The sequence below is a fragment of the Copadichromis virginalis genome, linkage group LG9 (genome assembly GCF_057382275.1).
Source record: "Copadichromis virginalis isolate Kocher_CV1m ecotype Utaka linkage group LG9, C_Virginalis_male_GT1.1, whole genome shotgun sequence".
Lineage (NCBI taxonomy): Eukaryota > Metazoa > Chordata > Actinopteri > Cichliformes > Cichlidae > Copadichromis > Copadichromis virginalis.
In genome coordinates, this window is record NC_140626.1 from 33899818 (window position 1) to 33964245 (window position 64428).

General features: G+C 42.6%; 2 protein-coding genes, 1 long non-coding RNA gene and 1 pseudogene across 6 annotated transcripts in view; 3 read left to right on the plus strand and 1 right to left on the minus strand.

Annotated features, from left to right (window-relative positions):
- The window catches only part of LOC146702355 (uncharacterized), an 18939-nt pseudogene extending 7092 nt beyond the window's left edge, over positions 1-11847 (plus strand). The window contains exon 3 of the transcript XR_014922299.1: positions 10664-11847. The product of XR_014922299.1 is annotated as an uncharacterized LOC146702355 (transcript). The remainder of the gene's footprint in view (positions 1-10663) is intronic.
- Positions 11848-24494: 12647 nt separating this feature from the next.
- On the minus strand, positions 24495-34460 carry LOC146702356 (uncharacterized). Of its 3 annotated transcripts, none has more exons than XM_085468828.1 (4): positions 34257-34460; positions 27870-27964; positions 26962-27558; positions 24495-25389 (listed from the first exon to the last, which is right to left on the minus strand). In XM_085468828.1, the coding sequence occupies exons 2-4, from the start codon at positions 27885-27887 to the stop codon at positions 24832-24834; spliced, it is 1173 nt and encodes a 390-aa protein (XP_085324954.1). In that variant the 5' UTR covers positions 27888-27964; positions 34257-34460; the 3' UTR covers positions 24495-24831. The 3 variants fall into 3 exon arrangements, with proteins under 3 accessions (XP_085324954.1, XP_085324953.1, XP_085324955.1); XM_085468827.1 differs by having other exon boundaries at positions 24495-25392; XM_085468829.1 differs by having other exon boundaries at positions 24495-25392; positions 27870-27967; positions 34257-34339.
- A 1434-nt stretch (positions 34461-35894) lies between these two features.
- Positions 35895-37862, plus strand: LOC146702357 (uncharacterized). The gene is made up of 3 exons (XR_014922304.1): positions 35895-36340; positions 36427-36544; positions 36676-37862. It is a non-coding gene; the product is annotated as an uncharacterized LOC146702357 (long non-coding RNA).
- A 5559-nt stretch (positions 37863-43421) lies between these two features.
- On the plus strand, positions 43422-57679 carry LOC146702358 (uncharacterized). The gene is made up of 4 exons (XM_085468818.1): positions 43422-43706; positions 45204-45309; positions 53950-54882; positions 56588-57679. The coding sequence occupies exons 2-4, from the start codon at positions 45292-45294 to the stop codon at positions 57140-57142; spliced, it is 1506 nt and encodes a 501-aa protein (XP_085324944.1). The 5' UTR covers positions 43422-43706; positions 45204-45291; the 3' UTR covers positions 57143-57679.
- Positions 57680-64428: the final 6749 nt, after the last annotated feature.

Consider the following 64428-nt stretch of genomic DNA (forward strand, 5'->3'; position numbering starts at 1 on the left):
CAACAATATAAACCTAACACACAGGACCTCTTCAAGATAAAACCGGCAACATAATGAAACATGACTACATTAACTTAATGGCAAAAGACATGCAGACATGAAACGCATAAAGGATAAGGGAGACTTAACAGTGGTTAAAAACACAAGGAGAAACTAATAAACAAATGAACTTAGTTAAACTAATAAACTTAAACATACCATAAACCATAAACATCAAAATAAACTTGAACTTAAAACGCTGGGTCAAAAAACCCAGGATCGTGACACAACACAGCTGATTTAAAGGCTAAATTACCTCCTCAACATGTCTTGAAGTTCTCCAGAGGCCTGGTAATGAACTAATCATTTGAGTCAGGTGTGTTGACCCAGGGTGAGATCTAAAACCTGCAGGACTCCGGCCCTCAAGGCCTGGAGCTCAACACCCCTGGCGTTAGCAGCTAGCCTCGCATTAGCTCCTCCACGCTTACCCTGCTTCCACATCCTATCACACCGCTTTCTGTGTTTCCTCTTGGGTGTTACTCCAGGCGTATTTATGGATTTTCTCCAGCTTGCTTGGCATAGGAGCCCAAGCTCACCCAACACAGTGAGGAGATATTTCTTTTAGCACGAGATATGGTTATGAGCTTTCGAAGATAATCGCATTTGTAAAAGACACTGCTGCTCATACACACACTTCTCTTTCACACAGTTTATATTGGCACTACATGGTCTTTGTTAGCGTCAGGCTTATTGTTAAGTATTCATCTTCAATTTCTGTACACTTATTCATACATGCAGAACAAATGAATCATTTGTCCATTAAAAAGTATGTGATATGTCAGTCATCATTTTTATTATGGCTATAAGTACACGTCTCACCTTTTCATAGTGCATTTACACTCTTTTAACTAGAGAACATTGATTTCCAGTGTGATTCAGTTCATACTGGTTTGGAAAGGCTGTACCAGTGGCTGTCCAAGTTGCAAGTTTTTTGCTTCACTTGAGGTATTTCAAAAATGGTATTTTCCTGGGTGTTGGAATTTTTTATTTTTTTTATTTTTTTTTTTTTTATTCTACTATCGTGATAAGCCTGCTGTAATCAGCACACTCCAGCGTCACTCATTTTCTCCGGATTGTAGCTACTGGCAATTGCCCTTCTGTTGGTCCATGGGATAAGAAACTCGAAGAAGATCTGATTTTATAACAAACACCACAGATTATTGCTCTGTATTGTATTTCCTTGGACTCCAGTTTTGGCACAAACAAACTTCACATTGCAAATATAACACATCTCAGGGACCACCTTCTTTCATCGGGGTATCCATTTCATCAGCGCTTGACTGTTTTAATGTATTCTGGATGTCCAAATAAGGCTTTGAAATAACTTTTTAGGTTAATGTAATAATCATAAATTAGAAATCTGGAGAGCAGAAAATCCATGTGGGATGGCAGTCTCAGCTGTACTAACAAATATTGCCACACTAACATGCTTAAACTACTTTTGGCTGTTCCCTGATTCAGCGGTCACCACACATTTATTTGTGCAGTTTTGTCTACGGCCTTTTTATGGCTTTATTTTGAAAATCGCACAGCTCTCAGCTGTGCAATTTTATATGGTTAACTGCTCATTCCAGTGAGCAAACCAGTGCTCAAAGGCAGTTTTTATTTTTAATGCTGAATGCTCTTCTATCTATATATGTACTGTAAGAGCTGAACTCTTCCACAGCATGCATTTTTTTTATTTCTCATTGATATTTGGCCGTATTGGGGCCCGATGAATGTAAAAACATAGAATTGCCAGATTTTTTTTTTTTTTTTAACCTGATTTTTGTTTCTAAGAAAAATTAGGATATTCATTTAAAATGTCGATAGAACAGCAGCAGTATAATGTCCTCGTAAGTGGATATCAGGCCCTTGTAGAGCAAAATTGAGTATTTTGGTCTAAATAACCCAAAATGTGATGCCCACATATGTGGATGCCAGGTCCTAGGAGGCCAAGCGCTTGTTTTTTGCGTGAAGGGGGCACACAAGTTATCTGCCGAGCAGCAGTGAACAATACAGGAAAATGATCGGAGATGCACAACTCAGATATTTCCATTATGCACACATCCAGCCCGTGGGAAAGCACCAAGTCCAGTGTGTGACCTTTTTCATGCGTGGGACCGGTAACTCACTGGGTCAAGTTAAAAGAGTCAATAATATTTAAAAAGTCCTTGACCATAAGTTTGGAGTCACAGCAGACATGGATGTTTAAATCACCAAAGATTAAAAAAACTGTCAAATTTAAGAACAATTCCAGCAATAAAATCTGAAAACTCTTTGATAAAATCCTTATTAAACTTGGGAGGACGGTGTATGAGGCCACACAACAATGGGACAGCAGAGTTCAGGTGCAACTCAAACAGCTGCAGTTCAAAACTAGAAAATGAATCGTGCTGTAATGTTTGATGGCAGTGAAGTCGAGCGTTGAACACGGTGGCTAAAGATTATGCAATGCTTTGATTGTGTGGATCCTGTTTCTCTTTATTCTTTATCTTTTCCTCAAGTTGCTTCCGTACGTTTTTCGGCGCTTAACTACTCCCTCAGTTTTCAGCCGATTTTCTCAGTTCAAATCTTAAAAAATTCTGCTCTTTCTGCTAATTCCAGCTATGACTTTTGGTGCTCATAACTTCTATACTTTTTGAGATATTGATTTTTCTTTTCAATATTTTTTGCCTATTTCTGCACATTATCAGTGGCCTCACTGATTTTCCTTGCCGGGTTGACCTGTGTTTTAGCTCAGTGAGATGAGCATCCGTTCTCGGACTGGGAGGCCCGGGTTCAAATCCCGCTTATGACACCATTTTTTCAGTTAACACTTATTAACTTTTTTTTAACTCTTTTCAACACAAATTTCAGCTTTTTCACCCCTTTTCAGCACATTTTTCAGTTTTTTTCACCACTTTTCAGCAGAAATATCAGCTTTTTCAACTGTTTTCAGCAAAAACCTCTTTTCAGCAGAATTTTGCTCATTGAACTCTTTTCAGAAGAAATTCTGCTGATTGAACTCTTTTCAGCAAAATATTCAGAGTTTTCACCTCTTTTCTGCCCAAATTCTGCTTATTCACCTCTTCTGTAAAATTTTCAACCTTTCCACCTCTTATCAGCACAATTCTCAGCAGCTTCTATGTCATCTCTTGTGTTGGAGTGTCCTCTTGTGGCGCCTTTTGGGTAGTGCCTTATCAGCACAATACTCAGCCTCTTCTGCTCATTTCAGGACAATTGTCAGTCTCTCCACCTCTTCTTTGTGAGAAAGAGTGTGGCGCAGTGAGATATGTACCTGCCTTGAGTACCAGAAGGGCCAGGTTCGAATCCTGCTCAGGGCAAAAATTCATTTTTTTTTTTCAACCTTTTCAGCTTTTTTCACCAGACATCTTCAGCGTTAAGGCATCCACACAGCATTTTCGCAGGAAATGCAAATTTTTCTAGTTCTTTATCTTTTCTTCATCTTCAAGTTGCTTCCGTACGTTTTTTGGCGCTTAACTACTCCCTCAGTTTTCAGCCGATTTTCTCAGTTCAAATCTTAAAAAATTCTGCTCTTTCTGCTAATTCCAGCTATGACTTTTGGTGCTCATAACTTCTATACTTTTTGAGATATTGATTTTTCTTTTCAATATTTTTTGCCTATTTCTGCACATTATCAGTGGCCTCACTGATTTTCCTTGCCGGGTTGAGCTGTGTTTTAGCTCAGTGAGATGAGCATCTGTTCTCGGACTGGGAGGCCCGGGTTCAAATCCCGCTTATGGCAACATTTCTTTCAGTTAACACTTAAACTTTTTTTTAACTCTTTCCAACACAAATTTCAGCTTTTTCACCCCTTTTCAGCACATTTTTCAGTTTTTTCACCACTTTTCAGCACAATTACCAGCTTTTTCAGCTGTTTTCATCAAAAACCTATTTTCAGCAGAATTCTGCTCATTCAACTCTTTTCAGCAGAAATTTTGCTAATTGAACTCTTTTCAGCAGAATTTCTGCTTATTCACCTCTTCTGTAAAATTTTCAGCCTTTCCACCTCTTATCAGCACAATTCTCAGCAGCTTCTATGTCATCTCTTGTGTTGGAGTGCCCTCTTGTGGCGCCTTTTGGGTAGTGCCTTAGTAAACGTGAACCAAGCAAAAACCTCTTTTCAGCAGAATTCTGCTGATTCACCTCTTTTCTGCAAAGTCTTCAGCCTTTCCACCTCTTATCAGCACAATACTCAGCCTCTTCTGCTCATTTCAGCACAATTGTCAGTCTCTCCACCTCTTCTTTGTGAGAAAGAGTGTGGCGCAGTGAGATATGTACCTGCCTTGAGTACCAGAAGGGCCAGGTTCGAATCCTGCTCAGGGCAACATTTTTTTGTTTTTGTTTTTCAACCTTTTCAGCTTTTTTCAGCAGACATCTTCAGCGTTAAGGCATCCACACAGCATTTTCGCAGGAAATGCAAATTTTTCTAGTTTCTTTTCTTTTTCTTTCTTTCTTTTTTTTTTTTTTTTTTTTTTTTTTTTTTTTTCTTCCTTTCCCGTTTGGCTCTTTTGCATCAGAATTATTGTCTAAAGGCAAAGAAAGATGCCCAACGGATTTACTTTACCAAATTGACCATCCCAGCCTTGCCATAATGGTCTATTTTATTCACCTTTTATTGTTTATTTTATTTTATTTTCACTTGTTAAATACGGGACAGGCTTGACTGGGGAAAAGAAAGGAGAGAAAGAAATGGAAAGAAAAACAGCGGGGAAGAGGGACGGGGATAAAGGGCAAAAAACAAAACCCAACAAAATAAGTAGACAGAAAATACGTATACCAATCACCTGGATCACCTGTTGAGAAAGAAAAAAGAGAAAACAAGCAGAAGAAAAAAAAAAGCAACATAATAAAGAACATCATGATGATCTATGGGAATATAACAGTAAATACTAAATATTAAACATTATTGTGCAGCACGTAAGATCGACAGCGCACAGTGTGCTTTGAGGTAGGAGCCAAAAAGGGTGTCGTTTGTGTGTGTGAGCACCCGTGTGTACACCTGTGAGCATGAACGCGCTTGTTTTTAAAAGGTTCCTTCATGTAATGATCTGCCACTATCCCAGAAAGAGCTGGGGAGAGCCCCAGATGAGGGGTCACTCAGCAGCTGGGGAGCAGAAGCCAGGGGGGGTTGCAGTGACGCGCCCGTGAGCTCCGCCAGCAGCCAGCTGTGCCAGAGTGACCGAGCCCCAGGCCAAGAGGCCGAGGGCACCTCACCCACGAAGTGGCCTGAGTGAGACCCTCACCCACGAAGTGGCCTGAGTGAGACCCTCACCCACGAAGTGGCCTGAGTGAGACCCTCACCCACGAAGTGGCCTGAGTGAGCCCCAGGCTCCAGTCCCCGACAAGCAGCCACCAAGGAGTGAGCCGGTGTGTACCTGGACGCACATCCCCAGACACAAAGAACCACCAACGCACCGATGTCAAGATCCTATATGTATGTGATATGAGAGTGTGAGTAATGTGGATATCTAAGTTGTGGGATGAAATTTAGGCACCGACAGCTAGAAGGGAGCAGAGGGGGGGATGCCTCCCCTGCACCCTGGTGACACACCTTTACCCTAAGGCCCTGCATGTGTGGGTGATTGTGGTGGAGCGGGAAGAGGGAGGCAGTTGGAGATGGGGAGGGAAGGAAGGGAGGGGCACGTGACCCCTCCCTGGGCCCAGCTGACCCCAGTAGGCACCCCCATACTCTGCCCAGGCCCATCCGGACCTGGGCCCAGTTCAGCAGCGCCGCCTGGCCCCACAGAGCCTGGGACAGCCCACCCGACCCCACTACAGAAAACTGCACCCACCCTGTCATCCACTCATCTTCCAGACTACACAAGACAATAGACACCCAGGCTGAGAACTTCCTCCACCTCTCCTATATCTCCCCCTCCTGCAGAGTTAGTTCCTGAAGAGAGGAGACCTCCTGCAAGCTGTAACAACCTCCCCCACCAGTTGAAGAGCCCCCCAGGTGGCTCGATGCACTGGCGACACCCTACGCCAGGGCTGTACCCCCAGACACCCACCCACCCCAGCAACACACAAACCGGGACCCAAGCCCCCAAGGCCCAGCCAGGGCCCCAGCCCAGAGACAGAGCACCCCCAGGACCCACCCAGGGGCAGCCAGGCTACCAGGTCAGTAACCCATGTCCGTCAGCACAGACCCTCCCCCCTATGCTCCTGGGGAATCCCCCGACGCCCCAAGTAGGGCTGTTCGATATAACGATTTATATCGGATGACAATATAAAAACTTCTATCGTTTCATTTTACGCTATCGTTTTTTTTGTGGTGTCGCAAAATAAACTGTTTACGGCAATATTTTTTCATTATTTTGATGGTCACTGTAGTGGCTATGTTAATTTCTTAAAGTTCTCTCTTTCTCTTATATTTAATATAACCACACTACAGACAGACAAGCGCTTGTTTTTATGCCTTGTGGTTAGCAACAGCGATGGTAAAACCACCGCGTGTCCGCTTGTTTATTTTCCACATAAACCTTTCACAATAAAGCTCAAGATCCTCTCGAGACTTTTCAAAATAAACAGAATCACGTGAAAGATGCAGAGTATTTATGGATGAGAAGCAAGAAAGAGCCGTCAGGTGCTAAAAAATAAACCTTAGACTCAAACGTTAGAACAGGCTTTCCCCCGCAGCATGTTGTATAATAAATACTCAGAAAGAAAACGGCGGCTGTTACAACCTATGTCTAAAAATGTATTGTTTCATGCATCAGTTAAAACACTCGACTCCAGGTAGGCAACGCCCAGCTGGAAAAACTTCATGCAAGTCGAGCTGCCCGAGATTCACAGAATTTACAGAAAATATCACATTTTTGTGATTTATATCGTTATTGGACGATAGATGTCTTAATATCGGGATATGAGATTTTTGGTCATATCGCACAGCCCTAGCCCCAAGCCCGTCCCTACCCCCAAACCAATCACAACAGCGAAGGTGGGACCAAACTATGACACCCCCCCCCCTCCCCACTAGGTGATGGAGCTGATCAAAGGTTTCTAAGGTTATGTTTCTGGGAGGAACCTAAGTCACCCAGTCGCCGTTTAATATCAGGTATTGCACTAATGCAATAATCAAAGTTTCTGTTTTGGCCGGGTTTACCGTATTTTCGCAACTATAAGGCGCACATAAAAGCCTTAGATTTTCTTTAAAAAGTGCGGCGCGCCCTATAGTGCAGTGCGCCCTGTGTGTTGTAAGGAGGACGTAGTAGAGAACACCTTGAGAACGCTAAAGGGTGAAGTGTGGGCGCTGATCGTATATACCGGACAATCGCACATACCTGTATAAAAGAACAGGTATGTGCATTATGTGGAACATCGTTGTTTTAACAACCCTGAAAATGGCAAAGAGACACGCCTATGAAGCACAGTTTAAACTGAAGGCCATCAGCTACGCGGAGGAACATGGAAATCGAGCAGCCACGAGAGAATTTAAGATGAATGAATCAATGGTTTGCAAGTGGAGGAAGCTGGAAAACAAGCTCCGGCAGGTCAAGAAAATGCAGCTGAGTTTCCGCGGACATAAGGCGAGGTGGCCCGAGTTGGAGGAAAGACTTGAGCGGTGGATCATCGAGCAAAGAACGAGCGGGAGAAGCGTTTCGACGGTCACCATTCGGCTAAAAGCAGTTTCACTAGCTGAAGAGATGAACATTGAACATTTCCAAGGAGGTCCGTCTTGGTGCTTTCGTTTCATGAAACGGTGCCATTTTTCCATCCGGACCAGGACTATGGTAGCGCAGCAACTTCCAGCGGATTATAATGAAAAGCTGGCCATCTTCCGCTCCTACTGCAGCAAACACATCAGCGACAAAAACATCCAGCCCAGCCACATCACAAACATGGACGAGGTGCCGCTCACTTTTGATATCCCGGTGAGTCACACTGTGGAGAAGAAGGGGACCAGCACGGTAGCGATACACACAACGGGGCACGAAAAGTCTTCTTTCACTGTTGTGCTTGGCTGCCATGCTAATGGACAGAAACTGCCGCCTATGGTGATTTTTAAGAGAAAGACTTTGCCTAAAGAGAAGTTTCATTACATGAAGGAACCTTTTAAAAAAACAAGCGCGTCCATGCTCACAGGTGTACACGCGGGTGATCACACCCACAAACTACACCCTTTTTGGCTCCTACCTCAAAGCACACTGTGTTCTGTTGATCTTATGTGCTGCACAATAATGTTTAACATTTAGTATTTACTGTCATATTCCCATATATCATTGTGATGTTGTTTATTCTATTACTCTTGTTCTCTTCTGCTTGCTTTCTTTTTTCTTTCTCAGCAGGTGATCCAGGTGATTGATATATGCATTTTTTTTTTCTCTGCCCGTTCTGTTGGTTTTTGTCTTTTGCCCTTCTCCCCCGTCCCTCTTCTCAGCTGTTTCTCTTTCCCTCTTTCTTTCTCCCCTTCTTTCCCCCAGTCAAGTCTGTCCCGTATTCAGTAAGTGAAAATAAAATAAACAATAAAAGGTGAATCAAATAGACCATTACGGCAAGGCTGGGATGGTCAGTTTGGTAAAGTAAATCCGTTGGGCATCTTTCTTTGCCTTTAGACAACAATTCTGATGGCAAAAGAACCAAACGGGACAGGCCAAAAAAAAAGAGAAAAAAAAAAAGAAAAAAAAAAAAAGAGAAGTTTCCAGCAGGAATCATCATTAAGGCAAATGAAAAGGGCTGGATGGATGAGGAAATGATGAAAGAGTGGCTGAGGGAGGTGTATGTAAGGAGACCAGGTGGTTTTTTCCACGCATCACCATCGCTGTTGATCTGTGACTCTATGCGTGCCCATCTCACAGCCGATGTGAAAAAACTAGTGAAACAAAGGAACTGTGAGCTTGCTGTCATTCCGGGAGGCCTGACAAAGGAACTCCAACCGCTGGACATCGGTGTGAACCGGCCGTTCAAAGTAAGGCTGCGAGCGGCGTGGGAGCAATGGATGACCGATGGGGACCACAGTTTCACTAAGAGTGGAAGGCAGCGCCGGGCGAGTTACGCCACAATTTGCGAATGGATTGTAGATGCTTGGGCTAACATGTCTGCTGGCACTGTTGTTCGAGCTTTCGCAAAAGCCGGCATCATTTCCAAGGAGCCGCACGGCACGGAAAGTGACTCTGACAGTGAAGAAAGTGAACTTGGCATGTTTGATGGAGATTTAGCGCAGCTGTTCAATTCAGACACAGAGGATGAGGACTTCGATGGGTTTGATTGATGACAATTACCGGTAATAAAAATGTGAGTACCAAACTCAGTTTTGCTCCCGCTTCATTTTTAGATACGCATACTTGTATGTTTGTATGCTGATGATGATGACAATTACCGGTAATAAAAATGTGAGTACCAAACTCAGTTTTGCTCCCGCTTCATTTTTAAATACGCATACTTGTATGTTTGTATGCTGATGATGATGACAATTACCGGTAATAAAAATGTGAGTACCAAACTCAGTTTTGCTCCTGCTTTATTTTTAAATATGCACACTTGTATGCTTGTGTGTTGTTGTTGATGACGATTACCGGTAATAGAAATGTGAGTAAGGTAAATGTGAGTAAGGTCCTCAACCTTTTTTGCGCCACGGACCGGTTTATGCCCGACAATATTTTTCACGGACCGGCCTTTAAGATGTCACGGATAAATACAACAAAATAAAACTAGTACCGGTACCGAAAAAAGAACATTTATTCATAACACACGTGAAAAGACCCAGGAAAACCGAGTTAACGATAAAAACTAACAAAATAACGCTGAAAACCGATAAAAACCCTGAAAACCATACATTTTACACCTGAGCCTCAACTCTCGCGGCCCGGTACCAAACGACTCACAGACCGGTACCAGTCCGAAGTCCGGGGGTTGGGGACCGCTGGTGTAGCAGATTCTTAGCTGGTGTGAAGTTAATACAGCCACGGAGTGATGACGGGGTCGCGGTAAAGCTGTCCATCCACATAGAGCCGGTCCACAGCGATGGCAGCGCGGGAGCCCTTCTGGATGAAGCCACGTCAGATTGTGAAGAGGACCCTGCGTCGTTACAGGATCTCTTTTGGGAACTGCCGATGCTTTGATTTCTAAAAGTAGCTGGTGATTGTACACATGTAGACCAAGGGCGTTTTGGGCTAACATAGAAAAGGATAAAGCTAGTAAAAGCCAAAGCAAAGCTAGCAGAGTTTACTGACGCAATGTCAACAGACGTGTCACCGTGCATACTGCTGCTGCCGTCTTGCCCCCAAAATTAGCGCCCCCCCTTTCACCCTTCGCACCAACTGACCAGTGGAGAATAACACCAACAGGGGCAGTAAACTGAGCTAACTAGGAGCAGCTAGCTAGCCCAACTCAGCAGAGGTTTTCCCAGAGAGATGAAGAGCGTAAGAACTGAGGGATGATTGTGATGACAGGGGTGTATATTTGCATGTCGGGCTGTGCACACGTCATCACAGATCGTCTGCCTTAAAGGCGTGAATAAAGGTTTCCTCAGCCAGGCGTGATATCCCATACCCCGTGTGTTGTACCGAGTGTATTGACTGAAAAGAAACTACTTCAACCTTTGGTTTAAAACTAGTGTTAATGGAAGAAGTTTGAAGGTTGAGTTTGTTCCACGACTGCATTTCACTCACTGCCTCTGTTTGTATCTCTGTCACTCCAGGACCAAAATGGAGCGAGACGTCAGCGCTCTCAGGAGGCCGACAAACCTCACAGAAGAAAGGAACAGAAAAAATACAGCTGTGATGAGTGTGGGAAGGATTTTACTAAGGCTGGAAGCTTAAAAATACACCAACTGATCCACAGTGAAGTTAAACCATACAGCTGTGATGAGTGTGGAAAGGATTTTACTTATGCTGGAAGCTTGAAAAGACACCAACTCATCCACAGTGGAGTTAAAGCATACAGCTGTGATGAGTGTGGAAAGTCATTTACCCTGGCTGAACACCTAAAATCACACAAACCTGTTCACAGTGGAGTTAAAGCGTACAGCTGTGACTTGTGTGGACAGTCTTTTACCCATCCTGGAAGCTTAAAAGCACACCAACTCATACACAGTGGAGTTAAACCGTACAGCTGTGACTTGTGTGGACAGTCTTTTACCCAGGCTGCACACTTAAAAAGACACCAACTCATACACAGTGGAGTTAAACCGTACAGCTGTGACTTGTGTGGACAGTCTTTTACCCGGGCTGGAAACTTAAAAAGACACCAAGTCATACACAGTGGAGTTAAACCATACAGCTGTGGTTTTTGTGGACAGTGTTTTACCCATCCTGGAAACTTAAAAGCACACCAACTCATCCACAGTGGAGTTCAAGCGTACAGCTGTGACTTGTGTGGACAGTCTTTTACCCGGGCTGGAAACTTAAAAAGACACCAATTCATACACAGTGGAGTTAAACCGTACAGCTGTGACTTGTGTGGACAGTCTTTTACCCGGGCTGGAAACTTAAAAGCACACCAACTTGTCCACAGTGGAGTTAAAGCATACAGCTCTGATCAGTCTGATAAAGCTTTTACTCATAGTAGCAGCCTACAGAATCATCAGGTTACCCACTCTGGATTCAAGGCGTACAGCTGTCACATTTGTGGAAAAACCTTCCGCTGGCCAGGCAACCGAAATATTCACCTACGCATTCACACCAAAATTGATGTTTGCTGCTGTGATCAGTGTGGCAAAATTTGTGTGACATACAAAAACTTAGAGCAGCACATGTTTTCCCACACTGAGGAGAGACCTTATAAATGTGACCTGTGTGAGAAGACTTTTAAATCTCCACATTACCTCAAATCACATCAAAAGATTCACAGCAGAAAGAAACTCTAAAAGTGCAGTTACTGTGAGGTATGTATTTTTCTTTTTACAGTTATTTCGAAGTATTATGTGAATGAAATTTAATTTCAAAGCTTATATGAGACATGAAAACTTCACATACAGAATATTGAGTAACATCTGACACAAATTTCCTGAAACTTTCCTGATATTGCAAAAACGTAACATTTTAAAAGCTTCTCTCATTTCTAACATTCACACTCCAATGGATGCAATGGATATGCAGAGTAGAGCATCCAGGGGTTTAAACCACCAATCTTCCCATTAAGTAGATTACCTACAAATTAAGAGTTATTGCAGCCCAGTAAGCTGACTGTTATAATGTAAAAATTAAAATGTGGAAGTTGGCAGAGCTGCTCTTTATTTCAGGCGACGTTCAGGATAGAAATGTTGAAGGAATTCCCTGACTTACACGGTCATTGTGTCTTTGTTTAGAAGCAGAGCAACACAGATGGATCCCTGTCGTCACTGTGGTGGTGGGAAAGTGTTTCGCTGTGATCTTTGTGGAAAAACTTAGTCATTTAAAGAGCCTAAAAATACGTCAACGCAGACACACTGGAGACGAAATGAATTACTGCAAAGAATGTGGGAGAGGCTTCCCCACATCAAGTGAATTAAAACAACATGAACTCTGTCACAGTGGGGTAAAAAAGCACGTTTGTGACCAGTGTGGGTCATCCTTCATCAGTGCAGGTAATCTTAAAGAGCATAAGAGTGCACACAGGAGAGAAACCATACAAGTACAGACACTGTGACCAAAGGTTCTCACAGTCAGATATTCATAACCTTCATGAACTTACACACATTGAAGGGAGCTACAGCTGTGACCAGTGTGACAAGAGCTTCAAGAATCTCAGTTCATACCCCGAACACAAACGATCCCACGCTGTAAATAAACTGTTTCACTGTTACCAATGTGCAAAAACATTCACTTCGTTATCTGCTCTGTGCAAACATCAGCGTGATTATGCAGAACTGAAATCACTGTATCACAATCAATCTGAAGATCCTCTTCTGGTTTCAGGATCAGACTTAAAAACCTTGAGATCAGGCTCCACAGATTTCAGCTGGAGTCTCCTGTAAAGAGTGCAGCTGATGTCACACTTGGATCTGATGAGCTAGCTCTGCTTTCTGGACCTGCAGTGAATAATCCTAAATGTTACAGTTAGGGAACTACAAGTGTGTATATATATGTACATCAAGTTTATCTTTTATTTTTTTTCCTTTGGATAATTTTACAATGGTAAACAGTAGTGGTAGAGCTGTGCGATATGACCAAAATCTCATATCCCATTATAAGACATCTTTTGTGCGGACAACGATATAAATCACAAAAATTTAACATTTTCGGTAAATTCTGTGAATCTCGGGCAGCTCGACTTGCGTGACGTGTTTCCAGCTGGGTGTCATGTACCTGGAGTCGAGTGTTTTAACAGATGCATGAAATTATACATTTTTAGACAGAAGTTGTAATGGCTGCCATTTTCTTTGTATTTATTACACGGCGTGCTGCAGGAAAAAGGCTGTTCTAACGTTTCAGTGTAAGGTTTATTTTTTTAGCACCTGACGGCTCCTTTCTGCTTCTCGTCCGTGAACACTCTTCATACTCTTTCGCAAGATTCAGTTTATTTTGAAAAGTCTCAACAGGATCTTGAGCTTTATTGTGAAAAGTTTTTGTGCAAAACAAACAAGCGGACTAAGGACAGCGCTAGTAAGTACTAGAGATGGACCGATCCGATATTACGTATCAGTCCAGTACTGACCTAAATTACTGGATCGGATATCGGAGAGAAATAAAAAATGTAATCCGATCCATTAAATATCTAAAAAGCACCTCACAAAACTTGCGACATGGCACAACTCGGCTCATAACCATAGCACATCGGAGCTGTATGCGTCACGTGATGGAGCAGCTGTGGCATGGGAGACCTGTCGGCGGTCTGGTTGAGCATTTGGAGCCTCGCTACCAAACCGTCATTTCAGTTATCCCAGAGAGAAGTAAAGCACGTGTGCAAGTTCATCTCTGAATGTTTGTAAAGCATTCCCACGTTAAGCTTAACAACCGATATATGGAGCGACTGCCTCTTCTCTCTCCCTCCCTCTCCTGCTGCTACTTCAATCGTGAAACTGATTAATGATCAGCTGATCGGCTTTTCTGTCGCGAGTCCGTCTCTCTTGTTTGTGTATCGCCCACTTTGCACCAGAAAGAGGAAACCAGCAGCTGAACAACAGCAGCACGTTTAAGCTTGATAATCTGTTGGTAGAATTTATTTAATATTACTTTCTACACCAGGATCCTTTTCCAGCTGACGGCTGTAACTGTGCAGGGGCGGAGCAAAGTTTAGCCAGGGCATGAACAGCGAAAAGGGGGCACAAAGACGTACTTTCTTTCTTATTCTCATTTAAAATATCTAGCGTTTAATAAATAATTATCTGAATCTTACACCCAAAGTTTTAATCTGATGTAAAATGTATAGAAGTCCATTACTGTATATAGTAACTATTAAGTCTAATATACCCTAGTAAGCTGTAGTACTTTTTCCTTTGGGAAGGTACCATCTGTGCAGTCTGAAGTTCTGTTGAAGAAAGATGTTGAATCTATTTAACTATCGTTAAAAAATAATTGATTTCTGTGTATTTTTTTTCACACTGCATCAAATTAAAGTTGATTACGTCGATTAAGCATCATGAGGTGGGGGGTGGTTCCCTATTTTTATTTTTTATTTTTTGCTGGCAGTTTGCCATCCTATTAGTTAGGCTGCTTACTCTTTAAAATACATGAATAGGGAGGATGGTGCAGGTTTAAGGTTATTAGATTGATCAGTTTTGCTGAACTATGAAATATTTTGGGTGCAGTGTATTTATTGCATACAGGTATAACAGAATAGCTTTAGTAGGTTTTTTTAAAACTAGAGTTTGAACTTATACAAAATGCAGCAAGATATTAAAAAACAGTTTATTGATTAAAAACACACTATCGGATTCATATTGGTATCCGCTGATATCCAAATTTATGATATCGGCATCGGACATAAAAAAAAAAAAAGTGGTATCGTGCCATCTCTAGTAAGTACTCTCTGCTTATGACCCAAAAAACCCCACAAAAAAACAGAAGTTTTAGGAGTGACGGTGAGAGAGAGAGACAGCAGAAAAAGAGAGAGAGCGAGTTCTGAACAACTCAGAACGAGGCCTCAGAACAAATAAAATCAATATTCGAACCCAAAGTAAAAACAAGATCCAGTGTGTGCCCTTTGTTATGTGTGGGGCCTGACACATGCGGCGTAAAATGAAAATAAACCATAATGTTGATAAAATTTCTGGCAAAGACGTTGGAGTCATCATCAACATGTAGGTTAAAATCCCCAACTAAAAGCAGTCAGGACAACCTCATAGTAGAGGACAGGACGTAGGTGATCCAGGAAAAGAAAAAAAGGACACAAAGACAAAGGTGTTCTACTAAGTTGAGAGCAGGACACTGTGCAGACCAGTCAAGTTCTCCCACACCAAACTCTCTTTATGGACCTTGCTTTGTGCACTGGTGCACAGTCACGTTGGAAGAGGAAGGGGCCATCCCCGAACTGTTCCCACAAAGTTGAGAGCATGAAAATGTCTGCTGAGCTGGAAGCAGCCGGAAAGCTGTAGAAGCCCAGAAGTGGAATGTGGAAGTTAATAAACACACTTGTCCTGTAAAAGAAAAAAAGAAAAAGAAAAAAAGGACAGGAAGTAGCTGAACTCCAACAAAAATAAGCTGTTTGGGCCAGCTGGACGATTCACTACAGCACAATAAAAAGGATCCTTATTTCCGACAGAAAATATCCAATTTTCACTCAGTCAGGTCTCAGTCAGAAATAAGAAGTCCAGTTTTTTAGAAGATATAAAATCGTTAAGCATGAACGACTTATTAGTCAATGATCGGGCATTAAAAAGCACCATGTTCAGCGGGGTGGAAGGATCGTTTTTAGCAGAGGCTCGAATTATTGGACGTAAATACTCACCAGTGGCGGTCCTAGCCAAACAGGCTAGGACCGCCACTGGTGAGAATACACCTCCCTATCTCCTTACCTTTTGTTTTCATGCTGATATCAGCTTTAACCAACACAATAAAGTCTCTTTTTATTGTTGTGTAGTGTGAGATTATTATATTATCTTATGCCACATTATACCCCTAATTAAAGATTGTGAAATTATTATGTAGTTTTAGTTTCCATTATTCTCCTGACTTAGAAGAAGGTGATAACTATTACATTTATTAAACTGATTTGTATTTCATTAGACTGCTGACTTATTATGAATGGATGATATTGTTTTATGATGCATGTTACTGCTGCGTTATAAGAAATATTGTTTTCAGAGAGTCATGGCCTTATTTGTCTGATTAGAAAAGAACAGAACATACTGCACAGGAAGCCAAGGTCATAACTTCGGCTCACTGAGAGAGAGAAAGAATGTGGATGTTTAGGTTTTATGACTTTGGAGGGGGGCTGAAGGTATAAGAATGTGAGAAACGCTCAGACACTTCAAGATCAGGCGGACACCCTCCCGCGCTCATCTCCCCTCCGGGTGGTTTATGCTCAAAAGTGTTGTATGGAATAATGAGAATTGTATGGAATAAAATGATTGTTGATTGTGCATTTATGTGTTGTCCTTCCTTCAGCCCAAAGATGAAAGAATTGGGAGAATTTAACAGTAGAACACGATTTTATCACAGGCAAGGCCATGGAAGCTCTCCTATCTGAAACTGTTCTGTGAGCAATATACCTTCAACTCTCCCTAATAAGGGCATGCTGTCGGTTTCATAGCATTTATCAATTTTTACCCACCAAGTTGACAACATCACTCTCTCACTCTCTGTGGGCAGAGCAAGAAGAAGGCTTCCATATCCTGGATTTTTCCAAACATGATCCGAAGCCTCGGCGCAGTGCGGCCCATCCCTCATCTAAAGGTAAGCGCCGAGCTAATGAGGTCTTCTGCTGCTCTCCTCGTTGTCTGTTCACAGTTTATTGTGAACACGTTGAGAGAAGAGTGAGAGAGTGTTTGGAGAAAAACACCAGCTAATCATTAGCTCAGCATGCTGGGAGAAGTTGAGCATTTGCTCGCAGAAATTTGGAGCAGAAAAGTCTTTTCATTGTTCCTGCAGCTGTTTTTCTGCATCCACCAAACCTCTACGGCCTCAATTCTATTTGAAGTGATAACAGGAAATCTGATCTACAGCTGCACCCTATCATCTAAACAAACTTGAGCACATTTTATTTTAGTCATTGTTTTCTTCTACGTGCAGTACAGAAAATCTCAACAAAAGTAATCAGTTGGCATCTGTGATTAGTTAGTGTGATCTGAACAACTTCTTCTTTGATTGGGTGACAGCAGTTGAAAGTAATTGGATGTGACAATTATGGGGAGGGCCCTGAATAATGTTAAGAAAATGGCATTTTAAAAGCTGTCACAGTTGGCACTGAGCTCTGGAAAAATTGACGTTTTTACTGGTCTTTGAACGCCGCTTTTTCTGCCAGGCAGAAAGCAAGGGTTTAAAGCCGCCCACTGGTGTAAAATCGGCGCTCTCACTTTTTACACGTCGATTTTACGTCATTGATTGATTGAGACCACGAGGCTGACCTCAGCGAAGATCAGAACACAGTTATTGCTCTGTTAGTTTCAGCATCAAAGATCTGCAGTGACAACCAGAGGTGTGGCCTCGAGTCACATGACTTGGACTTGAGTCACATGACTTGATGTCATTTAGTCATTTAGTTTATGACTTTAGACTTGACTTGGACTTTTAAACCAATGACTTGGGCTTGAACCTGTTTACTTCAAAGACTTGAGATTTTACCCCAAATCTAAAATGTAACACACATATTACATAAAAAGTGCGCACTGTTAATTCATTTCATTCATTCTTACCACACTGCGTACTTATGGGTGCGTGAGCTGTATCACAGCCAATCAAGTGAACCAGATTTTGTTTTTAAATAACAAAAAACAAACGGTCAGGCCAAAAATGCCCCTGTGATTCATTTTTTTCAGGTAGATAAACTATGAAGTAGTGTGTGTGTAGCCGGAAACACGTGATCTCCACAGTAGGCGGAAATACGTTCCTGCATGGATCATCAACTGCGGAAACCTTGCAAGTTGATCGTAAAGGTTAGCACAGAGTCTTTCATACATAAATTCGCCGTTAATAATTATATAATTCTAGGAATCATCTACTTTGTTTACACTGATTACGTTGGCACTTTGTTAGCGTTACAACAACGGTCAGACCCCCGAGGTATCTAAACTTTAGTAAGGAATGTGCACTTTTGACACCTCTGGTTAGCATTTAGTGGTCAGTTTCAAATGTATTTAATTTTTGCTTGTTATGAACAAATTCACTTCACTGCTTTTCACGATCTGTAACATCAATGCACATTGTTCCATTTACTGCATATTGCACTTTATTCATGTCTCTCATTCCACCTGCATCAACATTGTAAAGTTTGTCATGAAGAGGTTTATATATTTATAAATATTCTCTATTCCATTCTGTTCTGCTTTTTTATTGCCCAGATTAGTTAGTCTTTGTTAAATTGTCTGTTATATGTCAATAGATACGTATGTCACAAATAAAAGTGTCTTGAAAATTATGTTTTTATAAAGAATTTTCTCCCAAATCTCTTACATGCTAACTGTAACGTGTTATTTCTGCTAAAACCTGAACTTAAATGTGTATATGGTGTTTATCTGTTTTTCTCTCTGTTTTAGATGCACATATCAATGTGGATTTCTGCCTCCAAGCCAGAATTGCAGGAATGCACAACATGTTGCAGAAGACTCTTTCACTGCCCTCTGTGCCCCACTTTCAGCCCTACTGTCAGGGCAAAGATCGAGGAGCATATAAATGGACACATTAAAAATGCTTTGTGATGGGTCTGTCTAGCACAGACACACTGGAACGAGAGAATTTTAATACAACACCAAAAAGCATTAGACACCAAGCAGACAAAGTTCTTTGTGTTACTCGTATACGAGGGAGAGAACCACGACAAGCGCTGTTCCTTCGTTTGACCTCAGTCGCTCTCGTCGGCTCCCTCATAACACTGCTCTTTTATTGAGGTTACATGAATATACATAGGTTTATTAACATATATGACGTCTACATACAAACGAAGAGTACCTTGTCTGTGTGTTCTGTGTGTGTGTGTGTAAACAACTTCCTTAAACCTGCTGGTCTGGAAGTCCACCAGTTCATCTAAACAAAAAGCACTTAGACTAGAACAGATATAGATACGTTTATCCTACCACAAAACAATAAGAGAAGGTACGACCTCTCCCACGCTCCCAGGATGTGGGTGTGAATGACAGAACACTCTGGAATGCACGCAAAGTCTTTGCAGGCTCCTAAGGATCAACCCTCTACCAACATGACATTGATTATAAAACTCTAAGCATATATGAGTAGATATTTCTAAGCATAAATGACAATCCAATAATGTAAACCTGACAGTTCCGCCCTTTAGAAAAGTTCCCAGTTATGATCACCGCATGTCTGACAGTGTCAATGCAAACACACAGCATATGTCAATCACCCTAAATTACTGTAAAAGTACAAATGTATTAGCAGTCCTCTTATTCCTCATTGATCTCATCCAATGGTAAACTGCATCCCACAAGTGAACAAACGAATTGTTAATAGTTAAAGGAGAAATTAACATCCCAGCTTGGTGGTGTTCCTCATCTAGGCATGTAAATCACACGTCTCTCTGCAGAGTGTTTTAAGTTCTGCAGGGCGTCATAAATGTCTCTTCCAGTTGTCTCCATCACTGTCCACAGGACCAGAGTCCAACATGTATGTAGAATAGACATTCAAACATACCAGGTGTTTTTGTTGCTTGTCAACATGGCTGTCAGCTATCTCCAAAGCTGCAGGCCTCGTCCTGCGAGGGGGATTTCATGACTCCTCTACTGTCCATCCCTCTCTGCAGAAAAACCCCTGTGTGGAAAGCGTGCTGGATCCAGTTATCTTACTGCTGTTATGATCCCAGCAGTCTTCAGAGTGTCATTGTATGCATAGTACAGTGGCACAGCATTAGGTGATGTTCATAGGAGATTGCTGCCGTCACCACCATAGCTTCTGGTTCCTGTGCTTTTCACAGAATCATGATCCCATCCTCGAACTCCCTCTGCGCTGTGGATGGAGCTTGGCACGCTCCCCTCATCCTTCAGGTGCCCGTCTGTTGTCCACAATCTCCTCTGTTGGCCTCTGGAAATCCCCCTCGGCACAGCTCTCATTCCAACGCAGCTTCATGGTCCTTGCTGTGGCTCTGGAATCTGATCTGACGATGGGCCCCAAGCAGCACGACCTTTGACCTCAACCACTGACTGGGCTGTCAGCTATGCCTGGAATGGTTCTTGCTTCTCACTGGGCCTCTGAAGATTTTTAGGAGATCCCTTTCAGCAATATTCTGACTGCTGCACCTGTATTTCCTTGCTAAGAGGAAAAACTTCTATTTGGAGAGCATGTCAACAATCATCAAACCACATTTCTCTTTAGTTCAGTGAACTTCACTTATAGGCCGTGAAAGCCTCATCTGAACCTGGATGCACCACTTGCATAGTTTTAATACCTGTAAATGAACTGTTAATTCCACAAATCCATGCAAAAATCATATAAGACATAGAAAACATAATGTAAACCTGACACTTTGCCTTTCAAAGGTATGTTGGCATTAAATATACCTCATAGTTAAAGTTATAAATATGCACTTCTTTTCAGCACTTCTGCAGTCTCTTTGTTGACTTAAAAGTTGCTTTTCACATTGTACAGTTCAATTCATTCATCAGCAAGACAAAAAGTGTGTTTTCATAAAAAATGTTTTCCTGTTCACCACATTTTTTGACAGCTCTTATGATTTATACCAATTTGCTTTCATTATTGAGGATGGCTTGGATATTTTTGTTAATATGTACAATATGTTGTTTGTTTTTATTAATATGTACAATCAGATTGTTAGATAAACTGATTGCATTCTGTACAACTACATTTACATGTTGTTGACTTTTCTTTTTTTTCTCTCTCTCTTCCAGACAAAATGATATGCCGGTGCACTTTCGCTGCCCTGTCTGTAACATGACAGTCATACAGCGTGGTGATATGGCAAGGCATTAATTGTCATGTCAGCATTCAGGACTGCTCCCCACTGAACTCTCCGATGAGCCCTGCCCCTCTCCCGCTGACCAGATCACAAGCTTGTTGATAAATGGGACTGAATGCAAAGATTTCAGAGAGATTGAAAAGGAAGTCTTCACTTTTTATTCCAAATTGTACTCCTGAGAATATTCAGCAGCTGATTCTGATAGTTTCTTTAATAAGATTCATAATCTCATCCCATGTATTGACAAGCCGTTCAAAGATCTGTGTGATTCAGAGCTTAAAATTGAGGAACTGGATTTAGTGATCATGAAAATGGCATTAGACAAGTCCCCAGGGACAGATGGACTCACTACTAATTTTTATCAATTCTTCTGGAAGGACCTAAGAACCTTATTATTTGATGCATTAAAGGAATCTATAGAGAAGAAAGAACTGATGCCAAGCATGAAACAAGAGTTGATAACCCTGATCCCTAAATCGGGTAACGATAAAAATTTAAAACCCATCACCTTAAACACGGACTATAAGATCCTGTCTGGCAAAGGGCTGAGAGGCTAAAGAAAGGCATCTCAAACATTATCAGTGAAACACAATCAGGTTTTTTGAAAGGAAGACTAATTGTTAACAATATTAGGCTGATTTTGGGACCTCCTTGAGTACAGTGAAATAATCCAAGAGAGAGGGTACATCCTGTACAAAGCATTTGACTCAGTTGAACATACGTTCATATTAAAAACTCTGCAGTCTTTTGGTTTTGGAGAGGAATTTATAAATGTTATAGAGATGCTATATAATGACATCAACAGCTCTGTTTTGCTAGAACATGGTACATGTTCAAGGTTTGAGGTTAATAGAGGGATAAGGCAGGGATGTAGCAGCTCACCACTTCTGTTCATCATGGTTGCTGAGCTGTTGTCTATTTTGATTAAAAACAGTCACATTGAGGGGTTAACTGTGATGGGTGAACAGATAATAATCAGTCAGCTGGCAGATGATACCACCCTGTTTTTAAAAAAATGAGGACCAGATTCCTTCAGCCTTACAGGTGATCAACCACTTCTCCAAAGCTTCTGGCCTACAGCTGAATATTAATAAATGTGAAATACTAGCTCTGCATGAGTGTCCCCTGCAGGCAATAAATAATATACAGATCAAAAAAAAAGAGATGAAGTATCTGGGCATTGTAATTTGCAAGGATAAGACATCAACAGAAAATAAGAATATCTGTACCAATATAGAAAAGTGTAAGTTTTAAACAGGTGGCTGCAGAGGGACATAACTCTGTTTGGGAGAATCTTGCTAACCAACATGGACCAAAGAGTAATCTTTTTTTTTTTTTTTTTGCCTGTCCCGTTTGGCTCTTTTGCATCAGAATTGTTGTCTAAAGGCAAAGAAAGATGCCCAACGGATTTACTTTACCAAATTGACCATCCCAGCCTTGCCGTAATGGTCCATTTGATTCACCTTTTATTGTTTATTTTATTTTCACTTACTGAATACGGGACAGACTTGACTGGGGGAAAGAAGGGGAGAAAGAGAGAGGGAAAGAGAAACAGCTGAGAAGAGGGACGGGGGAGAAGGGCAAAAGACAAAAACCAACAGAATGAGCAGAAAAAAAAAGAAAAGAAAAAGAAAATGCATATATCAATCACCTGGATCACCTGTTGAGAAAGAAAAAAGAAAACAAGCAGAAGAGAACAAGAGTAATAGAATAAACAACATCACAATGATATATGGGAATATGACAGTAAATACTAAATGTTAAACATTATTGTGCAGCACATAAGATCAACAGAACACAGTGTGCTTTGAGGTAGGAGCCAAAAAGGGTGTAGTTTGTGGGTGTGATCACCCGTGTGTACACCTGTGAGCATGGACGCGCTTGTTTTTAAAAGGTTCATGTAATGATCTGCTAGAGGGTGTGGGGGGGGCCACAGCCCCGTCCTCCAGGGCATGAAGCAGGTATGGAGGAGATCAAAACTCCAGACATCCAGAGGCCCCCAGACCACAAGAGACCAAGGAAGACCAACAGAGGGGCAGCTGCGCCACTGTCCCAGAAAGAGCTGAGGAGAGTCCCAGATGAGGGCTCACTCAGCAGCCGCGGAGCAGAAGCCAGGGGGGGTTGCAGTGACGAGCCCGTGAGCTCCGCTGGCAGCCAGCTGTGCCTGAGTGACCGAGCCCCAGGCCGAGAAACCGAGGGCACCCCACCCCAGAAGTGGCCCGAGCGAGCCAAAGAGTAAACTTTCAAAAGTAAGTACTGAACATAACAATATTAGTAATTTCACAATATCGGGGTCAACCTTCAGGATCAATAAAGTTTTATTGAATTGTTAGTTGACCTTAATCTTACAGAGAATGTGATGATTTCATGGATATTTAAAGTCAGCACTGAGACAAATTTAGTAATGCCAACATTACAAAAGAACAATATTTGTCTCTTATATATAACACAGTCAAAGGAACCTGTCTTTAAGTGAAGATTTAAGGTGACGGGAAATATAAATAAGTGCAGCTTGAATCTTTAATGAAGCTCAGTATTTGAAACAGAGTTCATGTTCACTGCTGTAATAACTAATAATGATTGAAATAACAACCTTAATATTGGCCATATTATATTTACATTACCAAAGTAAGATGACTTTAGTCTCATGAACAACATGAGCTAATTGTTATTTACTAGCTGATCTTAAATGACTGTTCAGTACAGAAATGAAGCCCAACAATCATGTTTTACAGTCCTGTGGTCTCAGCCTCAGATATTTATCAAATCAAAGCTCATGTAGAAACAAATAAACAAATAAAAGATTTTCTCCTTCATTTCTGTCAAACAAAGCTGTATGAAACATTTCCAGCTGTTAGTATCATGGTTGCTAGGCAACCTGGGCAGTGCAACAGAGGCTAGACCGTCCCATTTCACAAGCCTCATGTTACGCCCCTAGTCTAGGCGTGTAGAGACGCACATAAGGTTGGAGGAGAGACAGACAAATCCCCGCCCTGGTTCCCAAGCCAAACATCCAAAACCAGTTGTGAGTAAAAAAAAAAGGTGATTTTATTGAAGGTAATGAAGCACAGCTCCAGGGTGAACCCAGGCCAAAATAATAAACAAAACCTACTAAGTCCCACCAGAAAACTAACTAAACCCTAAGAAAGAAACAGAACAAACAAATGACAATACTAACCCTCGCTCCCTAACCCGGAAAATAGGAGAAAACTGTTCCAAAGAAAAGGTGGCTCACCCCTTCCGCTTCAGCCTAAGGGTGCCTAAGCACTAAGTTAATGCACCAGCCGTAACACCTCGCACTTCCGGCCGTAGCGGTCTTTGAGTACGCGGCCCGTGTGGACCGTTAAGGCTGCGTACTTTAAGGCTGCAGACCCTGAATTGGGATACAGCCAGGTGAGTGCAATTAAGGGCCAATCAGGAGCGAGAAAGCAAAAGAAGAAACAAGGTAAATCTGGTCATGTGAGGGAGAGTGAGACAAAGGGTAAATAAAACAAGAATCTTTAAAACAATAATTAAGCAATAAACAATTAAAGGACAGAAAAGTTTATTTTCACTTTCAACTATAGACACTTGTTCCTTAAAAACAAAAACTGTACAGTCAACACTTTTCTGCAATTTTACATTTATTTCTCACAATTTAAGTCCAAACAATCATGCTGACAGTTTTTCCCCCATTTGTTGTGTATAAAAGCAGTTAAATATGTAATTTCTTTACACTGACAGAAAGGGGAGTTTCACTGAACCGGTCCACTAAAGATCACAGTGGCTGTGATGTAAGATGAGTTTGAGAGGGAGAAAAAAAAAACATTAAAGTGATTTATTCAGGCTGCTTGGAGAAAAGGCCAAATACTTTTGATCCAGTGATCACTGTCCTGCATGATCACGCTGATGTTTGCACAGAGCAGATAATGAAGTGAATGTTTTTGCACATTGGTAACAGTGAAACAGTTTATTTACAGCGTGGGATCGTTTGTGTGCGGAGTATGAACTGAGATTCTTGAAGCTTTTGTCACACTGGTCACAGCTGAAGTTCCCTTCAATGTGTGTATTTTCATGAATATTACGATGACCTGACCGTGAGAAGCTTTTGTCACAGTGTCTGCACTTGTATGGTTTCTCTCCTGTGTGGACTCGTTTATGTATTTTAAGATCACGTGCAATGGTGAAGGATGACTCACACTGGTCACAGACATGCTTTTTAACCCCACTGTGACAGAGTTCATGTTCTTTTAATTTACTTGGTATGGGGAAGCCTTTCCCACATTCTTTGCAGTAGCTCATTTTGTCTCCAGTGTGTCTGCGTTGATGTAGCGTTAGACTCTTTTGATTACTGAAAGTTTTTTCACAAAGGTCACAGCGAAACTCTTTCCCACCACCACAGTGACGACAGGGTTGAGAACTGGATCCATCTGTGTCGCTCTGCTTCTAAACAAAGACACAAAGACAGAGTAAGTCAGGGAATTGCTTCAACATTTTTATCCCGTTTTTAATCACCATTTTAATGATATACAAGTACAGAAGCTCAGAGACATACATAGAATAGAATAGAATGCCTTTATTGTCACTACACAGTTGTATAGTGAGATACAGAGCATCTCCACTGTATACATACAGATGTAAAGGAGATGTTGCAACAGTTTGAAAACTTGAGACTTTGTGGGGAAAAAATTGCTTCTGCTTTTGAATTCTTCTCTTTCTATACCTCCATGTGGCAATGTTGGCTGAGTGGTGATAACTATTGTTCAGGAGATTACTCTAGCAGCTTCCTGCACCTTAAAGGTGGGCAGGAATAGTGTGGAGTGTATACGGGCAGCCTCCACCATCTGTTTTCTTTAGCATAGCAGTTAGTGGACTGTAGTTAGATTGCAAAGAGTAATCACTGCAGGTTGAACGGGTCATGGATAGAACATTGAGGTTAGAGCAGGGCGATATGACCAAAAATATTTATCACGATATACATTTAAAAATTTGCGAGAACGATATAACTGACGATATAATTGACACTATACTAATATATTTTCACTTAAACAAGCAGCTGTTTTTTATGTGCATTAAAGTTATATAAAAATGTAACAGTGCAAATTCTTTGCTGACAGTTTAACCAAAAGGCGTTTCCAGTGGAACCTGGCCGACATATCCTCAGCATAACCATGTATAATATCCACAAAACTTAAAACGAGGTCATACACACAATACGGTAACATTATGTTGAAGCACAGTACGTATCGCTCCGCCTACGATAGCCGTAATGCTCCGATAATCCATCAAGCGGTGCGGCTTTGTAGCTTAGCAAAGTCGTACTGAAACATCTGACAGATTTTCGAGCGCCATGCACATAAAATCGTTTCGAGGTCAGTAAACACAACCAGAGTTCATACATAAGGCACACGGGGTTATAAGGGGCTCTGTCGACTTTCAGAAAAATCAAAGGATGATTTTAAGTGCGCCGTATTTTCCAAACAACACGGTAATAACAACGGCCCACTAACATGCTCTACCAAAAATATTTCTTTTTATGTATCTGACAGACGAAAGCTAAACCAGTTCCACACCACTGAAGTTGCAGCATTTTGACAAACCAGTTCTGGTTCATCCGTTTCACTTAACGATCCACTTTCACTCTTCTCATTCTGCATCGCCGCCATGTGCGTATGTAAACAAAGGCACTGCGCATGTGCGCTTTACCCATATTCTATCGCGATATGTCATTTTCCTATCGTTGCCCAAAATTACACCGGTATTACCGTGAACGGTATGATATGGCCCAGCCCTAGTCGAGGTTGACAAAACATCACAGACACATGGAGAACTGGGCGAGTTGCTGACTGTGCAGCGCAATGGGAGAACCAACTGAACTGAGCAGAGAGTCCAGAGTGTGGAGAGCTAAGCTGAGCAATGAAACCAGCTAATTGCTAACATGCTAACACAACTGAATAAGCAGAGTTGTTCCAAACAGCCAGGCTAAAATAACAAGATAAAAATATAAATACATACCTCACAGTAACTGCACTTGTACAGTTTCTTATTGGTGTGGATCTGTTGGTGGACTCTCAGGTAATGTGGAGCTTTAAACGTCTTCTCACACTTGTCACATTTATAAGGTCTCTCCTCATTGTGAGTAAACATGTGATGTTGTAACTGTGTGTCTGTTACAAATAGTTTCCCACACTGATCACAGCAGTAAACTTCATGTCTGGTGTGGATGCGTAGGTGAATATTTCGATACCCTTGATGTCTGAAAGTTTTTCCACAAATGTCGCAGCTGTACGCCTTAATTCCAGAGTGGGTAACTTGATGACTCTTTAAGTAGCTACTGCGAGCAAAAGCTTTGCCACACTGATCACAGCTGTATGGTTTAAGTCCACTGTGGATGAGTTGGTGTGTTTTCAAGCTTCCGGCGTCGGTAAAAGACTTTCCACACAAGTCACAGGTGAATGGTCTCTCCCCAGTGTGGATGAGCCGATGACATTTCAAGCTGGAGTTCTGAGTAAACTCCTTCCCACACTCGTCACAGCTGTATTTTTTCTCTCTCTTTCTTCTGTGAGGTTTGTCGGCCTCCTGAGAGCGCTGACGTCTCGCTTCATGTCGGTCCTGCAGTGACAGAGATACAGAGGCAGTGAGTGAAACGCAGTCACGGAACAAACTTTTTTACTAATGCACGATCTACTGTAGAATATAAAGCACCTTGAGGCGACTGCTGTTGTGATTTGGCGCTATATAAATAAAATTGAATTGAATTGAAACTCCCTCTGTAATGAAAATGACAATAAAGAAAATATTTTGCTCATTGGAAAAAAAATATATTGTATGAAAAATTACTTTATTTTACTTCAGTATCCTTATAAAATGTTATCTTTGTATTTTCTTGTAACTTGACCACAGGTTCAACATTTCTTCCTCACCATCTGTGTTGAGCTCATTGTTTCCTCTGTAGTGGCTGAGCTGAGTCCAAATGGCTGAAAATGTTCCTCCGTCAGATTCTCCTCCTGCTGATCAGCTGCTGGGACACAAAAGAATATTTTTATGTATTTGATCTCTGACAAAAAGAAGCAGAGCAAACACAAACCAGAGAAAGCAACATTTAGAAGATTCATTTGTTCCAGCAGCTGCAGGATGGTTTCTACAGGCTGAGGAACAACAGTCACTGCAGGAATCAACATCTGCACATTGATTTTCTGTTAGAGGAACAAAGTGAATGCAGACACACAGACAGGCTCTCTCCAAACCCTCAGAACAAAAGCTGTCCAGCTTTGTGTGTCTGTCAAAATGCTTTTTACAAACCCTGCTGGAATCAGTGTTGTTACAGCTGCAGTCAAAGCAAGATGGAAACAATGAAGAAGGAAAGTTCAAATCTACTCAGACTAAATGTCTTCAGTCAGTGTGTCAGCCTCCAGTTAACAACAGTGGTGAGAAACTGCACTACTGAACCTCCACTGACTGAGTAACTGTAGTTTGGTGCTTCATCAGAACTTCATGGCAGTTTGTACACAAACTGGAGAAAACATCTAAGAAACTGAAGGTGAGCTGATAGTAAGAGGATCATCATCTCACACTGCACCAGGATTCTCAGACCATGGGTCCGTTCTTCGTACCTCGCTTACTACATCCAAGATCAAATCATCGCGCTAACTTTGAGCTCGCTGTCCCGGTTCTCCGAACACACCTGTTGTTGACGATTAGTACAGCTGGATGAAGTAATGTGAGATCACTGGGTGGCTTAACAGGGGCTACGCATCGATAGTAGAAACATTGATCGGCAACCCTTTGATTGGTCGGCGAAAATGTCGAAGGAGAGCGCTCGGTATTTTTCGGCAGCAGAGCAAGAACTCTTGATTGAGGGATTTCAGGAGTTTCAGAGTTTAATTAAAACGCAAGGGAACACTGCAAAGGCTGCAAAAGCAAGGAGAGAGGGCTGGCAGAAAGTTGCTGACAAATCAAACTCATAAGTAATTTAATAATATTAATAATAATGGATTGGATTTATATAGCGCTTTTCAAGGCACCCAAAGCGCTTTACAATGCCACTATTCATTCACTCTCACATTCACACACTGGTGGAGGCAGCTACAGTTGTAGCCACAGCTGCCCTGGGGCAGACTGACAGAAGCCAGGCTGCCATATCGCGCCATCGGCCCCTCTGGCCAACACCAGTAGGTGGTAGGGTAAATTTATTATATTATATTACATTATATCCTCTTTCACATTAGAGCCACAACAGGACCCACTAGAACATGGGAACAAGTAAAAGTGAAATATAAGAATATTCTACAGAATGGTAATATTTATCACTTATATTGCTTTTCGTCTCTTGGAAAGAGACCCTGAAATAATCTGTTTGTTTGTTTATAACAGCAACCAAGAAAAGGGGCAGAGCAAAAAAAGACAGGTGGTGGTCCTGCACCCCCTCGTCAACAAGTTGGTTAAGTAAATAATACCCTCACGGGAAAATCGATATCTCTCTATGAGCACACTGTCGCGCTGAGCTAAAGGATCCTGTCTGTCCCGCAATATACGCTGGATTCTGAGGACTCTCCTTATCAATCTTGCACCTTCCACAATGGGTTGGTCGCGTATACGGACAGGACATGGCTGCGACAGGCTTCCCAAATCCACCTTCGCTTTTATAGCCGTGGTCTCTCATCTTGATTACACGAAGTAATTTACTATTACTACTCTAAAATAAGAATTACATCTGAAATAATCACATACATGTAATAGAATGATTAATAGTACATTTCCCTTTTTTTACGAAATGACCTGTATGTATCTGTGTGAAATCAATGAAAGAATCAAATACTGCATTGTCTTTAGTTACATTGATGTTATTTATTTATGGAAAAACAGTGGTAAAATATCGCTGTTGCTTTCGTATAAATGAAGCGGACATACCTGAGTGGCCACGATCTAATCCTGTTTACATAAAGTAAGCCTGCTCCCGAGCAGGTTTACGCTTACGGCTCTGTTACTATGACAGCAAGTCCCGGATGAGCTTCGGAGAACCGAACGATCCAGGATCACGCGAAATCGTCAACAATCAAATCCAGCTAACTTACTTAGCCAGGTACGAAGAACGGACCCCATGTCATGGTTCACTTGATCCCTGCAAACAGGCACAAACAAAAACTGTCTAAAGCTTTTGTAAAGACACTGAAGCAGTGGACTGATGAGGCTGTGGAGAATCTGCAGGTGTGTCTGGACTGCACCGACTGGCAGGTTTTCAGGATTGTTACCAACAGTTTGGATTATTATAGAGATGCTGTGACGTCCTGTAACATCAGCTTCTGTGACGACAGCTGCACAGCATCACAGTCTAAACTCCAAAACCTGTTTTCAGCTAATGACTCTGCTTCTGTCTGGAAAACAATCAGACGGTGAACCAACCACAGACCTAAAGACCCCACTGCACCAATAATTCACAGCTAGCAAACAGCCCTGAACAGCTCCTGCTGCGGATTCTACCAACAATGACCTGTTACTCCCCCACCCAAGACTTTCAACACCTTAGCACCCCCCATCATTATAAAACATGGGCCTGGACCTTCTGTAGAACTTCAACTACAGAAATAAAACTGAACAAAACACCCGAGTTCACTCCATGATCAACATTTCATAGAATGAACACTTATAGTCAGGTCTACCTGTGAAAATGAGCATTAAACTTCAAATATTCACGTGAGCAAAAGAAATCAATCTGATCAATGAAAAGTAGAAAAAACTTCTGTCTTCTGTACACAAAACTAAATAAAATCCAACATTCAATCCACAACATGATTAAAAACATTATTCTTCTCCCAAATCACCAAGAGCTGCACATTAACCACCACAATATATTTTTATTCTCTGTGCTTTCAAATATGAACACTGTTTACTTTCATCTGTTTCATTCGTTTTTGTTAACATCTTCCTGTGCATCACTTTACAGCAGCCACACTCATTGAAATGAGACTTTGTAGTTCATTTCCTCTCATGTGTTCATCCACAGCAGCAGGGCAGTCTATTGTGACCCTGATACTGCAGCAGATCTATGGGCTCAAAATGTGGTCATAAATATTTTGTACTTGTAAAAAAGATTTGTGTGTGCGTAAAAAAGATTTGTGTGTGGACTTTGCCAAAAAACCCTGCAAGTTACAAGTACGGATTTTGACCCTATTTTTCTTCCCGTCATCTGATTGGTCAATGTCATGTCAATCACAAATGTAACAATCCAATCAGAGAACAGATGGGTTTGGCTGTCGGAGGGGCGCTTTTTTTGAACTGCAGGTCCTTGAAGGGTGATACAGTTTGAAGCTGGAGGATCGCTATATAAATATCCGATAGCAGCTAGGTCCCCTAACTTTCAGCAGCTGTTGAAAGGAAAAAGTTGTGGTATATCAGTGGTTAGAAATACCATTATTACTTTAGGATTAGTTTAACACAAAGTCAGGGCTGACCCAGGGAGTCACAGTGCGCAGCATAAAAGTCCTTTCACATCGGACGCAGGATGTGCTGCTAATGCTAACTGCTAACTAAAAGCAAAGGATCCAGAATTTGTTACGCTGGCTGCTGGGCTCTGTGGGTTTTTGCAGCAGCTCTACCTGTACTAGATGCACCTGCTCCTTGTCTTTTCTATCTCTGACTTTATGTCCTCTACAAGAGTTTGTTTTTTTTGCTGGTTCTTCAAATGTTCAATAAAAACATGTATGCTAATTCATAACGAAGAAAGCTTTGTAATGAAGACTGTCATTTCCAAAACACTGCCCGTCCCGCGGTCCGCAGCGCTGTTGAAAAGGCTGTGGAAGTCCCTGTATTAAACACATAGACCTGTGACACAAAAAAATCACCAAACTCGGACGACCACAGACTGTTTTCCTTCGTGGTGATGAAGGAAAACGCTGGGTGGGCATTTATACTCAGAGTGAAAAACGATACTCAGGGTTGAGTAACCCCGAACTGTCCAACTCGGAATATTCGGTTTCAGAAAGGCTGATAACAATTAGTTCAATCAACGCGGAGTTGCTTTAATCCCAAGTGAAGCGCGCGCACGAGGATACATAAAGCCCTGATTAGTGGAGCACAGATTAAGCGAGTCACCATGGAGACGGAGGGAAAGAAGGCGCGGTCAATGTATTTTACAGCGCTTGAGGCCGAAATTCTGATGGCAGCATATGCCGATAACATGCAAATTCCGCGGAAAAAAAGTAACACAGCCTCAGCTGCAAAAGAAAGAGAGCATGCATGGCAAAACATAGCCGACAGAGTCAATGCGTGAGTGTTAATTTAAACACTGATCTAGGGATTTCCACCCATTTAACACGTTATTTTATTTTATTTTATTTTGTATTTCATACATTTTATTTTGTGATGTAATGTAAGCGCAGGTGCAACCCAACAGGCCCCAAACGTTCCTGGCAGCAAGTAAAGATGAAATATAAAAATATAGTCCAAACAGGTAAGGTGTAATTGTATTATGAGCCATAGTGCTTGGTCTGTTTGTCCGATGTAAATCAATTGCAGTTAGAGGCTACATTAATTTCCCCTCTGTAAGCACTTATTGAAATTATCTGAGCACATTACAAGTACATATTTGCTTACTCTGTATGCTCAAACGTGACCCGTTATAGCCAACAGAAAAAAAGCGGAGGCCCGAAAAACAGGTGGGGTCCTCCACCACCACCACTCACAGAGGCTGAGCAGTTGGCTTCCACATTTGTGATAATGTTGGCAGCATCACATATGATCTTCACAGTGCAGAGAACACAAATTAGCATCCATTACTATAATGAAATAATTTGTTAGTTTGAAATGCTACAGGGAACTATGTACCTGTACATTAATGCTGTGGAAAGACTTCCTGTTCACATAGTCTCCTTCATTTACTGAAGGAGCAATGATTGGAATGTGAGTGCCATCTATACAGCCAATCACGCCTGGGAACCGTGAGAATAAATGTAAAATTTAAGTAGTAGTTCAAGTATCACCACATCATACATTAAGTTTTGTTCATCCTGCTACCTGCAATTTTGTGGCATCCCTCTTTGATAAATCTTGTGGGTCTATGACCGGGGAACACCACAAACGCGTACAGGAGACGTTTCAGTGCAACTGTAACATTCCTGACTGCCCGACAGACGGTAGCCTTGGAAACGTGCTCAGCGTCACCAATATTATACAGAAAGCTCCCGTTTGCAAAAAACCGAAGTGCAATACAAATAATATGTACAGAACTGAGAGAATGTCCGCGATGTGTCACATGAGCAATATTAGGCCTGAGGATGTTATTCAAATGAATTATAGATTGTGCTGAAAGACTGTAACGTTCACACAGGAAATCATCAGGAAATGATAAAATGTCCAAACACGCTCTAATCACTCTCTCCCGGCGGAGAGCTCTGCGGAGAATTTGGGCTTCAACATCTACTGGCTCTTCAAGGACGGGGCACGCCATGTCTGACACTTCCTACAGTCAGGTTTCTGACAAAGAGGCGGAGAACGTCAGGGTTAGTTGTAGTAAACCTGCTAGGGGGCAGGTTAGCTTCACGGAGTGTCGTCATAGTAACTCACTCAGAATTAATCTAAACTCGCTTTGTGAAACTGAAAACCCAGAGTTTTCGTTATCTCAGGGTATACTTACTCAGAGTTTGCACTAAACCGGCTTCCTGAAATAGGGCCCTGCAGTTCAAAAAAAGCGCCCCTCGACAGCCAAACCCATCTGTTCTCTGATTGGATTGTTACATTTGTGATTGACATGACATTGACCAATCAGATGAAAGGAAGAAAAATAGGGTCAAAATCCGTACTTGTAACTTGCAGGGGGTTTTTTCTAAGTCCACATACAAATCTTTTTTACGCACACACAAATCTTTTTTACACATACAAATCTTTTTTACAAGTACAAAATATTTATGACTACATTTTGAGCCCATAGTGCTCGGGCAACTCAGGCAGAATGCGTGAGTGTCTCCAGTACTCTGTACCGCGGGGCGATGGGTGGGTGGGGGGAGAGTAACGAACTTCTTTTTTCAAATCTATTCTTGGCACCCCCTCACGGCAGTTTCCTTCTTTCTCTTCTTTCATAGCTTACTTCCTGCTACAATCACGAGTGAGGCCTTCATTTCCCACAAAACGCTCAACTTCTCCCAGCATGCTGAGCTAATGATTAGTTGGTGTTCTTCTCCAAACACTCTCTCACTCTTCTCTCAACGTGTTCACAATAAACTGTGAACAGACACCGAGGAGAGCAGCAGAAGACCTCATTCAGGAGCTAAACTCAACATGAACTGAACTCACAGTAAAGTTAGCTCGGTGCTTACCTTTAGATGATGGGATGGGCTGAGGCTTCGGATCATTTTTAGAGAGATCCAGGATATGGAAACCAATATCGGAACGATTAGCCCCTCACACTTCCCTTCTGGTGAAGAAATGACGTAAAAATCGCCGTTTAATAAGTCAGGATCCCGTATTTTACGCCAGCGAGTAGCTTTGAACGTCTGTGTTGCTACCCGATCCGTACCGGAAATCCGATTGCTACCACGCATGCGCAAATATTACGTCACTTCCTCTCTTTGCCAACATTGCGACATTGATACGGGTTTTTTGTTGTGTTTTTTAAAGAACTTAATAAACAATGAGTATACAACATACGAACAGATGAAGTATACAAAAGAACAGGGCCCTATTTCAGGAAGCCGGTTTAGAAAACTCAGAGTGAAAAACGATACTCAGGGTTGAGTTGGTGTCTCTCTCCCCTCCCTCCAGGACATTTACAGCACCCGTCTCACTAAAAAAGCCCTTTGCTAGTTTTTTTTTTTTTTTTTTTTTTTTTTTCTTTTATTAGTAATATAAACATACAAACAAAATGCACCATATATTACAGATTCAGAGAATAAACATTTCTGACATATTAGCAACTTTCATATATAGTGAAAATAAAATATAAAGATGGGGTCACATAAATTAACAGATTATTAACTTACTAAATCAAAATCTTCTACAAAGGAAACAAAAAAAGCAGCCTTTTTCTTTTTAACTAAAGTCAAAGATTTAACCAACAGGTTTAGGTCGTTTTTCCAGTGAGCCAGTGTTGGTTTAATCTTTAAAAAGCGACATTTATGTATAAAATACTTACACAAGATTAATAACACATTAACACCATAATTAGCTTTCTTTTCTTTCAAAAACACTCCAAACATTATCATATTTAAGGTAAATGGGGTAATTTGAATCCCACTGGAATAAAGCCAGGTATGAAAATCCAACCAAAATATTTGTATAAAATTGCACAAAAAGAATAGATGGTCCAAATCCTCCTCTTCTGTTTCACAAAATACACAATTACCCGTTTCTATTTTGAATCTATCACTAAGGAGTCTATTTGTCGGGTAAATTTTATTCAAGATTTTAAATTGGACTTCTTTCCCTTTAGGAGGGATAGGGAAGGTGATATAATCAGTTCTTATTTTTTCAATTTCTTCCCTTTGGAAATCTTTTAATATGTAATTACGTCTAAGTAAATTTGGAGAATAAAGACTCCTTAATGAAGATCTAAGAAACTTATTGTTGCATTTAACATCACAAAATCGAATACCATCTATATATAATTGCCTTAACTTGGGGGAGATGTCAGAATATATTATATCATTTACAACTATGTTTTTAAGTGACAATGGAATGGATTTTATAACCCGATGAAATTTACTCTTAGAACATTGGATATTAAACTTTTGGCAAAAATCTTGATGTCCTAGAACATGTCCTTCCTCATCTACAAAATGGGCAATTGCCCAAACACCTTTTGATAACCAATCTTGAATAAAAATAGATTTTCTGTTCATCAGTATATATCTATTGTTCCAAATTGGGCTATTATGTGGAGTGAAATTATGTTTAAATAACATTTTCCAATAAAGAAGGACCTGTTTATGGAATTCAGAGAGTTTAGCAGGTAGCTTAGTAATTTCAAAGTCACACTTTAGGAGAAAGTCGATACCCCCTAGTGTGTTAAAGACCTTATAAGCCCTTTGCTAGTGATGTGACGTTCTGTATCGAGGCTTCGGAGCGTGTGTCGAGTAATGGAGGGGGCGTTTCCGCGAAGCGCGTATCGAGGCTTGCTTCATTTATGGGAGGAGCTGAAAATGATGACGTCCGAAGCCTCGCTGCCCGGCTGTACCACGTGACTGGTTCGAACTTTGCCGCGAGATATGACAGCGATATAAAGCCCTCAGACTTCATTCAAAATGTGGGTGTTTGATGGAGAGTTGCGGTTAGTGAGAGTTTGGAGACAGTTTGGAGGTTTATGAGAGTGAGGAGAGAAAGTCAGGAGAGAATGGAGCCAGCTAAGAAGAGGAGGCTGTCCTCCCCTGTGTGGGAACATTTTGATCTTATTCCTCCCAACAAGGTATGTAAATTTCTACAGAAGATGTATTTTCATGATACTGATGGTGCAATACAATTTATGTTGAGCTGTCTGTACTTTTGTACAAGGTGAAGTGTTTGCTATGTGCCAGGGAGCTGGGATATAACAACAACACCTCATCCATGCTTAGGCACTACAGAGCTTTGCATGAGAATAAGGGGGACACCGATTGTGGAGCAAGACCAGGTGAGCCATCAAATGCAATGATAATATAGCATGCTGTAATGTTACTAAATTATATAACAATATTATACAACTGTTATAAGTTACGTGTGTGATATTTATATTTGTGCTTTATCTTTATTGTCTTTCCTCAGGAGAACAATCTCAAATAGATGAAGACCTGGTCAGCATGGTGATTGAGGACTCACAGCTATTTAGCATTGTGGAGGACAAAGGATTCAAAAGATTTGTTAAATCATTAAATCCCAGCTATGTTCTCCCCACTAAAAAGGCCATAAAAGCAGTGAAAATGTAGTTTTTACAGAATAAAATATGAACAGGCAGGACTGAGGCTCAAAGCCTCAGTGTGTAGCTGTCCATACCTCAACGTTACAAAAGCACAACTACTGTCCACACCCCAACCACACCTCACCTCACAGTAAATGATCATTTCCATTTCAAGCATTTCCAAATAATCATTTTCCATACTGCCACTATAAATATACACAGTATACTGCCATCACTACAATATACATGTTTTACACACTCCTTTTGTTGTTGACATTTACAGGCTGTGTGCAAAATGCCACACTCTTCAAATTCATGCCACCTATTATTTTTTACGTCCAGTAGGTGTCCTGCTAGAGCAAATGAAGCTTCATGAAGCTTCGCATTGGGGTGAACCAATTGGATGAAAAGCTTCAGTGCTTCATGGGGCTTCATCTGCCCATCACTACCCTTTGCATAGCGGCTGATCCCACGCACCCAATGCAAAGCTTCTTCAAGCTGCTGCCGTCGGGGAGGAGACTGCGGAGTCTCCAGGCCAGGACCAGCAGGCTGAAGGACAGCTTCATCCATCAGGCTGTCAGGAAGCTTAACTCCCTCCCGATTCTGCCCCCTCTCCCCTCTCTCCTCCACGGTCTCACTGAACTCTGTCACACACACTCACACACACACACTCTCTGACTCACTCACTGGCCTGCACCAGTTACCAGTCACTTTGTGGAGCATTGGACTGCCATTACCTCATAAGACTTTGTGTTACACTATCTCATACCGTACATTACTAAATCTCCATTTGCACTATTTGCCTATTTGCACTACTCTGCCTGGTTTGCACTCAATGTCATTTACCCTTATATTGTATATTGTATAGCTTTCTTGTTATATGTAAAATTGTATTATATTATTTTATTTTTTTTACTTTAAAATATTTTACTTGCATTTTTAATCACTCTTATATTTAAATGTTCATTTTCTATTTTATCTAGGGATTGAGAGTAACGAAGTTTCTATTCTCTGTATGTCCTGTACATGTGGCAGAATTGACAATAAAGTTGACTTTGACTTTGACTTGACTTTGAGTAACCCCGAACTGTCCAACTCGGAATATTCGGTTTCAGAAAGGCTGATAACAATTAGTTCAATCAACGCGGAGTTGCTTTAACCCCAAGTTAAGCGCGCGCACGAGGATACATAAAGCCCTGATTAGTGGAGCACAGATTAAGCGAGTCACCATGGAGACGGAGGGAAAGAAGGCGCGGTCAATGTATTTCACAGCGCTTGAGGCCGAAATTCTGATGGCAGCATATGCCGATAACATGCAAATTCCGCAGAAAAAAAGTAACACAGCCACAGCTGCAAAAGAAAGAGAGCATGCATGGCAAAACAAAGCCGACAGAGTCAATGCGTGAGTGTTAATTTAAACACTGATCTAGGGATTTCCACCCATTTAACACGTTATTTTATTATATTTTATTTTGTATTTCATACATTTTATTTTGTGATGTAATGTAAGCGCAGGTGCAACCCAACAGGCCCCAAACGTTCCTGGCAGCAAGTAAAAATGAAATATAAAAATATAGTCCAAACAGGTAAGGTGTAATTGTATTATGAGCCATAGTGCTTGGTCTGTTTGTCCCATGTAAATCAATTGCAGTTAGAGGCTACATTAATTTCCCCTCTGTAAGCACTTATTGAAATTATCTGAGCACATTACAAGTACATATTTGCTTACTCTGTATGCTCAAATGTGACCCGTTATAGCCAACAGAAAAAAAGCGGAGGCCCGAAAAACAGGTGGGGGTCCTCCACCACCACCACTCACAGAGGCTGAGCAGTTGGCTTCCACATTTGTGATAATGTTGGCAGCATCACATATGATCTTCACAGTGCAGAGAACACAAATTAGCATCCATTACTATAATGAAATAATTTGTTAGTTTGAAATGCTACAGGGAACTATGTACCTGCACATTAATGCTGTGGAAAGACTTCCTGTTCACATAGTCTCCTTCATTTACTGAAGGAGCAATGATTGGAATGTGAGTGCCATCTATACAGCCAATCACGCCTGGGAACCGTGAGAATAAATGTAAAATTTAAGTAGTAGTTCAAGTATCACCACATCATGAATTAAGTTTCGTTCATCCTGCTACCTGCAATTTTGTGGCATCCCTCTTTGATAAATCTTGTGGGTCTATGACCGGGGAACACCACAGACGAGTACAGGAGACGTTTCAGTGCAACTGTAACATTCCTGACTGCCCGACAGACGGTAGCCTTGGAAACGTGCTCAGCGTCACCAATATTATACAGAAAGCTCCTGTTTGCAAAAAACCGAAGTGCAATACAAATAATATGTACAGAACTGAGAGAATGTCCGCGATGTGTCACATGAGCAATATTAGGCCTGAGGATGTTATTCAAATGAATTATAGATTGTGCTGAAAAACGGTAACGTTCGCACAGGAAATCATCAGGAAATGATAAAATGTCCAAACGCGCTCTGATCACTCTCTCCCGGCGGAGAGCTCTGCGGAGGATTTGGGCTTCAACATCTACTGGCTCTTCAAGGAAGGAGCACGCCATGTCTGACACTTCCTACAGTCAGGTTTCCGACAAAGAGGCGGAGAACGTCAGGGTTAGTTGTAGTAAACCTGCTAGGGGGCAGGTTAGCTTCACGGAGTGTGTCGTCATAGTAACTCACTCAGAATTAATCTAAACTCGCTTTGTGAAACCGAAAACCCAGAGTTTTCGTTATCTCAGGGTATACTTACTCAGAGTTTGCACTAAACCGGCTTCCTGAAATAGGGCCCAGGGCCCTGTTTCAGGAAGCCGGTTTGGAAAACTCAGAGTGAAAAACGACACTCACGGTTGAGTAACCCCGAACTGTCCAACTCGGAATATTCGGTTTCAGAAAGGCTGATAACAATTAGTTCAGTCAACGCGGAGTTGCTTTAACCCCAAGTGAAGCGCGCGGACGAGGATACATAAAGCCCTGATAAGCGGAGCACAGATTAAGCGAGTCACCATGGAGACGGAGGGAAAGAAGGCGCGGTCAATGTATTTCACAGCGCTTGAGGCCGAAATTCTGATGGCAGTATATGCCGATAACATGCAAATTCCGCGGAAAAAAGTAACACAGCCTCAGCTGCAAAAGAAAGGGAGCATGCATGGCAAAACATAGCCGACAGAGTCAATGCGTGAGTGTTAATTTAAACATTGATCGAGGGATTTCCACCCATTTAACACGTTATTTTATTATATTTTATTTTTTATTTTATACATTTTATTTTGTGATGTGATGTGAGCGCAGGTGCAACCCAACAGGCCCCAAACGTTCCTGGCAGCAAGTAAAAATGAAATATAAAAATATAGTCCAAACAGGTAAGGTGTAATTGTATTATGAGCCATAGTGCTTGGTCTGTTTGTCCGATGTAAATCAATTGCAGTTAGAGGCTACATTAATTTCCCCTCTGTAAGCACTTATTGAAATTATCTGAGCACATTACAAGTACATATTTGCTTACTCTGTATGCTCAAATGTGGCCCGTTATAGCCAACAGAAAAAAAGCGGAGGCCCGAAAAACAGGTGGGGGTCCTCCACCACCACCACTCACAGAGGCTGAGCAGTTGGCCCTCAGCCAAAACAGTGGGCGCCCTGTGGCCGAAGGCATCTCTGCGGGGACATCCTCTGAGTCAATAACCCCGCAAGACACAAGTGCCTACATAGGGGGTAAATTCAAAATAATACATGATGTGCATACATCCTTTCTTCACAGTCACCTTTGCAGTGCTACTCATTCATTTGATAAACTCTTTACCATAATGGATTATTTTGTAGTGAAGTTATTTTCCTACTGATTTTGCCTTCCCTCAGTCTTGGTTGTCTTTGAGAGCATAATGACAATGAAGTGTAAGGTGATTGGTATGTTTGTTAATTGCCATTTGGTCCCTTGTAAGTTATAAGTGACCTGTATAAACCTCATATTCTATCAGTTGATGGTGATGGTGTACTGCATCTGGTGCAGCCTCCTGTTGAGCCAGACCAACATGCAGTTGTGAGTAATACTCCACAGATTATATGAGTTTACAGTAGAACAGCAATGTTGTTTATTTCTTTACTACAGGAAAATAATGAAGAAACATTGACAGCTGTTACAGAGGAGGAAGCAACAGAGACACTTTATGAGGTTTACATCTTTTAATACTTTGTGTACAGGAAATACAGGCGACCAATAAAGCCAGTTGAACAAAAAATCTGTTTATTCTTCTTTCAACATGTTGAGGTGATGGGTCAAAAGAAATGATTGTGACATATGGTGTCTCTGACTGCGCTTCCATCTTGTATGTCCGTGGGAGGGTCAGGATGTTCATGGTTTGGATCACTGCTGATGTTTGGTTCAGAAGGACAGTGTTCTCCTCTAATTGTGGCAATGTTGTGAAGAATCACACATGCCACAATAATGTCACATGCCCTTTCTGGGGTGACCCTGAGTCTTTGCAGGCACTGGAACCGGGCCTTAAGCATTCCGATAGTCATTTCAATTCTGGCTCTTGTCTTGCAATTAGCCAGATTATATCGCTGCTGTGGGCCCGGTTCAGGGTCAGGGTAAGGGGTAAGCAAATAGGGTAAACATGGATACCCCCTATCACCAAGCAAGTAGCCAGTGAACTCTCCTAAGACAGAAGGGTACACTTAAGTTCAAATGTCCCTGAAGCAATTGGTCTTTATATATTTTAAAGTATTCTCAACTCACCATGTCCAAATTTTGTGCTCAGTGTACATTCACGGAATATTTGTGAGTCATGGACAGAGCCTGGCCACTTGGCTTCCACATTTGTGATAATGTTGGCAGCATCACATATGATCTTCACAGTGCAGAGAACACAAATTAGCATCCATTACTATGATGAAATAATTTGTTAGTTTGAAATGCTACAGGGAACTATGTACCTGTACATTAATGCTGTGGAAAGACTTCCTGTTCACATAGTCTCCTTCATTTACTGAAGGAGCAATGATTGGAATGTGAGTGCCATCTGTACAGCCAATCACGCCTGGGAACCCTGAAAATAAATGTGCAATTTAAGTAGTAGTTCAAGTATCACCACATCATACATTAAGTTTTGTTCATCCTGCTACCTGCAATTTTGTGGCATCCCTCTTTGATAAATCTTGTGGGTCTATGACCGGGGAACACCACAAACGAGTACAGGAGACGTTTCAGTGCAACTGTAACATTCCTGACTGCCCGACAGACGGTAGCCTTGGAAACGTGCTCAGCGTCACCAATATTATACAGAAAGCTCCCGTTTGCAAGAAACCGAAGTGCAATACAAATAATATGCAATGAACTGAGAGCATGTCCGCGATGTGTCACATGCGTAATATATGGCCTGAGGATGTTATTCAAATAAATTATAGATTGTGCTGAGAAACGGTAACGTTCGCACAGACAATCATCAGGAAATGATAAAATGTCCAAACGCGCTCTGATCACTCTCTCCCGGCGGAGAGCTCTGCGGAGAATTTGGGCTTCAACATCTACTGGCTCTTCAAGGAAGTGGCACGCCATGTCCGACACTTCCTACTGTCAGGTTTCCGACAAAGGGGCGGAGACAGTCAGGGTTAGTTGTAGTAAACCTGCTAGGGGGCAGGTTAGCTTCACGGAGTGTGTCGTCATAGTGACTCACTCAGGCTGCAGCTGAACTCGCTTTGTGAAACCGAAAACCCAGAGTTTTCGTTAACTCAGGGTATACTTACTCAGTTTTTCCACTAAACCGGCTTCCTGAAACAGGGCCCAGAACATGAACACACAAAAACCAGGTGTAAAGAGAAAAAAGTAATAATTATATGAATACACTCAAAAGAAGCACTCATATATATTCAAATAATTTAAAAATTTAAAAAGTTCATTTACCTAGGTAAATGAACTTTTTTTTTAAATTATTTGACTATATATGAATGTGTGTGTATAAATACACAAATAATACACACATGCTTTCATGCTTTCAATTGTGTAATTTAAGTGATCTAGGTAGCTCTGTCTTGGAAGTTCAGTTCATGCTAGAAATGTGTTTTGGAGTTTATACGTGTTTTGTCTCTAAGACCACTTTTTTTTACATTAGTAATTCCTTTTGTGCATAATTTTATATTATTGTTAATAATAAATTAATTAAAGCAACAAAGCAACCCGAAGACTCGGTTTGGAATCGAAAGAGCCGGTTCTTTTTAGTGAGTCGAACCGAAAGAACCGGTTCTCTAAAAAGAGTCGGAAATCCCATCACTAATATTTTAGATAGCAAGGAGCAGATGGCCGAGGTTTTTTTTTTTGGGGGGGGGGGGGGGGGGGGGGGGGGGTTTGAATACGTTTTATTGACAAAGCACAAAATACAGATATACAGATACAAAATAGCAAACACAATGTCAGGGGGTTCGTATAAAAAAGCAAAATAGACACAGTCTATTATAGAATCACATGATATTGAACAGGGAACATTTATGGCAGACGGCCGAGTTTATTAAACTCCACCGACACCGCGGTAACACAAATCTGCCGTCGAGTCACGTGATCGCACAGTAACAAACCACAGCAGATCAGGAAGAAGGGGCGGAGTCATTTGTCTGTGCAAAAGAGGAGTCGAGCAGAGAGAGATGATTTTGCATGAAACGCAAGTAAAGTAGTGGACTAAGAGGAGAGAAACAAACTAAAGTATCGATCATAAACCACTACCAACGTCCTGATCGATATCTGCATCGATCTGCCCACCCTTGTCTCCTGGATCGTAGCTGAGATCAGCGTGAACCACGTGGGTCTCTGCTCCCTGATCTGTTTCCTGTGTTTGGAAAGAGTTGCAGCTTCATCGCGGAGTTTCTCTCGGTTTGTGGGCTCATCTAAAGGTAAGCACCGAGCTAACTTTACTGTGAGTTCAGTTCATGTTGAGTTTAGCTCCTGAATGAGGTCTTCTGCTGCTCTCCTCGGTGTCTGTTCACAGTTTATTGTGAACACGTTGAGAGAAGAGTGAGAGAGTGTTTGGAGAAAAACACCAACTAATCATTAGCTCAGCATGCTGGGAGAAGTTGGAGCAGAAAAGTCTTTTCATTGTCCCTGCAGCTGTTTTTCTGCCTGCACCAAACCTCTACAGCCTCATTTCTATTTGAAGTGATAACAGGAAGTCAGAGCGATCTGCTGCAGTATTTTCATACATCTATGGAGAGAGAACCCATGGAGGGTGGAGAGACTGTGATCACGTCATTATTGGTAGAATCCGCAGCAGGAGCTGTTCAGCTGTGAATGGTTGGTGCAGTGGGGTCTTTAGGTCTGTGGTTGGTTCACCGTCTGATTGTTTTCCAGACAGAAGCAGAGTCATTAGCTGAAAACAGGTTTTGGAGTTTAGCCTCACTAAAGCTGAACTTTGCAACTGTCTCTGTCCCCACTCTGAAACACTTCCTGCCATGAAGTTCTGATGAAGCACCAAACTACAGTTACTCAGTCAGTGGAGGTTCAGTAGTGCAGTTTCTCACCACTGTTGTTAACTGGAGGCTGACACACTGACTGAAGACATTTAGTCTGAGTAGATTTGAACTTTCCTTCTTCATTGTTTCCATCTTGCTTTGACTGCAGCTGTAACAACACTGATTCCAGCAGGATTTGTAAAAAGCATTTTGACAGACACACAAAGCTGGACAGCTTTTGTTCTGAGTCCAAGATCTTAGAAAGAAAGTGACTGGACGTCTGTAAGCTTTTTTAAACGTTTCACCTCTCATCCAAAAGTGGCTTTTTCAGTTCTAAAATCAAATGGTGGAGAGTCCCAGGCATTTAAACCCTTGTGGGGGTTGTCAACTGAAAGGGTCGTCAACCCACTGTTGACCATTGATCTTATCACAAGAGCCAATGTGTGGAAAAATGTGTGTGTCAGCAGGTCCTGAGTGAAACCATTGTGAGACCCTGTTTCACTCTATCATGTAACTCGGTGCTGTCCCTGTTAAAGAGCCAAGAGCCTTTCTTTCCACTTCCTCCATGTAAAGTTTGGCTACAATGGGACACACTGGGGAGCTCACAGCACATCCATGTTTGTGTCTGTAGAAACCCTCGTTGTATTTAAAATATGTGACTTTATGCTGCTACCAATGAGCCTGAGTGGGACTCCTTCTTTGTGTGTCTATGGAAGTTCATATATACAGGGTGCAGCATCCACCGGGTAAAGGTGGTGGTATGCAGGGAGCTCAGTGGCTTTTTCAAGTTCTTGTTGCAGCTGATGACTTTCTTTTTGTAGCTGCTTCTGGGGTTTCACCTTGAAGCTTCATAGGTATTGTTGTCACTGAGTGTAGTAATGTTTATTTGCTCTGCTTCTTCTTGTCAGGGATAAAATACATATCTATACTTTTGTGTCCCAGCTGAGTAACAGGAGGAGAAGAGTCTGGTGGAGCAGCAGAGGAACAGTTTCAGCCATTTGGACTCAGCTCAGCCACTACAGAGGAAACGATGACTTCAACACAGGAGGTGAGAAAAATATCTCAGTTACATCTATGGCTGTGCAACATGATGAAATGCATATTAGATGAACGATATAAAAACATCTATCGTTTCATATTATACACTATTGTTTGTTTCGTGGTGTTGCAAAATGCGCTGTTTATAGCAGTATTTGTTTTTTCTTCTCCCACCTATGGAAGAATCACATGAAAGGGTACAGAGAAAGTTTAGAGGCAAAAAAGAGCCATCGAAATGAACCTTAAACTTTAAGTCGACTTGTGTGAAATTCAAAGAATTTACAGAAAATGCACATTTGTGATATATATCGTTATTGTTATGAGACATGTGTCATATCGGGATATGAGATTTTGGTTATATTGCACAGCCCTAGTTGCACTGTTATTGTTATATTAAAAAATTAACAGAGCGTAAGATGGACACACACAATACGTGTGTGCTCACAATTCAGCCTTCAGTTACCCGGCTTTCATTCAAAATCTGTTTGTCGTGAGCACCTACACATTAAACAACTTACAGATTATAAATGGCTTCAAGCTCACACTGAGGCCTGTGGGGCACTATCACCCACTGAGACACATTTATATGTTTTTATATATGAATATTTCATACTTTAATGATGCCTATTTATTTAAGGGAGATGAGCAATACATTATAATTGTACATAATAATATCACAGATGACAGATTAATAGATTTTATGTAGATGCTTGTGCGTTCTTAAAGTCTTATATGTTGAATTGAATGTGTCATCTGTTCAAAGCCTCCCAGTCAGTGCTGTTCTCCATGCCTGTCTGACTGTACATGATGTTATTAGTAGTGATGGGACGTTCTGTATCGAGGCTTCGGAGCGTGTGTCGAGTAATGGAGGGGGCGTTTCCGCGAAGCGCGTATCGAGGCTTGCTTCATTTATGGGAGGAGCTGAAAATGATGACGTCCGAAGCCTCGCTGCCCGGCTGTACCACGTGACTGGTTCATGAAGCGGTTCGAACTTTGCCGCAAATAATCATTTTCCATACTGCCAGCATAAATATACACAGTATACTGCCATCACTACACTATAGGTGTTTTACACACTCCTTTTGTTGTTGACATTTACAGGCTGTGTGCAAAATGCCACACTCTTCAAATTCATGCCAGCTATTATTTTTACGTCCAGTAGGTGTCCTGCTAGAGCAAATGAAGCTTCATGAAGCTTCGCGTTGGGGTGAACCAATTGGATGAAAAGCTTCAGTGCTTCATGGGGCTTCATCTGCCCATCACTAGTTATTAGCACAAACACTTTAGAGGTGATCAATTAGGACTTCAGCAATAATACAGACAGCAACGTGGTTAAACATTTTACAGTAGGTGTTATTGGGAATTACCTTTTTCAGTATTTTTGTGTGTTGCATTTTTCTATGTTTTAACCAAAGGGAAATAAAGGGGTTTAAATCAACCTGATTGTTACACCCCGGCCTAGGCAACCGGCGTGCAACATATGAAAATAAAAATAAGAAAAACACACGAGAAAAAAACTAAAGCGCTCCACCAAAATCCCAAAACGAAGGTGTCTCAAACGAAAATATTAACAAACCCATTCACAGCTATTTACAACAAAACACCAAACTATTTACAACACGGGGGAGATCGCGACCATGACCAACTGACACACAGGGCTTAAATACCTAGAAGGAGCAATCAGGGAATGGACCACAGGAGGGAAACACAGCTGGGGCAAATTAGACCTGACGAGACAAGGAAACGTAAACTGAACACACTAAGATAACAACAGACCTTCAAAGTAAAACAGGAAACACATGACAGTCACGCAAAAACAAAACACTGACAACACCGAAACGTAACATTTCCCCCCCTCCCAAAAATCAAACATGTAACCCCAAGTGAAATGTGTGAAAAATCTGCCGACCAAACTCTACATTAAATAATTTCCCCCAGGGATCAATAAAGTATTCTGATTCTGATTCTACATGTGTTTGGTTGGCAGATTTTTCACACGACCGAAACCTCTGGCGATATGCCTCTGGAACTAGCTCATAAGCCCTTAAAATAGTGGATTTCACAATTTCATAATCCAGGCTGTCATCAATAGACAAGCTCGCACACACTTCCTGTGCTTTCCCCACCAATTTACACTGCAGCAACAAACTCCACACATCCTTGGGCCATTTCAAAGTGGTTGCGATGCGTTCAAAGGCATTAAAGTAAGAGTCAACTTCACTTTCTCTGAAAGGTGGCACTAAAGCAATTTGCCTGCTTGCATCAAATTGGTCAGAGGAGAACGAATCAGAAGATTTATTCACAATTTTACTCACTGGGGTAGAGGTAACATTGCGCTGTCGGGAAGGATCCAGCTCCATAGCCCTTATGCGGAGATGCATAAGCTCAACTTCTTTGGACTTAGTCGCAAGCTCCACCTCTTTCAGGCGAAGGGCGAGCCCAAGATCCTCCGTAACCAATCCTGTTGATTGTTCGGCTGGGCTAACGTTTGGGATCTGAATGGCAGCAGGAGCCTCCGCCCCTGGCGACACCCGTCCACTGGCAGCTTGTGGGATGGTTGCAGCAGCTTCTGCTCCCGCATCCACCACCAAACCTCCAGTCGCCTCAACCGGCCGAGGTTGTTTTCTCCTGTTTATTTCAGTTAGGGAGTTAGGTGTAGCGCTTGTCTTTTGTTTGATGTTTGATTTCACATAGGGTTTGAACCCGGGAACCCCTAAGCGCCAAACATCTTTAGGGGAGATGTTTGGTCTTGGGAAGGGGGGTGTTATGGCCCTGTCCATAATCTGTTTTGGTGGCTGTTGTTGTCTGTGCCTTTAAGTCTTTGCAGGCCCCGGAGTGGATGAGCTGACGGCTGCTGATTGGTCCCCTGGCCATGTGATCTTCTTCAAATCCCTCACCAGCAGTTGTCCCGGGGCAGCCACTGACAGCAGCAGCAGACCTGACACTGGCCTCCAAAACTTGTTATGGACAGGGCCATAACACTGATGGTTTATTTTAATTTTCACATGGTCTTACTCAGATGATACAAAGTGAAACATGCATTCTTTTTTTACTTGCTGGAAAAGCTTGAAAATGGACCTTGAAAGTGCATAAAAAGTGCTTGAATTTGACCCTGAAAATGGCGTATCAACTCTGAATTGTATCAGCACCCATCGAAACAGCAATATCATCATTTAAACTCACATTTTTTCGTAAAGTAAGAGATTTTCCCCGGTGATCAGTATTTCTTCAATACAGTGGTCCCTCGCTATAATGCGGTTCACCTTCGCAGATTTATTTTTTTTATTTGTGCAATTTTCCTTCTTTTTTTTCTTTTTTTGCAGCCCATTATGTTCCTGATTGGCTGAGGACCATTGTCAATCAATCTTGTGCCGTGTCTCCTGTACAGTACAGAATGCATTCAGCTTGTTAAATTTACATAAATCTTCGATCGCTAGTAGTGTGACTATTAAGTGCTGTATGTTGTGTTTTCTCCCCAACAAACACAACAGTGTCGACGAAACATTTTGCACCACCAAAGGCAGCCGCGGGTGCCTTTGGTGCCTGTGCTGCTCCCCCTGCACACCGTGGCATAGAAAAGTACTCCAGCAACCAGCGACTAGTAAAACATCCTCAGAGCTAGAGCAGGGCGATATGACCAAAAATATTTATCACGATATACATTTGAAAATGAGCGATTACGATATAATTGACACTAGACAAAATACTTTACAACTCCACAACTTTATTAGTGCAAAAAAACCAAACAAACCCATCAATGTATTTTCACTTAAACAAGCAGCTGGTTTTTTATGTGCATTAAAGTTATATAAAAATTTAACAGTGCAAATACAAATTCTTTGCTGACAGTTTAACCAAAAGGTATTTCCAGTGGAAACTGGCCGACATATCCTCAGCATAACCATGTAATATATCCACAAAACTTAAAAAGAGGTTATACACACACAATACGGTAACATTATGTTGAAGCACAGTACATATCACTCCACGAGGCTCCGCCTACGATAGCCGTAATGCTCCGACAATCCATCAAGCGGTGCGGCTTCGTAGCTTAGCAAAGTCGTACTGAAACATTTGACAGATTTTCGAGCGCCGTGTACATAAAATCGTTTCGAGGTCAGTAAACACAACCAGAGTTCATACATAAGGCACACGGGATTATAAGGGGCTCTGTCGACTTTCAGAAAAATCAAAGGATTGATTTTAAGTGTGCCGTGTTTTCCAAACAACATGGTAATAACGACGGCCCGCTAGCATGCTCTACCAAAAATAGTGCTTTGTTGTGTATCTGACGGACGAAAGCTAAACCAGTTCCAGTGAAGCTGCAGCATTTTGACAAACCAGTTCTGGTTCATCCGTTTTTATTCAACGATCCACTTTCACTCTTCTCATTCTGCATCGCCGCCATGTGCGTATGTGCACATGTGCGTATGTAAACAAAGGTACTGCGCATGTGCGTTTTACCCATATTCTATCGTGATATTTCATTTTCCTATCGTTGTCCAAAATTACACCGGTATTACCGTGAACGGTATGATATGGCCCAGCCCTACTCAGAGCTTCCTGCAGATGTTAAAGGGAACCCCAGCTATTAAGACATGTTTGCGCTAAAATATGTATTGTGCCTTCAATAAAATATGTCTTATTAAAATACGCCAAATGTTTTCCTTTTAAGCACATTTTATATAAAACAGATTTACCAGTAGGCCGCCATTGTTATTTACTTCTCAATGCACTCTGGGTAGGGACGTCATACAGTTGTACCGCATCCAGTTCAAGTTTGCAGCGCACTGGAAATGGCTTCTGTTCAACCTTTCCAGTTCACACCAGAGCGAACCGAGTGAGATAATGAAAATAGTCAACCAGCACTTAGTTTAGATGAAGATGAACACAATCTGTCACACGAGGACGAGAGAGTGAGGGAAAACTACTGGTGTCTATGCGCCTACTGCTTGCCAATGGCAACGGTGACTGAGAAGGTTTGTTGTAAAGCACCAAAACTTTGAAGCCGTATGTGTTAATCCAGATGTTCTCTGGGAAGCCCTTGTTAGCCTCATGATCAGTATCCAGTCTTTAAGTGATAATGTGATTGTGGTGGGGCGTGGTTTGCGGTGCCGCGCGGATGCACCTGCACGGCATCCGCAATCACGCCCGCCGTGTTAAAACACGGGGACTCAGGGGTTGGTGTGGTGTGACGTGAATTAAATAAAGTTGGCTTTGAACGTTGCTCCGTGGTCCCGCCGTGCCTTATTCACGCCACATTGGTGCTGAAACCCAGGAGGCGGCACGGCGGGTCTGTATCGGAGCCAGGGAATGGAGGAGCTGGCCCGGAGGGTGGCCGAAATGGCGGCCGCCCAGCGGGAGCAGGCGGCGGAGGTGCGTCGCCAGCAGGAAGAGCTGCAGGACCGGTCCGAGCGCCACCTGGAAAGGATTGGGGAGCTGGTGGCGCTGCTCTGGGCCTGGGCGCCAACCCCACAAGTGTGTCCCGAGGACAGTGAAGCGGTGTGGGGAACCTCGGCAGCCGGAGGTGGTGGACGAGTCACGTGGGGGGAGGAGGAGCAGCCGGGTGAAGGGCTGCTCCTGCCGGGAGCGGTGGAGGAGCCGCTCCAATCAGAGGCGGAGGACGAGGCGGGCGAGGGTCTACACCTGCCGGAGGAAGAGGAGTCGCTCCACCCAGAGGTGGACGAGGGGCTGTGCCTGCTGGAGGCGGAGGCGCAGTGCGGGGAGCCGCTCCAAACGGGAGTGGCGGAGGCGGTGGCGGAGCAGCTGTGCGAGGAGACGGAGGTCCCTACTCCAGGGCAGCCTGCGCAGCCGGAGTTGGAGGCAGAGGAGCGGGACAGCCCCGCTAAGCCGGGGGTTGGCGGACTGGCTAGTCCAGCCTCGCTGCCACCAGTCGATTCTGTGCGCCTGACGTCTGCCCAGCCGCCTGTGTACAGGAGCTCACGGCCATGCCTGTGGGGCCGTGTCCGCTTGCTACGCGGCCGACCTCCGGACCAGCTTCGCCGTTGCCGCTGGATGCGCGGGCGGCCACCAGAATGGACGCTTGCCCGTCGCTTGGCCAGGGGCTGGGGCGCCGATGTTTTGGGCCGAGTCTCGCCCCAGTTCGCGGGGGGGGGGGGAGTAGGTTCGGCCAGATTGCTCCCCGGCCTCAATCGGGCGATGGGGGTATGTGGTGGGGCGTGGTTTGCGGTGCCGTGCGGACGCACCTGCACAGCATCCGCAATCACGCCCGCCGTGTTAAAACGCGGGGACTCAGGGGTTGGTGTGGGTGTGGTGTGACATGAATTAAATAAAGTTGGCTCTGAACGTTGCTCCGTGGTCCCGCCGTACCTTATTCGCGCCACAGTGATGAATCCTGCTTCCTGCCCAAAGTATTCTGCATTTAATAAGGCTGCTGTGTTTTTTAACATGTTTAAATGCTTTGCATCTTGTTCTATTTAATCTCAACAAGGCCCTAAAAACAGTCAGTGATCACTGTCGCCTTCTCACGGTTTTTATTACCACTGTTCATTTTAAAGCTCAGTTTTTAAACATTTACGATGTAGCTACAGCCCAGCGCACGCAGCAGTATATTAATGCCTAACCTTGTGTAGTGGATGGATTATCTCAGTTGTTCTCCTTCCTGACGTTTGGTCCGTTTACAGCATCCTGCCATGCGATTGCATTTACTCCTAACTAGAGCAGGGCGATATGGCCAAAAATATTTATCACGATATATATTTGAAAATTTGCGATAACGATATAACCGACGATATAATTGATGCGAGACAAAATACAACTCCACAACATTACTAGCGCAAAAAGACAACCTTCCATTTATTTTCACTTAAACAAGAAGCTGGTTTTTATGTACATTAAAGCTTTATAAAAATGTAACAGTGCAAATGCAAATTCCTTGCTGACAGTTTAACCAAAAGGCATTTCCAGTAGAAATGGGCTGACATATCCTGAGCATAACCATGTATAATATCCACTGAAGTTAAAAAGAGGTGCTTTGCAACATTAAACTGCAGTGTGCATTACGCATTTTTCGGACCATAAGGTGCACGGGATTATAAGGCACATTAAGCGAAACAAAGCAGTCAGATAAATCAAACTTTATTAAACTCATTCTTCTTGCTTCCTCCACTTCTGTACCATTGATTCATTAATGTTGAATTCTCTGGCAGCTGCTCTATTCCCATGTTGCTGCAGTATATTAATGACTAACCTCGTATTGTGGATGGATTATCTCAGTTGTTCTCCTGACTGAAGTTTGGTCCGTTTACAGCATCCTGCCATGCGATTGCATTTGTCTCTAACCATCAGGAAACTTCACGTTAACTTTTATAAGTGGAAAAGTGTTAGTGTTCGTCCTCCAGCTTCACTGTTTATGTTATGCTAACATAGCTGTGTCGCTAGCGATCACGTAGCACATCATTATATACCAGCTAGCCCAACTTCAGTAACCCTGCAAACGTCGCTGCTGTTTAGTTTCCTGTCTTCATTTATGTTGGAAGTGATAGCAGAGCTGTACGTTTGATTTTTTTCAGAAATCTCTCAGTCAGAACATGCAATATCATGCTTAGGTAACTAGCGAAACTAGCGAGCTAACTTCCGCTAGCTTCCTGCTAACTTCTAACTCCGTTAAATGTAATAACTTTTGTTTTCATGGATGCCTGGAAGTTAAACTTTATAGTTACACCTGGTAAAGCAGCAATGCTGATCGTTTTATTAAAGATGAAAGAATTTAGACAGTTTTTAACTCTAAGTGATGCTGCAGTGTTGTTTGACCTGAAGTATACGGAGTTTAGGACCCAGATTACTCCCAGATTTAAGAGCATCTTAGTCCGACAAATATGACAATAACAACGGCTGCTTGCATGTTCTGCAAAAAAATGTGCTTTGTTGTGTATCTGATGGACAAACACCAAACCAGTTCCACATCACGGAAGTTGCACCATTTTTACAAACCAATTCTGGTTCATCTGTTTCACTCAACAATCGGCCATGTGCGTATGAAAACAAAGGCACTGCGCATGCGCGTTTTACTCCTATTCTATCGCGATATTTCATTTTCCTATCGTTGCCTAACATTATACCGGTATTACCGTGAACGGTATAATATGGCCCAGCCCTACTCCTAACCACTGGGAACCCTCACATTAACTTCTGTCGAGTGGAAAAAAGTCCACCACTCATTAGTGTTCGTCGTCAAGCTTTACTGCTTATGTTATGCTAACATAGCTTGTTGCACTAGTGATCACACATAGCAAATCATTATACACCAGCTAGCCCAACTTCAGTAACCCAACAAACGTCACTGCTGTTTACTGTCCTGTCTTCATTTATGTTTCAAGTGATAGCAGAGCTGTACGTTTTAATTTGTTTAATAAATCTCTGTCAGAACATGGTATGTTATATTTAGATAGAAGCTAGCGAGCTAGCTCCTTGCTAACTTCTAGCTCGGTTAAATGTCTCAGCTGACTGCAGGTTTACAACATTGGGAAAACCACAGGACAGAATCAACTTTTGGAGATTTATTTTCATGGATGATTGAGCATGCATCAAGACATTAGACAGTTTTTTAACTCTCAGTAATACTGCAGTGATCATTTGTTCCACGACTGCATTTTACTCACTGCCTCTGTTTGTATCTCTGTCACTGCAGGACCAACATGGAGCGAGAAGTCAGCGCTCTCAGGAGGCCGACAAACCTCACAGAAGAAAGGGACGGAAAAGATACAGCTGTGATGTGTGTGGGAAGGAGTTTACTCACAGTAGCAACTTAGGACATCATCAAGTTACCCACTCTGGAGTTAAGGCGTACAGCTGTGATGAGTGTGGAAAGTCTTTTACCCAGGCTGGAAGCTTAAAAACACACAAACTCATCCACAGTGGAGTTAAACCGTACAGCTGCGATCAGTGTGGTAAAGCTTTTGCTCGCAGTAGTACCTTACAACGTCATCAAGTTACCCACTCTGGAGTTAAGGCGTACAGCTGTGATGAGTGTGGAAAGTCTTTCACCCTGGCTGCAAGCTTAAAAACACACAAACTCATCCACAGTGGAGTTAAACCGTACAGCTGTGATCAGTGTGGTAAAGCTTTTGCTCACAGCAGCGGCTTAAGAGGTCATAAAGTTACCCACTCTGGAATTAAGGCATACAGCTGTGATCAGTGCGGTAAAGCTTTTGCTCACAGCAGCGGCTTAAGAGGTCATAAAGTTACCCACTCTGGAATTAAGGCGTACAGCTGTGATCAGTGCGGTAAAGCTTTTGCTCACAGCAGCAGCTTAAGGAGTCATCTAGTTACCCACTCTGGAATTAAGGCGTACAGCTGCGACTTTTGTGGAAAAACCTTTCGTCGGCTACTCAGCCGTAATATTCACCAACGCATTCACACCAAAAATGATTTTTGCTTCTGTGATCAGTGTGGCAAAACCTTTGTGGCATACGACCATTTACAGCGGCACATGTTTACCCACACTGAGGAGAGACCTTATAAATGTGACCAGTGTGAGAAGACTTTTAAAGCTCCACGTTACCTGAGAGTCCACAAACAGATTCACACCAGAAAGAAACTCTACAAGTGCACTTACTGTGAGGTATGTATTTTTCTTTTTGCACTTGCACTTTTGTTGAAGTATTTTGTAAATTAAGTTTCATTTCAAACTTAAACGAGACAGGAAAAGTCAATCTAAGAATATTTGGAAAATCTGAAATAGATCTCCCAAAACTTTCCTGATGTTGGGGAAAAAAGTAAAGTTTTAAAAGACATTCACACTCCGATGGATGCATTGGAGAGCAGCTTGGGGGTTAGTATCGTGTGACCAACATTGGTCACACAAAATGTATTCCGCTACAGATTACAAAATACATGCACGAATAACGTAACATGACTTAAATGAGCTGTGGGCCACTGCTGGCACTGTCATCTCATTGAAGGGCCACTTTAGTGGTCAAGTAGTACAAGAAATGCAAGAAAACAACCACAAATATTATCAAAAATGTAGTGTTTTCTTTTCTTGTTTAGTTTTTTTATTCAAATATTGTATACCAAGACAAAACTGCAAGCATGAACCCAATTTCTTCCCCTCACTGTAATATTTTATTTTTTTAAATTTATATATATACATAAATACATACATATTAGGGGTGCAACGATACACAAAGTTCACGGTTCGGTTCGATACTTTGGTGTCATGGTTCGATATTTTTTCGATACAAAAAAAATGTTCATGCTTTTTTAATTTGTCATTTATTAAAATTATAAATATATATTTTAACTCAAAAATACAGTTTTTAAATTTAATGTTGCTGAAACAACAAAGGGATAAAAAAATAAATATATCTGATTGAGAAATCACTCATCTTTGGAAAAGAGAGTTTATTACAGAGAAATGTCTCTTTCCAAAATAAAAGCTCTACTATGCGCTTCTTCTGGGCTATATTCTCAGCAGCATATTAAACATATCAGGTCCCCATAAGGAGAATCCTGTGCTAACGGCTGTCTAAATGACTCGAGTAAAGTTTGTAGCATGCGTGCTTGTTGTTTTTGTCTGCTTCCACTTGTCTTTGCACTAGGATGATGTCAGCGTAGATGTGCAGTCATATTCGTTGTGTTCCTACTAGTGCTGTCAGCGTTAATCTCGTTGAAATGACGTTAAAGCCACAACACGGCAAATCTCCGTTAACGAGCTACCGCGGATCGCCCCGTGCGTGGGACTGGACGGCGTCAACACGTTAACGAGCTAACTGCGCTAACGCACTAGCTCCCACCCATGCAATTGAGCATTGCGTGGCACATCCAACATACTGTTTTACTTTAGTCCATGACGCGCTTACCTTCAGGGTCATTCGTCACATGAAAACCAAAATAGTTCCGAAGCCCAGATCTGAATGAGGGTGGGGGAGGTTCAATTTGCCATGTTGCAAGGAGAGCTTAGCTTCTGTCTCGCTAGCTTGCCCTGCGCTCAGTGAATCTGCGTTCAACTACTCCGCCTAGGCTGCACTGTCGAGCGCAGATCCACTGAGCTCTCAACACAGACAGCATCGTCAGAAGGAAATTTGATAAAATAAAATTTTGTATTGTTCGATACATATGCGTACCGAACCGAAAGCACTGTATCGAACGGTTCAATATCGATACGAGTATCGTTGCACCCCTAATATACACACACACACACACACACACACACACACACACACACACACACACACACACACACACACAAAAAGCCCCTTTTTCAGGCGACATTCAGGATGTTGAAGCAATTCCCTGACTTCCACTGTGTTTGTTTCTTTGTTTAGAAGCAGAGTGACACAGATGGATCCAGTTCTCAACCCTGTCACCGCTGTGGTGGTGGGAAAGAGTTTCGCTGTGACCTTTGTGGAAAAACGTTCATTCATCAGCGAAGCCTAGAACTACATCAACGCAGACACACTGGAGAAAAAATGAACTACTGCAGAGAATGTGGGAGAGGATTCCCCACATCAAGTGAATTAAAAAAACACAAACTCTGCCACAGTGGGGTTAAAAACCACGTCTGTGACCAGTGTGGGTCATCTTTCTTCACTGCAGGTCATCTTACATTACACAAACAAGACCACACAGGAGAGAAACCATATAAGTGCAGACACTGTGACAAATGCTTCTCACATTCAAGTCGTTGTAATGATCATGAAGATACACACATTGAAGGGAACTTCAGCTGTGACCAGTGTGACAAGAGCTTCAAGAATCTCAGTTCATACTCCGCACACAAACGATCCCACGCTGTAAATAAACTGTTTCACTGTTACCTATGTGCAAAGACATTCACTTCATTATCTGCTCTGAGCAAACATCAGCGTGATCATGCATGACTGAAATCGCTGGATCACAATGAATCTGACGAGACAGAAAGATCCTCTTCTGGTTTCAGGGTCAGACTTAAACACCTTGAGATCAGGCTCCACAGAGTTCAGGTGGAGTCTCCTGTAGAGAGTGTCAGCTGATGTCACACTTGGATCTGATGAGGTAGCTCTGATTTCTGGACCTGCAGTGAATAATCCTGGATGTTAAACTAGGGAAGTTGCAAGTATAGATGTGCACATCAAGTGTTTTCTTTTTTCTTTGAGAGATTTTCATTCTGTAAAAGAAACTTTAATGTTGAAAATGTTTGTCCTATAGAAAATAAGAGAGGAGAGTTGTTGATTCTTGTTTAACTCTTATCTGAATAGCACTTACCTGAGTGCCTTGCCACCTGTTAGCCTACTTCCTAGGCCTTATTCCTTGAAGAAAAGACTTCTCTGAAGAAGCACTTATACCTGAGTTAAGTCATTGTTTAATCACTCACCTTCACACGTTCTTTATTGTCAGATGTCTGCATATTGCTGATTAAACCTACTAAACATTTTGAACTGTGCCCTGTTAATGAGTCCTCCAGGTGTAACCTTGCAACTGCTAAGACGTCTCTGATGGTACAGGGCCATTGAGGGAAAGATTATCTGCCTTTTAAGTGATGCTGCGAAATATATGACAGCCACTGCCAGACATGTATCCATAAGGCATGTTGTGTGCATTGCACATGCACTAACACCTGGCCTAGAGGAACTGCACAGAAAGTGGTGGCCTATTTTAAGATCAAGCATGACTGCTGACCTAAAACAGGCACTAGAACAGCATCTTCTTGATGCTACAGCAATCATATGATGAGAGGCAGACAGTTGGAGAACAAGCTCGATGACCTAAGAGCAAGGGTCACCTTCCAACGTGACATGAGGGACTGCAACATTCTGTGCTTCACGGAGACATGGCTGTCCCCCACCGTGCCGGACCAGGCCGTAACTCCGTCGGATTCATTCTTTGTGCTCCGCGCGGACAGAACGGCAGAGTCGAACAAAACCAAAGGTGGAGGAGTGTGTTTCATGGTAAACAGAAAGTGGTGTGATGCCAGGAGCATTTCTACTCTCTCCAGCGGCTGCTCGCCACATCTGGAGTTCCTGGGCATTAAGTGCAGCCCTTTCTATCTGCCCCGTGAGTTCACCTCAGTCATCGCCACGGCGGTCTACATCCCACCCCAAGCGGACACAGGTATGGCTTTGTCCGAATTACATGATGTGCTGAGCTCGCTTCAAAACAAGGACCCTGGCGCAGCCCTCATTGTAGCAGGAGACTTTAACAAAGCGAACCTCAGACAAGTCATGCCAAACTTTTACCAGCATGTCTCGTGTCCAACGAGAGGGGATCGGATTTTGGATCACTGCTACACGCCATACAAGCAGGGCTACAAAGCTGTCTCACACCCGGCTTTTGGGAAGTCTGACCACAACGCCATATTCCTCATTCCCCAGTATAAACAAAGCATACGGAGGGAAGACGTGACCACGAAGGAAGTAAAACGGTGGACTGCCCAATCAGAAGCTACGCTACAGGACGCACTCAACGACGTAGACTGGGACATGTTCAGAGCATGCGCAGTCGACATCAACGAGTTTACGGAAGTAGCAGTATGCTTCGTCAATATGCTAGCGGAGGAGATTATCCCCACTGCGAGAGTCACCACATTCCCAAACCAGAAACCGTGGATGGACAGATCGATCCGCACTGCAGTAAACGCCAGGACCGCCTCCTACAACGCGGGTCTCGCCACTGGCGATATGAGCGCCTACAAAGCGGCCTCATACGGCGTGTGGCGCGCGGTGAGAGATGCCAAATGCAGGTACCGGGAACGTGTGGAGTCCCGCTTCCACCAGGGCGACACACGGAGTATGTGGCACGGACTACGCACCATTACGGACTACAAAGCCAGGGACACTGCGCCGATCAACGCCGACTCTGCATTCACCAACGAGCTGAATCGGTTCTACGCCCGTTTCGAGGTTAGCCAGGCGGCTAATGCTATCTACCGCCTGACTACCGAGGACAGTGACGTCATCAGCGAGAGACCGGTGACCAGCATCGCGGAGCATGACGTCCAAGCAGCACTGAGGAGAGTGAACACAAGGAAAGCGGCGGGGCCAGACGGCATCACCGGCCGCCTGCTGCGCTGCTGTGCTGACCAGCTAGCAGGTGTGTTCACTTACATCTTCAACGAGTCCCTGGCGAAGTCTGTGGTCCCCACATGCTTCAAAAGATCCACCATCATCCCTGTGCCCAAGAACAGCAAACCCTCATCCCTGAATGATTACCGGCCAGTTGCACTGACCTCGGTAGTAATGAAGGTGTTTGAGAGGCTGCTGAAGAACATCATCTCCTCCTCCATCCCAGACACCACAGATCCGCTGCAGTTCGCCTACAGATCCAACAGATCCACAGAGGATGCCATCGCCCACGTCCTACACACCACTCTCAGCCACGTGGACAAGAAACAGGGTAACTATGTGCGAATGCTGTTTGTTGATTACAGTTCAGCGTTTAACACAATAGTGCCCTGCAGACTGTTCACAAAGCTCAGGGATCTGGGACTTAACAGCCGTCTGTGTGCATGGGTGTTGGACTTCCTCACTGGCAGAACTCAGGTGGTGAGGGTGGGCAGGTGCTTCTCCAACAGCATCACCATCAACACAGGAGCACCTCAGGGATGTGTCCTCTCGCCACTGCTCTACTCCCTCTACACTTCAGACTGTGTGGCCACCCATGGCTCCAACACCATTGTGAAGTTTGCTGACGACACAGTGGTGTTGGGTGCCATCTCCAACAACGATGAGGCGGCCTACATGGATGAAGTGAAGAATCTGGCATCGTGGTGCCAGGACAACCACCTCCAGCTGAACGTCAGCAAGACCAAGGAGGTGGTGGTGGACTTCAGAAGGGGTCAGCACAGAGACTACAAGCCCATTATCATCAATGGAGCTCCAGTGGAGAGGGTGCAGTCCTTCAAGTATCTTGGTGTCCACATCTCCTCAGACCTGACATGGGCTGCCCACATTCAGGTCCAGACCAAAAAGGCTAGGCAGCGCCTGTATCACCTACGACAACTGAGGAAGTTCAGGGTCTCTCCAAAGATCCTCAGGATTTTCTATACAGGCGCTGTGGAGAGCATCCTCACACAGAACATGACATCGTGGTTCGGGAACAGCTGTGTGAAGGACCAAAAAGCTCTCCAGAGAGTGATCCGTACAGCAGAACGCTGCTGCAGGATTGCTCTCCCCCCGCTTCAGGACACCTACACCAGGAGATGCCGGACTAGAGCAGCGCAGATACTGAAGGACCCGTCCCATCCTGGCAACAAACTGTTCCAACTTCTGCAATCTGGTAGAAGGTTCCGCATCTTCCGGGCAAGGACAGAGAGACTCAAGAGGAGCTTCTATCCCCAAGCCATCCGTGCCCTAAACACACACACCCGCCCTCTCACATCATCTATAATTGACTGAGACAGGACTCTTCCAGACACTAAACCAAGGCACAATGTACATTTCAATTCCTTTAATTTTAAATATGTTTATATTGTCTATCCTGTAAAATAGTCAGATGTCTATTCATATTAATGTACAGAATTCACCTGCTTGCTGCTACTACTGCACATTCACCCAGTGTATATACTGTGTGTGTGTATATATATATATATATATATATATATATAAAAATAAATAAAATGTTCTTCCTCTACACCCCCCCCCCCCCCCCCCCCCCCCCCGCCCCCAATTTTTGCACATGTCGAGGAGCGTGTCAGGCTACATTTCACTGTGTGTTATACTTGTATAACTATGCATGTGACAAATAATAAAGAACCTTGAACCTTGAGAAGTTCTGGCATCACTCTGAACAGAAGTCAATCCACTTCTAAGGACCGTGAAAAAAAACAGCACTGGCTTCACAGTGATCAACTTATTTTAAATGGCAACAGTGGAAATGTCCCAGCAGAAGAAAGTCATGGGGTCAATGTTCATTCCATTCATAACAATATTGCTTCATACGACTCAGGAAATACTGGGAAATACCACCAATGTGACAGCAAACCAACTGGGAAAGAACATGTCTGCAACCCTTTGACAAGACCCTACACCCTAGAGAGCTCAGCTGTCACTGTCCACACTGCTTAATCCAAGATTTAAAACCATTAGTTTCCTCAGTGAGCGCAAAGCACAAAATGCAGAGTGACGACTGACTGCTGAATGTGCAGCTCATGAGGCACACACTGGAGAGATCTACTGATCACCCATCGACATCACCTGCACCTCAACGAGTAGCACCGAATGAACAAAATCCATCCACAGGTAATGTCACGAATAGTTTATTATTAATATGAAGGAGAAAATTAGTTCAATTTCAGTTTAATTGTATTTATATAACCTCAACTCACAACAACAGTTACCTCGAGGTCATTTATATGGTAAGGTAAAGACAAAAAACACCAACAGTAGAAACATAAAAATCAAAACCTTTCAGTACACATCCATGTGATGTTACTCAGTCTTTCAGCTTTTAACCATTGGAAAAATCTTGGTGAACAAGATACTAAGATGTCAGTGGCCAAGAAGACAGGGAGTCCCTTCAAAACCCTTAGACTAGCCAGGGGATGTAACAGGGGTAATTCTCAAAATGTGGATTTTATTGTACCCCAAAAAAGACAAGGTTACTTCAAAAATACACAATCACGAAAATAAGTTGTTTTAAGAATTAAGTGGGACCGTACACAGGATTCTACAATGTATAAAATATAACTCAACAAAGTGACCTGCACAAATGAGAGACAGCTCAACCTATATAGCAACTTTAAACATCAAAGGTGGAAACCACAGAGACAATAGCTAAACATAATACAAGAATAATCCCCCGTCTAATTTGGTAAATTAACTGAATGCGAAAAATTAGAAGCGTAAACATGAATCAATATTACCAAATTATTTCAGTTGTGTGGTTGTGGAAAATCACTTATGAGAAGAGTACACAGGAAATCAGATTCTTTTCAGCTATGGCTCTAATCGGTCTGGAGGAGTTGCAATTTGTTTCAATAAATTCCCAGGGGAAATTATAAAACCGATGAAGAGGATCGTTGGTTAACTCGGTGGTTCTCAAACATTTTTCACTTGGCCTCCCTTTGTTTTCCAAAAGCCCGCCCGCCCCCCCTGCACAATCATGCAAATAAAAGTAAAATGCAATAATGTGGTCCTGTTGCTGAGGTTGGGGTGATCCTGTAATCTCTTATGGACTACCTCCAATGCTTGATAGCAGCACAAACAAAATATTTTGCAGCACAAACGTAGCACAAATGGTTGATATCAATTTTGTTTGATTTGGGATTTGGGTTTGGGGGCTGGTTAACCTTTTGGCCTTTACATTTTCATTAATATCTTTAAGCAGAACCAGCACAAACGACAATTTTAGCAGCACAAACCAGCACAAACGTAGCACACTTGATTAACACCAGTTTTGTTTGATTTAATTAATGCGGGGTGGCTGGTTGACCTCCGATGACCTCTAGAAATTTCCTTTAATATCTTTTTTTTTTTTCATCATTGTTTTTATTGCAGATTTTCCTTTAACAAGACAGTGTCTCGACATTAGACACTGAACAACAAAACAGTACAAACACAAAACGTACACAACAGCTCTTAAATAAGGCATAATACAAGATACAAAACACAAAATATAACATACAAGAGGTGGTGAGTCAGTCTTATAGCGCCCGGGTGATGATCACGTGCGTAGTAGTCCTTTGAATAAGATAGCGGAAAGGTCAGGTCCAATATAGTCCAAAAAGGGGTGCCACATCCTGTAGAACTGACCCACACTGTGGTGTATAACGTGTGTGAGGTATTCCAGAGGAATCAGTTCAAAAATTATTTTGCGCCAGCCACAGACAGTGGGAGTCCTATCGTTGATCCATTGTAAGAGGATATTTTTCCTGGCTGCAAATGTTAGAGTGTTATACAATCTTTTGTTGGCCGCCGCTTTTAGGCGGTCACTTGGAAGACCTAGAATCAGGGATAAAGGGTCCATCTCTATATCAACGTGGAAGATTTTCCCCAGTTCACCTGTAATGTCAGCCCAGTATTCTTGAAGCTTGTAACAGGACCAAAAACAGTGAGTTAAAGTTCCAACATCAGTTTTGCACTTAAGACACACAGGGGAAAGAGAGCGGCTGAAGAGGTGTCTGCGGTGAGGGGATACGTGTAATCTGTGTAAAATCTTAAGTTGGATTGCTCTTGTCCGAGTACAAATTGAAATCCTTTTAGCGAGAGACCAAACGGTATCCCACTTATCTTCATCTATGGTTACCGACAGTTCCCTCTCCCACACACCTCTAATCCCCTGCGCATCAGTGGTAGTCAAAGCATTAAGCACATGATAAAATGAACTCAGAGACACCTTCAGCTGTTGCCTAAACAAAATCTTCTCAACATCAGATACTTCAGGGTGCTCAGCAAGGGTTGTACTGTGAGTGATATAGTGTCGTATTTGCAAAAAACGAAAGAAATCCTGTCTAGGCAAGCCGTAACTGTTGGCAAGTTGTTCAAACGACATGAGTTTCTCACCCGAGAAAAGGTCACCAAGAGACTTCATATTCTTATCAGACCATCGTTGAAAGCCGGGGTCGGAGGAACCCGGAGGGAAAGCAGGGTTATTCATTATAGGGGTAAAGGTTGATGTTATTCTCGATCTTCCCTCAAGACGGCGGACAATTCGCCACGCTTTTAGAGTGTTGATTGTTACAGGATTTGTACAAAGGGCCTTAATTCCGTTAAAATCATTACAGAATAATAGATCGCTCAGTTTGCATTGTGACAGAGCTGTCTCAATATCCGACCAGATTGAGGTTTTACCCCTGACCCAGTCGCTCACAAATCTTAAATGGGCAGAAAGCTGATACAATCTAATATTAGGTAGATCCAAGCCGCCCCTGGAGCTTGGCAGATGCAACACTGCCATCTTGAGTCTGGGTCTGCGCTTGTTCCAGATGAAAGAGGTAAGCCAACCATTTATGTCCTTCAGTACTCTCTTAGAGAACAAGACGGGGATCATTTGGATAGGATACAATAGCCTGGGCAGCACATTCATTTTGATCAGGGCAATGCGTCCTAGCCAGGAGACAGGAAGTGACGCCCACCGCTCTAGGTCCTGTTTGAGTTTGCCAAATAAGGGTGTGAAGTTGGCTTTGTACAATTGGTCGAGAGACGGGGTAATAAAGATCCCCAAATACACAAATCCATTAGGAGACCATTTA

What these genes read in the sequence shown, in the direction of transcription:
- LOC146702356 (XM_085468827.1), bottom strand. An exon ending in ACAAGTGCAGTTACTGTGAG is followed by an intron (nt 25,393 to 26,961) that starts GTATGTATTTAT and finishes GTCTTTGTTTAG; the next exon opens with AAGCAGAGCGACACAGATGG.
- LOC146702358 (XM_085468818.1), top strand. An exon ending in ACAAGTGCACTTACTGTGAG is followed by an intron (nt 54,883 to 56,587) that starts GTATGTATTTTT and finishes TTCTTTGTTTAG; the next exon opens with AAGCAGAGTGACACAGATGG.